Source organism: Coffea eugenioides, chromosome 4, assembly GCF_003713205.1.
Source record: "Coffea eugenioides isolate CCC68of chromosome 4, Ceug_1.0, whole genome shotgun sequence".
Taxonomy (NCBI): Eukaryota; Viridiplantae; Streptophyta; class Magnoliopsida; order Gentianales; family Rubiaceae; genus Coffea; species Coffea eugenioides.
In genome coordinates this window covers 6,129,044-6,200,316 of record NC_040038.1, presented here as the reverse complement: position 1 = coordinate 6,200,316, position 71,273 = coordinate 6,129,044, and the positions used below count along the sequence as shown (strand labels likewise).

The following is a 71,273-nucleotide window of genomic DNA, read 5'->3' as shown; positions in this document are numbered from 1 at the left end:
ATCCGGCTAAATTAAGGGATCTGTACAAAATCGAATCTTAATCCGGGTATTATGTAAGTAAGTATTGAAATCTTGTCTTTGTCGATTGTCTGCAGCTAAGCCAAGGCAATTAGTACTGAAGATACACACACAGATATATATAAAGCTAGTGGTTTCTGTATTACATCAATGGCGTTGGCTTGCCTTTTCATCTGTGTTGAATTCTGTTTCTGTATCTTATTAACATTTCTTTATTTATGCTTTCTTGAATCCAACCTTGAGAAGTATACCACTGCTCCCGGCAATCAGACCTTTCAAAGGATCGCTGTTTCCACCGTAATAATAATTGTCCCCCTCACCCTCAGTAACTTCCTTGCCAATGATGATCTTCACGATCACAAGTACAATTAGCAAATAAACAAAGAGTAGTTCGACAAACAAAGATTTTGATCTCGTCCAGGTTTTGCTTTAACTCCACCTCCAATTTTAAAGAAATTGTCCACTGGAACTTCATTATTGCCACTCGCCATCTCAACCCTCCATACAGTAGATGATGAAGAAATGGAAACTTGGAGTTTGATGATTAATGGCCATTGAACCAGGAAGGGAAATGGAGCTTTCAGGTTCAATTAATCGTTTCGACCAGGAAGCGGGCATCTGTTTTCTTTTTGGATAGACATTTTTCTGTGCTGAATTTTTCTTGCCATGAAAGTTCATTTTCCTTTCCGCACCTTCCTTCTGTTGAAAGGTTTGTATGTGATAATTAAGACCTTTTTCCGATAATGAGCTCAATTTGATGGGAGAGGCAACACTGACTGAAGAGTTATAATCTTCGTAAAAAAGGGAAAATTTGTACCCATTAGCCAACACCGAAATAATTGGGCCATCCAATCAAATGGATTCATCTTTAATGACTAAACAACTTCTTCTTCTTTCTTTTTCTTTTTCTCTGTGGTCAATACTGCGAGGTTTTTCTAAGTTGGCTCATAGAATTTGGTTGTGCATCCAGTAGAAGCATAAACCTTCATTCACCAAGTCATGGAGGCCCCATGGCTGATGTTTTCATCTTGTATTAATTTCAGTGCAATGACATGGCTACAGCTTTGCTGCAATCTAATTGAACTGGTAATTTCCTCAAGAAAAGGAAGGAAATTGTAATGTCGTCTATCTCCGCTACATTCAACCATTAGGAATAATGTGTAATCTAAACTTAATTATTTCTAAGTAAAATTATGTGATTTTTTTTTTTTTGGGGGGCAAACCCTGCATGCAAGTTCATATATATAAGCAAAAAAAATGATAATATACTGATTGCACATTATGTGAATCTTTAAACTAATACAACTCAATATTTTTATCATAAAAAACTTTCAATTTCAAGATGTTATTTGAGCTCCACTCAATACATCTTTGTTTCTTTTTTCCTTTTTTTAAGCGTAAAAGCTGATAAGTACACCGAATTCAGAAGGACGTATAAGCAAAAACTAAAGTTTAACCTGTTCAAATCAAGCAAAATGAGGGGACTAAATGCAAGCATACTATTTTACATGGCTTGGGACATAAAGGGGTGCGGGCAATAAGGAAGAAACATGCCTGCCTATATGCACTTGGAGCTAACCATCAATAGTATTCTCAAAGAAAATTTTCTTCAATTTTCCGGGGCCTTGTCATTTTCTTTGCATTGTCATGTGATGCCGAGAAATAGGACCTTGTCATTTTCTTTGCAATGTCATGTGATGCCGAGAAATAGGACAAGTTATGAATCAAGCCTGTACACAAGAGACCATTATACAACAGGATAGGGTACAAAAGAGAATTTAGGAGGAATAGCTCCATGAACAAAATGTGACAATAACTCGGCAACTGATCACGTCTCCAAGCTTGTATCGAGAACCTATAATTGCCAAAAAAAAAAAAAAAGAGTCTAATCCCATTTTGTTTTGGATAGTTTTGCCTGTAAAGTTAGCTAACTTCTATACCACTTTGACAAAAGTTCATGATAGCTGTGCAGGTATGGTGAAATAAACTGTTTCATTTGCTTAGTTAGTTGAATTACTTAAGAAAAATAATACATTTTAACATTAACTTGCTTATAAAAAAAATACTAAGTCATAAAATAGTTTGTCAAAAGGCTAACGTTTATGAATAAATAGTTGTACGTGAATGTTTATACTACTACATGTTTTGGGGGGGGGGGGGAATTTAAGCAAGATTGAAGCCTATGGATCAAATGTCAAAAGTGGAATACTTAGGGTACAGTTGAAATTAATTAAGATATGAAGTACGAATTTGAATAAGATAGAGATACATGTAGATAGTTGTAGAAATTTATTTATGCTTTCTTGAATGCAACCTTGAGAAGCATACCACCAAGCCCCAAACCGAGACCTTTCAAAGGTCCGCTGCTCCCGCCGGAATAATCATCCCCATCACCATTCTAGACAACTGGATCTTTGATATCACGATTACAATCAGTTAATACGCAAAGAATCCGGCGAAAAACAAAGAAAGCGTAGGACCCATCAAATCTCCCAATTTTGAAGAAATTGTGGCTTAGTATCTTAATCTGATCGCGTCCAGGATTTGCTTTAACTCCACCTCCAATTTTTAAGAAACTTTTAGCTGGAAATTCAACATTGCTACTACTCATGTCCTCACCCTCCATAGAGTAGACGATAAGGAACAAAATTTTTCATCAGCAAATTTGATGCTTATCATAGAGGATTTACGTATAAATTTATCATCAGGGTTGTTGTCGATGGGGGAAAATGTGAGTGGGGTTATTTGGTGGTGATCATTTGGTAAAAACTTAATCTATGATTTTGTATTATTGGGAATGAGTACTTTGATTAACAAGAAATTGTTTACAAAATACAAAATGCATCTATTGGCACGTGTAAAGAAGAAATTGATAACAGGCAACAAGACGGAGTTGCATGTTAATTATACTACAACAAAGATTTGCACATACATTATTACTCATACAAACACTCAAATATATATGTTGGAGAGAAGAAATAAATAATCTTTATGATCACCACCAAATAACCCCAGTCACAAATAGAGAGTTTGGTTTAAGGAATGCAATATTGGCAAAATAAACCGAGTCTAAAATTTTCTATTTATTTATTTATTTATTTTATTGGAATTAGATTTTTAGTAGTTATCTGCTTTAGGAATTTGTGTTTTATTTGGTAATTTCTTATGCAAGTGATTTCTTCCTCAACAAATCTGGTAGGTTATAAATAGGATATTATTTAGACTATTTACTTAAGAGAGCCTAAGAGAATCTGTAAGGGGTTTTATTGTGATGTGACTTTCTTCCATTGTTTTAAGATATAATAATATTGTGAGTTATTTATTTCTTCTTTCCAACATATATATTTGAGTGTTTATTTTATCCATTCAATTCTGTAACCCCATTAATTATTATTAGAACCCCTATATATTTGGGTTCTATAGGAGTTCTCATTTAGCAACTCTTTAAATAAGGATAAATGTGACAGTCTCACCTCTCCTCAGGGCGAATCCTAAGGATTAGCGAACTGCCTGCCCAACTCTCGCCGGAGTTCAGTTGATTAATAAACCAGAAATCCAAGAAAACTAACGAAATATCTTCAAAAGCAAAGGGTACAACCATTTATAGAAATATAATCGCCTCGCCAACATCCCAAACTTAAAATATAAAGCTAAAAGTCAAACTTACCACTCCATACTTAATTTACGTAATGTACGTTGAACTTACAAATTCAAATTTACAAGAGTCAAAAGTACAGTCTTCTAAAAAAAAAGTTACAATCCAAAGTACAAGTTCAAGACAAAAGTTAAAGCTATGAAAGTTCTCGACTACAGTTCCATCCCAGATCTGTTAAAGAAAACAAAAGGAGTGAGGTGAGCTAAATCTCAGTGAGGTTCCAAATAAACATGTAAGCACATAGCCAATTAAAGGCGTAATATAAACAAATAAATACCATATTGTACTATAACAATTTAATCACAACTCAATTCAAGGATATGGATGGCTTCTAAAAGCCAAATCCACTTAAGCTTGATCATACGAGAATCTGTTGACTCTCCGTTAACATTTGCATTTAAAGGATATAATGTCCGTAGAACACCACTTTCTCCAAATCCCGTCCACCAGTCAACCCCTTTATTGGGCCCGAACACCTCAAACAGTAATTGGGTACTACTCGAATATACCAGATCCAGATTCAGTAAGTAGTTCTCAGGGTTTATCGGCCTTCTCGACCAAACCCTTGCTGGCTCAATACAACCGACTCACCTATGAGATTGGGTACCCAAACAGTCACAGTGGTTGATGGGATATCACCCAAATAACTCACGTACAGTCAAATATAGAGAAATCACATCTCATAATAGCAGTATATAGAGTTCCAGTGGAATCGAAAGAGGTCGAGTGTAATAAAATACACGCTCGCATCAAATTTGTCAAAACAAATGTTTAATTCAACTAGTCACAGATCAAGTATTCAGATATTTCACATAGACAGTTAACAGGCAATGGAACACTCACCTGACAAGAAATGCAGAATTCAAAAGTCAAATTCTGTGGTTACGTTCACCTCCGTTTCCCAATCCTAGGACAACAAGTGAAATCGTTAACATTCTTAGTTCATTTTCCAAGCCAAACGTAAGTTCAATAGGTAATCAAGTGGGTGGATAAATTGACTCACATCATCATGCAAGTTAGACCCAAAATGCAGTAAAAGGTCATAAGAAAACAAATTTGACAAGTGCAAGAAGATTGAGCAAAAGAAAAATCTCATTCAAGTTTAAAGTTGTCTTCACGGGTAAAACAGTCACCCCCGCGTAGTTTCAGAAAAACAGTCAATCTCACTGTAGAAAAGTCAGAATCATGTGCCATTGGTGGCGTTGGAAACTAGACTCAAAGGGCTTTCCAACAGTATAAAATTCAGACTCTAGTTCCTCTCCTATCAATACCAGTAGTCCGAAAAAGTTGGCTGATTTTTCTATTCTGATCAGTTCAAAACCCTAAAAAAGTTGTCCTATCTCTTCTTGCCAACTTCACTTGTTTTGGCTCAATATCATCCAATTCACTCTCCTAGTGTTCCTATATACCTAGCACCATTGGAGCTTAAAATACAACACACAAAATGATTAAAAGAACCAAAACAGTCTAGCCAACAAAAAGAACCAAAATAGTCCACTATTTGCCCAAAAACAATCACTTTACTTGCTTCATTTCCAATTCAACTCACACCAAATGTTAAACAAATATTTAGCCAAGTTTCTTAGATTGAATTAAGATGCAAAGAGCCACAAAAATTAAGGAAAAACTTCCACTTCAAAGCCGGTCAGTCAAGAGAAAACAAAACAGTCCATAAGTTCTCATGTAACTCCAACTTCCATCCTTTCATTAAAGCTAACTCAAACAACATTCAAAAGTTATCCCTAACTTTAAAAGGATCCAAAACATGTTAATACATCAAGAAAATCATAAACAAAGCTTAAACAATTAATCAAACACATGGCATGCTACACAACCAACCCTACTTCCACTTGTTTAACTCAAGAAATTTCACCACAAACAACCTTAACTCAACCTCTAGTTGCCATCAAAACCTTAAACACTTGATATAATACAATAAAATTAAGAGTTAAGGATCATATACCTCTCTTATGTGAACCTTGAATCACCCAAAAGCCCCCAAAAACCAAAGTTTCAAACTTGAATCACACACTAGACTTAAAGGTAGTTCACTCAACTAACCTAAATTCCTTCACTTTTAATTTTTACTCAAGTCAAGATAGGGTTTAAAACTTGTCGGGCTTTTGCTATACGTACAAATTAAAAAATCTGAAATACACCCGTTTTACTGCAAGTCTACAGGTCAACTAGTAGTTTAGGGTATATATCGGGTGGATCCCACGAGGAAGGTTGAACAATTACTGGTGTTACTAAAACTTCTCTATTATTTAAACTATCAATGAATTATAAGAAATTAAACCTACTGAACTTATGCAAAATAACAAATGAAAACTCCTAAGGTTATGCTATCCATAACTACTCATGCAAGTGCTATATTTGGATCATTGAGTATTACTACTCTATAAGCTAGTTATGGTGTAATTTCCTTATGCATATGAAACCTACTTTCGTAGTGAATCAACTATACTTATAACTAATCCATACCTATTCTCATGGTTATGAAATTAGCTACAAGTTCATTTTTTCAATGAAATTACATGAAATTAATCACTAAAACCACATAGGTGCACCTCTACTCTCGTGAGTGTACTCCCTATGTTTACCATTTCTTGAACCAGTGTTAAATCTCAATTTTCATTGCAGAAACAACACCTTAGATAATCACAATTAATGGTACCAGATTAATCATGATTTTAAAGAGTTAAAGTGCTAAATAACTTGCTCAAATCATAGCAATCAAATAGCCAAATAATAAACACTAGCAATCATAAGAAGTTCAGCCAAACCCAAGGCATAAACTTTAGAGACATATAAATAACATAAAATCTAGACTTGTATATTAACCAAATAATAAAATCAAGTACAAAAGATAAAGAGTTTGGAAGGAATGTAACCCTTGTCACATGAGTTCATTTCCTTGCCTTCTTTATCCTCCATCTTCCTCTTCATGTAGCTAATCATACAAGAAAGGATAAACTGTCTAAAACTAAAACTATCCTACACTAAGAAAAATGGAAGAACTACATTTTTACAGACTCCAAGCTTCTCCTCGTATGTCTCTCCTCTAATCTTGCAAGTTTTTTGCTATTTCAAGACAAAAGTGGTCAAGAAATGAGGCTTATACCTCCCTTTTACAGCTGCAAAGTGCTTGTCACATGTCTGGCATTACATGTGACTTGTTAGAGGTGAAATTAAGTTTTTCGCGTAAAGAGCAGCCTTCTCTGACCAGAATCCGGCCAGAAATCCGGCCAATTTTCGGCCGGATTGCTACAGTGACTTTTTGTGCACTTTCGGTTCAAACTTCACTGCTGCTCCGATTTTGCCTCAACTTCAACTGAATTTTTCTTGAAGATAGAAGCTGATTTAACTCTTGACCAAAACATAAAAGTTGTAGCCCTTTGAGTTATCTTTCCAATGCATCAAGAATCACCTCATTTGGATCTGTGTAGGCTGAGAAATAACCAAAATACCCTTGACTGTTCATTGCCCTGTTTTAGCTTCGACCAATAGAAATTAGCTACTGTAATTCGGCTTTTTGACTTTGAAAACCTCCAAACTGGATTCAGATGTTCTCACCAAAGTTGTAGATCTATCTCTTATCTTCAAATTGATTCAAGAATCATCTCAACCCGATCACTGTAACTCAAGTTATAGCCGAAATACGAAAATGTGTCAAAACTGTCAAAATGCACAAAATCCAAGTAAAAAGTGATAAAAATCTCATTTAATCACTTAAAAGCATTTTTCACCAATTATAGCAAAAATGATTCATTTTCTTCCAATAATATAACCAAAGTGACTAAAAATAATATAAAATGTCATACAATTATTACGTAAATTAGCCACTTATCAAAAAGTAAGAAAATGGAGTTTTCTTCTCTTTTCTTGGAAGCTAAGAGGGCCGGCCATCCTAAGGAGAAAATGGAGCCAAATTTGGTTTAAATTCTTCTAACTCCTTGGTCAAATAAGATGAATGATTAGGGTTTTGCCACTTGTCTCAATCTTGGCCATTCTCCCTCTAATCTTTGCCAAATAAGGTTGCTACCCTCCAAATGTTTTCAATGTTTAACTAACACCCCTAAACTATCACATAAAGTTCCAACCACAATAAAAAGGATATTTGGTCATAGTGTATGTGGTGAAATAAAAAAATACCAAGTCAAGGAAATGTGAAAATGGGTTTAGTCTTAGGGTAATGCAAGTGATTTAGGAAAAATTTAAATTTTTAAGTGAGAGTTCTCACAATAAATTATTTATAAACCTCTGTGATTTTACATAGTGTCAGATAACCCTTCTAAGGTTTTAAAATAACCATATAACCCATATGATTTTATGTAAAGCGAATAAATAGAATGCATAATCAATTACGGCGTTTATACCAAAAGTATCGTGTGACAAACTCTTAATTTCCATGTAACTCCCTTACAACTTATATAAATATTTGCTTTACCCCCTGTGATTGTTGCATTTATTCACGTAATCCCCCTATACTTTTATACTACAAAGTAATTAAGTCATTGATTGATTTAGCATTAAATAAGGGCACTATTGGTACTTAAATTAACGACGTTATACAGCATATTTTTCATCAAATTTCCCCTTTACGTAAAACTATAGAGGATGAAGTTGATATTTTGATTTGTTAGGGGAATTATGTGATTCTAGATGAAGGCACAGGGAAGTTATATGTAATTTACCCTACAAATAATTGATCTTCATCAAGTCCGCAAGTGTAGTTTGCTCTTTTTTCCACACCTAGAACACCACCTTCTGTGCCGCTGGCGGCTGCCATAACGTAATTGTTTGCGCCCGATCGGACTTCCACATCCAGAATAACATCTTGATTAGTTGCTGAAGCCAACGAGGAATTTCGAGAGAGAGTGGAGAGAATGGATGAAAAAAGTACTAGGCTTAGTACTACACTTGTCATTTTGGTATTTGATCAGTTGAATCTTGCTACTAAATATTTCGCATTGGGTTATCTATACACTTGTGATTCATTTACAATTGATAATAAATAAATAAATAAATATATATATATATATATACTGTTAATGTAGATAAAATTAATTATTAACATATATTCATGCATGAGAATTGAATTACAAGTGGATCCGTCAAAAAATAAATAAATAAATAAATAGATCCAATTGCATGTAATAAGTGGTCAGTGACTTCTTCAAGTTACTAGTATGTATGGTTAGGGATGGCAACGGGGCGGGGTTGGAGCCCGTTGCCTATTAATTCCCCCTGTCCCCCGCCCCGTCCCCCGCCTCCCACTACCCCCGCCCCGCCCCGCCCCGTCCCGCCCCGTCCCGCTTCCCCCGCAGGGGCACCCACGGGGTTAATAAAATTTTTTCTTCGAGGTTAATAAAATTTTATTATAGTTAAATTTTAATAAATAATCAAGTATTAAAATATCAACACATCATCAAGTTATTATGCATTGTAATTTTACAATTGAAACTCATAAAAACAATCAAACAAAAGTTATTTGAATACAATCCAACATGATGAAATAAATACAATTAAAATAGTTAAGTTTTCACTTTTGGTACAAATACAATCACTAATTCATTATTGTGTTTGTGCTTTTTTTTTGAGAAAAAATGTTATTCTATTAAGTGTAATTAAAAATTTAGTATAAATGTATTAGTAAATTTAGTATAACTAATTAATAAATTCTATTAGTAGACATGTCTAATTATTCGTATAATTGATAATATCAATTATATTACATACACTAATATACATTATATAATACATCTAACTAATAATATCATTATCATAAGTTTATAACTAATTAAATTACATATTATATATAATTATATATATATTTATTTTTTTTTTTTTTTGCGGGTGGCGGGGCAGGGGATGGGGCGGGGGTATACTCCCCCGCCCCGTTTCTAAACGGGGGGAAAAATTCCCCCCCCCCCGCCCCCGCCCCACCCCCCGCCCCGAGAGCCCTATGTATGGTGGGCTAAGGTGGGCTGGTTTCTTAAAACATGGAAACTTGGAGTTTTGATGTTAAATGGTCATTAAATTAGGAAGCTAAATGGAGTTTTCTGTCCGATTATCCTTTCGGTGAGGGACGGGCATTTGTTATCTTTTGGGATATACGCTTTCCGTCCTAAATTTTCCTTGCCATTAAATATCCTTATATCCTTTATATTCAAACTTCTTACTTTGAGAGTTTGTATGAGATAATCAAGAGGCTGTTTTGGTAACAGGCTCAAATTGATGGGAGCTAGAGGCGGCACTGCCTGAAGAGTGACAATTTTCTTGAAAAATGGTAAATTTGTTGTGATTAACCAAAGTGTTTTCAACGACTAGACAATAGTTTTTTTTTTTTTTTTTTTTTTGTGTGGTTCATAGCGTTCTAATACATTGGTAAGATTTTATGTCAAATACCATCAATGTTCTAATAGTTTGAAAAAAATTATTTTGCAAACGGCCCTTGACCTTTTGACATGTGAATTAGATAAAAAGCAAACAGTAATTTCTTTATATTTACCACCATCCCTTATATGAAGTTATAATCAAAATGAAAGATAGAGATATTTTTATCCTTTCATATATTAAAAAAAAAAATTACGAGCAATGATGTTAACAAATAAAAGAGTGTCATTAAAATTTCTCTTTTATGGTTACTAAATGTATATGTTAAGAGTGTGTAAATGTGCACCTTTCTAGTCTAGAGGTGAATTTCTCTTCTTCTTAACTGATCTTGTGATCCAGTTGAGCCTTCCCTTCAGTATAGGTTAACTTAGAAGAATTGTAAATATTGTTTGGAAAAAAAAAAGGAAAAAAAAAGGAGATGCAAGCTTATCGTTTTGCCTAACTTGGCACAGAAACGGTGGCAGTGATAAGGAAGAAATATGCTGCCTAAATATACTTTTGAGCAACTCATAGTGTCTGAAAAATAAGAGGTTCATTTCTAAGACAGTCTTTTCTTTTGTTTCGCGAGGACAAGTTATGAAAGGGGTCCGTAGGGGAGAAACCAGTAATTAATTGGGAAGAGTAGATGAAGTTAATGACAATATGAAATAGCTCCATCAATAAAACCTGACAAATAATCTATTTGACTTTCTTAATTAGTTGTTTTTGTAAAGGAAAAGAAAGGAAATTTTGACAGCAGTTCATTGACTAAAACTGTTCGTCAAAATGCTGATATTTATGAATAGTTAGGTTTATGTGAATGATTATACAACATTAATGGACAAGATTTGTTCCAAATTACAGTTACAAGGACCAAATGTCAAAAATTAATTAATTAATTATAGATTAAATAAGATAAAGTATACTATTAGATAATATATAAGGTTTAACGCTGTCATAAGTCAACCACTCTCGCAAGTAGACTAATCGCTTAATTGAAATAAATCTTGGCAATTGTTCGGTTATTTGAAACAATTGTCGAAAATCTGAATCATATTTGAGCAACATTTTTCTGAGGAACAAAAATATTTATCCATGTTTGCAACTACATCAAGGCTATTACTGCTAAAACTCACTACATATAGGCAAACAAAGAAGTTTCTTTTTTTTTTTTTTGGAACAAAAGAGCAAGAAGCATTACTTTATTATGTCCCTTAGGAAACATCTAATGAAATTGCTTAGATACAGAGATTTAAAACAAAAAAAGGGATAATTACAGAAACCTGCCTTGAGGTTTCTAACAATTTCACTAGCCTCCTCTAAGTTTAAAAATTATACAAACCTCCCGTAAGATTAAGGTTTTGATAACAAAATTAGTCCAATTAGAAAAAATAACATTAAAAAAGTACATTAACGAGAGAGATGAAACTTTTATTCTATAAATACCTCTTATACATGTATATAAGTCATATTAGTAAAGAATAAAAATAATTAAAAGTTAGAAACAATTAACACACAGATTTAACCACTCAAAAAATTCATATTTAATAAATTAGATAATACAAATAAATAACAAAACTACACTAATGATTACAAAATTTAGTAAAACAGACTTCATCTTTTTTAACTTGATGTTTGCTATGATTCCTGTGATTTTGACCCGAAAATTTTTCAAATTTTGTCTTTTTTTTTTCCTTCTTTCTCCCTTATATTCATAAAATTACTTTACAATTGTCTCCTTTATTCCATAAAATTACTTTACAATTGTCACAACTTTAAGAGTTTTAAAGAAAATTGAAAGGAGGGAAAAGAAAAGCAAAATTTGAAATTTTTTTTGTTCAAATTTATAAGAATCATGGCAAACATTATGTTAAAAGAGATGATTAGTTCGTTTTGCTGAATCTTGTAATTATTAGTGTAGTTTTACTTATCTGTGTTGTCTAATTCATTAAATGTGAACTTTTTGAGTGGTTAAATGTGTGTATTAATTGTTTCTAACTTTTAATTATTTTTATTCTTTTACTAATACGACTTATGTACATGCATATGGGGTATTTATGGAATAAAAGTTTCATCTTTCTCCTTAAAGTACTTTTTTAATGTTACTTTTTCTAATTGGACTAACTTTAAGTGTGTTTGGATAGAGTATTATTTGAACTATTATTTGGAATAATTACTGTATCGTTTTTTGTGATATGATGTATCTGAGATAAAATGATAGATTGAAAAATGTGTTTATTTGGATTGATGATGTGATGGATGTGTTTATTTGTAAGCGAAATATTATTTGGAAAAATTTGCTATCCAAATACACTCTTTGTTATCAAAACCTTAACCTCAGGCGAGGTTTGTATAATTTTAAAAACTTCAAGAGAGGCTAATGAAATTGTCAAAAACCTCAAGGGAAGTTTTTGAAATTATCCCAGAAAAAAAAAGAAGAAGTTTCTATTTCACATGTGACGCGGTTGAAGATTTACTCCATGGACCTTAGCCTGCCTCTTCATCTATGGTCAATTGTAATGATGGGAAGAATATAGATCACATAATAATCTAGATGAAAGTTTCTCTCCACAGTATCTGGAGGAGGGTGCACCTTCTTTCATTTATTTTATAGGGAATAACTGAAATTTGACATTGACCATTCATTTGAACTGGTTACCCAAGACAATCTAGCTAAGCTTCCAAAAATTTCTACATCTATAACGTTGTCAGTGGTAGAAACTGGTTTATGCTTTCAAGAATGCCACTACCAGAGGTGCATCAACGAGCCAAAAAACCTCAATGCCCTGGCTGGATGGAATCATGGCCTTCACTGCCAGTGGTGGAGTCAGGATATTGTTACGGTGGAGGCACAATATAAATTGAGATTCTTTTAGTCTTATTAATTGAATTAGATAATAAAATCTACATGAAAAGTAATAAGATGTAGATTTATATGTATTTACTAAATAAAATAATATGATGTGAGATTTTGAATAATATGTCACAAAGTTATAATGACGTATTGAAAAATCCATCAGTTGATTACGCTCGTACTGATAGAATTATGCTTATATTTTTAGTCATCGTCAAAAGGTGATTATAATTTTTACAAATTCTTCTACAAAAAATTATTATCAAATCAAATGTATATGTTTGCATACTAAGAGAGTTGTTTTAAAAAAGATATTCTACTACATAAAATGTAGATTTTTTTTTCTCAATGGGGTTACATATATAAATTTTGAGGGTCAAAACAAAATTAAGCATTTTTTTAGCTAATGGGAATGCACACAAAAAACAAGGATACAAAACAAGGCAAAGTAGGACTCATCATAACTCGCAATTTTGAAACAATTGCTTAGTGCGATAATTTGATCTCTTGGTCTCAACCCTAGCTCCATTCTGTACATGAAGTACAAAATCTTCCTGCAGCGAACTTAGAACAGAGGAAGTCCGAACAAATTTATCATCAAGCTTTCTGTTGATAAGCGAAAATGTGACTGGGATGCAAGCAGCTATTTCCTTCATAACCCCTACATATATATACATAGCACTTCTTGATCAAGTCCACAGGTGTAGTTTGATCCTTTTTCCACATCTGGCGCACCACCTCCTTCCATCTGTGCCGGCGACTGCCATAAACACGATAGGTTGCACCGGTCATCTGGATCAATTGTCGAACCCATTGAAGAATTTTTCAAGAGAATGAAGAGAATGCATGAAAAAAATTAGAACTACCTCTTGGCTTATTACTAGACTTGTCATTTTGATGCTGATGAGTTGATTCTTGAGTACTCTTTTTTCTTTTTTCGTTCGATTTTTAGTGCTTTTGTTTTGCATTGGAATATCTGAACGACTTGCTTTAATTTCTAGGCGTGCACGAACTAGTCAATTAGATAGGTGCTCCAAGGCAAAAATTCAAAAAAAAAAAAAAGTGAGAAAGGTAAAATGCAAAATCGAGTTGCTTGTAAGAATTGCTTAGTGAAAAATATGGTACTTCTTACAATCACAAATCATTCTTAAAATTAATATGCATGTTAGGATAAAGTTGAGAGAATCCCTAAAGCATAGAAACTTGGAGTTTGAAGCTCAATGGTTATAAACAAGGAAAATGGAGCTTTCTGGTTCAATTTTCCTTTCGATGAGAAACGGGGCATTCGCTATCTTTTGCTTGTAGTCTTACCTTCCTGAATTTTTCTCGCCATGCAGGCTCAGTTTCCTTTCTGCAATATTTCTTATCTTGAGATGTTCGTATGAGAAATAATCGAGATCTTTTTCCAGTCATAAGCTCAACATGATGAGAGCAAGAAGCAACACTGCCTGAAGAGTAATTCATCCTCCCAAAAAAAGGGTAATATTTGTTGCTACCATCCAACGTCGAAATCCATCAAACAAGCCATCCAATCGAAGGGATTTATCTTCAATGAGTGAGTGAACACTTTTTTTCATTTTTGTGTTAATACTGATTAAAGATGTTTGTTAATGTTACATGGGGCTGTTTCAAGTTTCCAAACAAAAAGGCCTCAAACCCCTTTTTTGGTTAAAATTCAGTACAATATGTTTCAGCACCTGATTTTTGACATGGCTAAAACTTTGATGCAAATAAATTGACCTGTAACTTTCTTAGATTATGAGAGGAAAACCAATACGAACGAATTCTCTACATTGTATTTTTGTCTAGCATTGAATTTGCCACACAGACTAACTGAATTCTCTACACAGTTTTGTTTCTGGATGATATATTTTTGCTGGTAACATCTTTCTTTTAGGTGCTTCTTTGATATGGTTAGCAAGTTTATTAACTTTGTGGGAGGTGTAATGTCCAATAAACACCATAACAGGGGAAAGGGGAAAGGGGAAAGGGGAATTGTAAGATACGGGAGGGATATATATAATACAGATATTTACTAATGCAACAAGCACATTAATGATTAAGCAAAAATTCTAAATGAAGGAGGAGAGTTGCGTTGGATTGTAAAGTAAAAGAATTTTAAGTCGAAAAATTCTAAATTTAAAGCTTTCCAATTAAAAAATGTGAAAAATTTCATTGAAATGCGTTTAGAGTTAGTCAAGGGGTAATATCTATCGACGACGTCGTTTTAGCATAAAGTGGCTCAAAACGGCATTCGGTTCCGTCGAAAATCTGCACCCCCGGCGGCCTCCTCTTCCTCTCTATGTAAAGTAGAAACCCCGCGCGTTTCCTTCCCGCCAAATATTCTTCACTTAACCCAACACTAAAAAGCACACACTCCACACTCTCAAGAACACGCACAGAAAGTAGAAGAAGGCGCAGCCGAACCCTGTCCGTTTAAAGTATTTCAAAACGACAGCATTTCGGAAATCGCCGTTTTGTATCGGCAATAATGGATGAAGAAGAACAAAGCAAGCTTCCTGAGTTCAAACTCGGTACTGATTTTACCATTTTTTGTACTTTAATAATCTAAAAACGCTTTTTTTCCTGTTTGTTTGTTTAATATTTGGGTTTTTCGGGGTTTATTTTTGTGTAGATGCTAAACAGGCTCAAGGGTTTCTCTCATTTTTCAAAACATTACCCAGTGTAAGTAGTTAATAAATATTAATTTAGAAAGATGCTATGAAGTTTTGCTCAATGCCCTCACTCACTTGCCTTTTTTTCTTTTTGGCATGCAGGATGCTAGAGCTGTTCGATTTTTTGATCGTCGGGTAGTTTGCTCCATCTCTTCTTGTGTGTCTTAATGCTGTTAATGTACAGACTTGTTAGATTGTTTGTGAAATGCTAACCCAAATTATGCAATTTATGGGGTAAAAATTGAATATTTTTTTATGTACTTTGATGATTTCGATTGAACTGTTTGGGTACTATCTAGTTGTTTGACCTCAAAAGGATTGTAAATTTCTTTGCTAACAGTTTAGATGCTTTTCGTGAAAGCTAATTCTTTTTCCTAGTCAGAACATTGGTGAAAAAGGGACTTTTTTTTGGATTAGCAAGTTGTGGTTTTGATGGAAAATAATGAAGAAGGGGAATCAGGAGCAAAATGAAAAGTTTTTTATTCTGAAGTGTGTTTGCCTTGTAGAAATTTCACCTTAGAACACATATCTTTTGCTTATGGTAAACAGGTGGTAATGACACGAGCTAAAACATATAATTTATATCTTAAGCTAAACTCCTTGCATGTAAGGGAGAGAGGAAGTAGAGAAAAGCTCCAGAACACACAGCTTTGGTCCGATTGGTTCTGTGGCTGATGGCTGATGTACTGGTGTCTAGAAATTCCATTTAGTGTTCTATGCTCATTTGTATAACCTTGTAGTCCCATTTTCAATGTCTTTATGTCGCCTGGTCAACTAAATACTAGAAATCTTTTCTTATTTTCTCCTGACATAACTCACCAAATTAATGTGTGTGTGTTTGTTTGATAAACGCATTCTTCTAGTTTTTAGAATTGGCTAGTTTAAGGGAAATAAAGGTTAAGTTGTACTTGAGGTTCGGTTCTTGTAAAAGGGAAAAGAGGAAGAGGGAGATTCTGTTTTTCCATGGTTGTGTCTTTAATTTAGTCACATCTGCATGCAGAGCAACATAGAGGTGGAAAAGATAATAAAGCAGCTGGTTAGATGTATGCAGTAATTTGTTGTTATTGTGTCTGTTATGCAGGACTATTATACAGCTCATGGAGAAAATGCGACTTTTATTGCAAAGACATATTACCACACAACCACCGCTTTGCGACAATTGGGTAGTGGTTCTGGTGCTATTTCTAGTGTCAGTGTGAGTAAAAATATGTTCGAGACGATTGCTCGTGACCTACTTTTGGAGAGAACCGATCACACTATTGAATTGTACGAGGGCAGTGGCTCAAATTGGAGATTGGTGAAAAGTGGAACCCCTGGAAATATTGGCAGTTTCGAAGATATTCTATTTGCCAACAATGAAATGCAGAATTCTCCGGTCATTGCTGCTCTTGTTCCAAATTTCCGCGAAAATGTATGCACTATTGGCCTAGCCTATCTTGATCTTACTAAGAGAATGCTTGGACTGGCTGAATTTCTAGATGATAGCCATTTTACGAATGTGGAGTCAGTTTTAGTAGCTCTTGGTTGCAAGGAATGTATTTTGCCTATAGAGAGTGCCAGGTCCAGTGAGTGTAAATCTTTGCTAGATGCATTATCAAGATGTGGCGTAATGATAACTGAAAGAAAGAAAACCGAGTTTAAAGGAAGGGATTTAGTTGAGGATCTCAGTAGGCTTGTCAAAGGATCTTTGGAACCAATTCGGGATTTGGTGTCTGGATTTGAAGTTGCACCTGGTGCTTTGGCATCTATATTATCTTATGCAGAATTACTCGCAGATGAGAGCAATTATGGAAATTATTCAATCCGGCAATACAACCTTGACAATTACATGAGATTAGATTCTGCTGCTATGAGGGCTCTAAATGTCATGGAGAGCAAGTCTGATGCAAACAAAAATTTTAGCTTGTTTGGTCTCTTGAATAGAACCTGCACTGCTGGAATGGGAAAGCGATTGTTGCACATGTGGCTTAAACAGCCTTTATTAGATGTAAATGAGATAAACTCGAGACTGGATCTGGTGCAAGCTTTTGTAGAGGATACTGGACTTCGACAAGACCTGAGGCAGCATTTGAAGAGGATCTCAGATATTGAGCGATTAGTACGCAATCTCGAAAAGAAGAGAGCTGGTTTGCTGCATGTTGTAAAACTTTATCAGGTGACTTCTGATTTGTTATGCCTTTTATTTCCAGGTTCCAACTACTCAGAGGTTTCAAAGATTGTTGTAGAGAAAAGAAAACATTTTTATTACTTGTTACAAGCTGTTTTTAAATATTCTCAAGTGAACTATCTGATGAATGTTTTAGAAACCCTTCATATAGTTGCTGTATGTGCATTTATCTCTACCCTACAGCTAAGTGCTATTATCTGTCTACCAAATCAAGTAGTATCACTTTATCGACCCAATCAGGACATAATTATTTGGTTAATTTGAGTACTTGTTTAGTATCTTTTATGTTTGAGTTTCCTTTTTTACCTACATCCTGCAAGAAAAGAATAAAGTTGGTCGGATTGCCTCTAGAAAGGTGATTTATGAGAGCAGAAAGGCCTGTAATGTTTTCATTCATGGAATTTAGACTTTTTAATCTGAAATGTTGATTGTTTGCAATATGATTGAATTCAAGTGGTATGGTGTATGGTATCTTTCACAGTAGTATATCAAATAATTAATTTCACTTATCTCATTGATCATAAGCATATGGTTTAAGTAATTATATTTTCATTTTGCAGTGCTTTGTTATTCTCTCAATAAGGTTTACATGTATTGCATTTATTGATTTTTCTTTTCTTCATTGTCAGTCAAGCATCAGGCTACCATATATTAAGAGTGCTTTGGAGCGTTATGACGGACAATTTGCTTCATTCATAAAAGAAAGGTTTCTGGATAAACTAGAGGACTGGACTGATGACCGTCACTTGAATAAGTTCATTGGTCTTGTGGAAACATCTGTTGACCTGGATCAACTTGAGAATGGAGAATACATGATTTCCCCTGATTATGATTCAACTTTGTCTGCCATGAAGCATGAGCAAGAGTCACTAGAAAAGCAGATTGATAATTTGCATAGGCAGATCGCTAATGATCTTGATCTAGCTGTAAATAAAACTCTTAAACTAGACAAGGGCACGCAATTTGGACATGTCTTTAGGATTACAAAGAAGGAAGAGCCTAAAGTAAGGAAGAAGCTCAATACCCATTTTGTTGTTCTTGAAACTCGGAAGGACGGGATAAAATTTACAAATTCAGAGCTCAGGAAATTAGGGGACCGGTACCAAAAGATAGTGGATGAGTATAAGAACTATCAGAAGGAACTCGTCGCAAGAGTTGTTCAAACTGCAGCAACTTTCTCAGAGGTATCTACTTCATACCTTATTTGCAAATTGTCACAGTTGGCCTGGAATCAAATTTTAATCGGTGCAGGTATTTGAGGGTGTGGCTGGCTTGCTTTCCGAGTTAGATGTGTTACTTAGTTTTGCAGATTTGGCAGCAAGTTGCCCCACTCCCTACACAAGACCAGAGATCACACCACCGGTAATGATTTATGTTTCATTCATGGTTTTAGTCTAGAAAGTGGTGAAATTTCTCTTTCTTGAGAGGGAAGAAAATAGGGCTTTTTTGACTGATTTTGCTGGCAGGATGTTGGAGATGTTATATTGCAAGGGAGTAGACATCCTTGTGTAGAGGCTCAAGACTGGGTGAATTTTATTCCCAATGACTGTGAACTAGTAAGTCCTTGAATCTAAAGGTTAGTGTAGTCCGAATTGGTCTTCTTTATTCAGGTTAACAACACCTGCTTTCTTGGGTCTTTCCAGGTTAGGGGGAAAAGCTGGTTCCAAATTATTACAGGACCTAATATGGGTGGAAAATCCACATTCATAAGACAGGTGCTATGGTTTTATTTTTCTGCATCTAGTATCTCTTCTCTATGTCTCTGCATGTGTGTGTGTTTGTGTGTGTGAAAAAGTTGATTATCAGTATCATCAGAGGTTGGATGCTGAATTGTCAAAAATATAGGATCATACTTGCAAGGTTGCATGACCCTAACACGACCAGGGTGTAAAATGAAATTAGTCCGGCAAATACGTAAGCATTCTAAAATGCCATCTAAAAGGGATTCAGCTGGGCCAGGAGTCCTCTGTAGCAAAACCGCACCCTACCTCGCCCACCTTGTGTGGAGAAAGGAAACAGATTAGTCTAACCTGGCATGGATGCACAAACTTTTGTTAGATGACGTTCAATTGAGTGGTGCACTTTTTTCTGGAATGAAATGATTTGCAACATTATGACTGCAATATCAACAAGAGAAATAAACAGGAAATAGGGAAAGAAAAATCAGAGGCAGTGCTTATTACAATCTTTTTTGTCCATATTTGCAGTCCATGCATTTTGTTTATTGAAGACTGGTAATTAACTATAGCAAAATCTTTGGTTTTTAATAAGTTCTAACTAAAGGATAAGCCATGTTCTGAGCTTCTATATCCCAGGCAAATTTGGCTTCAAGCTTTTAACTCTAATAAAAGTTTCCTCTGACTATCTGTTGATGCAGGTTGGGGTGAATATCCTCATGGCACAAATCGGTTCTTTTGTTCCTTGTGACAAAGCTAACATTTCTGTGCGTGATTGTATATTTGCTCGTGTAGGTGCCGGTGACTGCCAGGTTAGTTGGCAGATTTTCTTTCATGGTAGAAAGAGCTGAATGCCGTTCTTGTTAGAATAGTTGAATTAAATTGTCTAAAAACATTAGGGAGAAACCTTGGTATTAAGTACTGTTTCCTAGAGTATCTGGTGAATTTATAGTTTGTCCTTCCATATCCTGATTTATAACCTAATTGGTGATGTGAATTGGACTTTAATTGATGCAGTATTTACTAGTTCTTTCTCAGCACATTAGTAGCTATTAAGTTTTTGATAGACTGTTAGATACTCCAGATGTCAAATTTAACCATTTTTTGGCTCTGGGGCTGGCTTAATCTGTTACAGGGCCAATGGTGAACTCTGTATTTGCTGACTTCAAAACCCAACAGAGAATGTACCTGTAGCCAGGCTTCTGTGCAAGTTCCAAATCATTTTAGGAGTTGTCTTGAGTTTTTTTAAATTAATTGATCGATAAAACCACTCAATTCTCCATGAAGTTCTTTTGAAACCTTGATATTTACTTATCTTATTCTTTATCCTGATGTTTTTGCTATTGGTGTTGATTTCTTTGTCAATAGTTTGTTTCAATGGCTCGAACAAAAAAGTAAATAAAGGGACGACTATGCTCTTTATTGTTTCAGAAGTCCTTAAGATCTTGTGTTTACCTGTCTTTCTTCTGTTACTTCAACAGCTACGTGGAGTTTCCACTTTTATGCAAGAAATGCTCGAGACTGCATCAATTTTGAAAGGAGCTACCAATAAGTCTCTAATAATTATTGACGAATTGGGCCGTGGAACGTCAACTTATGATGGATTTGGTTAGTTTTGTACTATAACCTTCTTATTTTTTTTTTATCTTTCAACTTTTGCACCGTCCACATTTCCACCCTGCACCTATTGTTTTCTTAGCATTTGAACTGCATTTTGTGAAGTTGGTAATATCAGATCTTCATTGCTGAGTTATTAGTTTACCCTAAGTTTGACATTTATTTTTATTTGCCTTTGATGTCAATGATCAGGCTTAGCTTGGGCCATCTGTGAGCACATATTCGAAGTGATCAAAGCACCTACGTTATTTGCTACTCATTTTCATGAGCTGACTGCCTTAGCAAATGAAACTTCTGATGATGAGCGTTCTTCAGACAACATTGCTGGTGTAGCAAATTATCATGTCAGTGCACACATTGATTCAGCAAGTCACAAGTTAACCATGCTTTACAAGGTTGTTTTCCGATCTTTTAACTTGTATTAACCCAAGGAAAACTTGGAATTTTATCGTGGATTTTATATTTTAAACTTTGTGGAAGGAGTGGAAACTGACAAGCTGATGGCTGAATGCACGTAGTTTTATCCTTTTGTGTGATAGTCTAATTGCAACCAAAGAGGGAGTACATATATTGTGGGCTGTCTTGAACAATGGCTTTTTTTTTTTTTCCTAAAAGTTGGAACCGGTTCTGTAAGTGTATGAGAACCGATAGGGTGATTTGCTATCTGTGTTAAATTATATTGGGGGATGTGGGATTTTGAAATGCATCATATGATAAATGGACCAAACTGAGGTTGATGCGGTAGATATGACCCAGTACTTTTAACTCTCGTTGTTCATGAACAAGTTCAAAGAATCTCCATTGGATGGTTTATGCCTTCTTGAAACGGTTTGGGTGATTAGGATAAATGTGTCCTTGTTGTCAACTTCAATTTTTTTATTTAATGGTGATTCTTTTCTTTTGATTTTATGGTCTTCATGGAAGTAGTCTTTATGTTGGATCAGGGACAAGATAATTGGTGTGTGTGTGTGTGTGTTTTTTTTTCCTTTTTTTGATTGATGTGTTAGTTATGAACATGGCAGATGGTATTATAGCACTTTTGACCTAAAATGGGTGGATGTGGATGACATTTTGTTATTCAGTGGTATTTTTTAAGTTTTTTGACTTCACAATAGTAACAAAAATTAGATTATTTACTTTGTTCACATTCTGGACTCAAGTTTTCATTCACATAAAGTGTTTGAATCTTCCCTTGGCAAAACTGTTCATTTTTTTACCCTCACATTTCCAGGTTGAACCTGGGCCCTGTGATCAGAGTTTCGGTATTCATGTGGCAGAATTCGCAAACTTCCCAGAAAGTGTTGTTGCAGTTGCCAGGGAAAAGGCTGCTGAGTTGGAGGACTTCTCCCCAATGGCATTTATGCCAAAAGATGCCAAAGAGGTTTGTTCATTGCTTCTGATCATTCACATGTTGGTTCTTCTTCTGCTTCTTTATATGGCCTTTGATTATTCATCTATTAATATTTTCTTCTTTTTATTGGTGTGGAAAGAGCTTGACTAAATTCATTATGTAGGCATGAGGTATGATATTTTATTTATTCATGCCTTAAAAGAAAATTAAGTACCTTTGTGTGTTACTAGGCAACAAAATGAGAATAAAAGACACTTTCAGGGTATCTATGGCAAGTATTTGAATTGTGTTGAATTCTGAGAGAGAATTATGCTCTCGCTCAATGAGGTATAAAGTATTTATTCTGAGTGAGTCATTGGCTTCATTGCACATAAACTGGGCGCTCTAAATTTTTTGTTGGCATTCAATGTTATTCATTCAGCAGGACTTCCCAATGCAGAAATTGCCTTAAAGAAAAATGTATTTTTTATTTACTAATCATAAGTTTGAATGAATCCTTGTGGTTACTTTCTATGCTGAGCAAGAAATATTAGCATTCTGATGCCTTTAGGGTTGAAAAGATAGTAAAAGATTAGTGTTTCTACTCATCAACCTGTAAATGAATTGTGTCTGTTGTGATGAGCTTTATAGAGAGCTCAATCATCAACTTGAGTTAAACTTCCGCTGTCAGAAATGATTTTCAGCTGGGAGAAACAATTTTATGGTCTTCATCATGAAAAGTAAAACCTAGACCAACTATTGTGTGGTACCGGTTGGGTCTTTCATGGAAATGATGCATTGGCAATCATGATGATTGACAGGGAGCCACTAAACGAAAGAGGGAGTTGGATCTTGATGACATGTCCAGAGGTGCTGCTCAAGCTCGCCAGTTCTTACAAAATTTCTCTGAGTTGCCACTGGAGACGATGGACTTCGAACAGGCTCTACAACATGTGAGCCAATTAAGAAATGACTTGGAGAAGGATGCTGTAAACAGTCGCTGGCTCCAGCAATTCTTTTAGTTCTCAAATCAAAGCACTTCTTGTGCAGTTATGGCGAGACTTGGTAAATGTACTGATTTTCAGCTTCCCTCTACGTCAGCTGTACAGAGTAATTGCAAGAAGGTCTAATTTTGTGAATGCTGCTGGTTAATTTATGTGAATTTTGCTGAGCTTTCATTGGTATGAATGCATGATGGTGCTCTTGGAGGCTGGTGTCGGATAAGCTCAAAATTTCTTGTGAAGCCTCTTTTACTACTAACCATTGTTTTTTATTGTGTCTACGTTTTTTCCTTTGGTTTTTTGGTCCTTGCAGCAGTGGACCAAATGCATTAGAAATATGAGATGGTATTTGATTGTTGTAACTTAATTGCCAGAGGGGGAGGTGTTATAGGTGGCCATGCCTAAGGCTCTATGCCTCTTTTAGTTATTATTGCCCATAACAAAAGAGGAAGGTTCCATTGTCACTCTCATGCCGGCTGGTTCCTGTGTTCTTGGGCAGCTGCCACAACCCATGGGCCACATGATGGTGATATTTTCAGTTAATAATGCCTAAGAATCTAACTGTCCAAAAAGTCTCGTGCTGCATATTGAGCTACTTGAGATATTGGTTTTCCAGAAGATAAAAGGAGTTTCAATTTCTCACGGGACACATTCCGCAGGAAAGAATTGTTGATGTTCTAATCCAGTTCAGAACATTTGCACATTTCTATGTTTTCTCCATGTGGAAATGAATTGGGATAGGCTTCAATTGGCTCTTGAAGGAGGACTGATGTATTTAATAAGTAAAAATACTATTTAATGAGCATACACATTTATAAAATGTATGTTTTAGTTATAGATTCGGTCATGTAAAAGGCTAGTTTTTACCAATATGAAATTTCCAGCTCACTAAAAGAAGTTAGTGGGCGTTAGCCTGCTGCTGCATGATTAAAAAGTAGGTTTACTAAAGTCCAAAATGGCTTTAAGATATAATTCTTTAAGTAACATGTAGAAAAGGTCATTTCCCCTTGTGAAAGCTACTTCCAAGAATCAGCCCAACAACCAAAAGATATTTAGTAAAATATTCATTTTATCATAATGGTGATCTCTTTTTTTCTTTCTTTTTTTTGTTTTGGGGGGGGGGGGGGGTGTGGTGTCTAATATGAGGATAGAGTGTTCTCGTGTTGTGATTTATTTCATTTTTTATTTGTTGGTCTAATAGAGACAACAAATGTTCGAGAAGACAATATTTTATTATTATTGCTTTGAGTAAACAAACGTATGTGGATGTGTGTAATGCCTAGTTTTAATCAGACAGGTAACGTATTTGCCGGCAATTACCACAAACTTTTTCAAGCAAAGCAAATGGATTGAAGGAAAGGGGTCTCAAATCCCAATATATGTTTGCTTAAACAGATAAAGGAGGTACTGCAAAGTCCTAATAAGATTACGTTTTGGCAGCTCACATCTGCTGCTGATTTTAACTCAAGGCTAAAATGTGCTAACTGTGATTTCTTTTTTTTTTTAAATAGGAGGTTTTGAACCCAGAATCTCCTATTTACAATCCCTCTCATCGAAAACTTTTATGTCACTTTTGAAGTTGTTTTTTTTTTATAATTATATCTAAGTGATAACGTTGTTTTTATTAAAAAAAAGAAAAGAAAAGAAAAGATAATGCTGTTTTTATTATAAGCATTGTTGCTACTGCATGGTATCAGCAATTCTATCATTTTTGGAACTCAAATAGTCTATCTTCAGGGAAAAAGAATAGACTAGCCATATTTTGTAGGACATGGAATGCAGGACATGAAACTAGTAACGCAATGTGTACTTTACAGAAATTTGAGAGGAGGCACTAAATCATGGGTTCTTACTAGAATTTCTTTATTTTTTTTCGGCGCATGCAAAAGAGTCCCAATCATATAAATTAAAGTACACCAGACATGAACTAAATGAGGTCGGTATCATCGATCAATGGTTGGATATTTAGCATCAACATGAAGGAATAATGAATCTACTATGACTTAGTTACCTATGATAATTGCAACTCTGTACATTACAATGTGTGTACATGTTTAATTTGATTCCATGCAAAATTCAACTTTTGTATATATGTCATGAATTCAACGGCGATATAGTGTATTCACCGTCAATTTATATAAGATTTACTCTTTAATTAACCGCTTTATTTTTCATTTTTGACATGATATTTATGTATGCCTTTCTGACGGACTTAATTACGTTAAGAAAAAGCTTTATTTTGAAAACCAAAAATAGCTGTTTTCTGAATGACAAGAAAGTGATGGGTGAGTTAGTGGCTTTAAAATTCTTGAATGTCTTGGTCATATAAAGCTAACCATCAAGGTTCGGGAGCATTCCACATTCCACTAAAATCCCTTTATTTCTATTCAACTGATTGTAGAATCAACTAAGACAGTAGTGCTTGGTTATAAATCATGAAGTTTCCATAATATAAGTCAGTCGGCAAAAGAAATACAGAAATAAAAAAATGTTTGCTATTAAGTACAAGTAAATCTAACTTTTTTTGGTTAAAAAGGGGAAGAAATATTCACAAATAATATCTGAAAAATAAATCTTACATACACTGACAATATATACATTATCACTGTTGAATCTATAACATATATGCAAAAGTTGAATTGTAAATTAAAATTTTGCATATTTGTCATTCATGTATATAGTGCTAGTGTAGGAAAGATTAAACCATAGCTAAACTTATGAAAGGACAATTTTTTTCAATTGCTCATTTTACTTCACTTTTCGGATTTAAAAGAAAATTGGAGCTGAACTAAGGCCTTGTTTGGATTATAATTTTTACATTTTCTGTGAACACATCTTCTAATCATTTTTTTACCTCATATATGTCAAATCGTTACAATACAATTTTTTACGAAAACTCAAAAAAATAACAATTCAAACGGGTTCTTAATTTTCAATCTCTTTCTTTTGTATTATATAGCAGCCCATTATCCAAAAATTTCGCGACGATAACATTTATATAACCTTATCTATCCCATTTTACAGGGAGAGAAATTCTAAAGAGAATGTGTAAGGGGTTAAAAAGTATACAAATCTGACTAGACAAAAGAAGTGTACTGTCACCTCTTTTGAATTTTTTTCATTGTATCCTATTTTATAGGAAGGAAAAGATTTAAAGAGGACATGTAAAGGGTTAGAATGTATGTAAACCTGACTAGATCAAAGAGGTGTACTGACATCTTTTTAAATTTTTTTCATTGTAAGTAGAGTTCGAATCCCCGATTTATAGTCTAAAGAGATATTTAGTCCTTTTTCGGTGCCTATTGAGCTTTGAATAGGTGGCTAGAATAGAGGTTTAACTGTTGAAGTACTAAATTGGTACGACTGAAAAAGGTACTCCCATGCATTCATTAGGTTTTTAGTTCCGATAGTAATTTGTCAAAAAACAAGTACTGAAACATAATTAATACAGGAGCTAGGATGCAGCGTGCTGTAGGAAGATGGCTGTGACGGCGCCAGGTGTAGGGCTGCTTTGCCGTGAACGCTAAGTCTTGGATAGAGACAGAAAATTATCGAAAAGGACCCAATCAAATGCGTCTTTGAAAAACCGACGCCGGCCCGTGGGGCTATGGGCCATCCCAAAGGTTTAGGGGAATGGAATGTCTATAAGTTTTGAATTTCACGTCTTATCAATTGCCACTAATACGTGATTTCTATTAAATTTTGCAGGTGCTCCGCCCCGTCTCTTTCTTCCTAATTGGCGTATGACCCAACAAAAAATCCCCTCTTTGATAGAATTAAAGTCTGTCTTTTTTCAATCATTTCGGTGGATAGTTTTCCTATTTTGCTTCTTTCAGATTTTCGTCCTCCGTATTTTGGTTCCATTCTCGATTTTATCCTTGCGTATATTGGCAAACTTGATTCCATTGAATGTGTTGGATAAGGTATTATTTGAAATATTATTTAGAATAATACTTTTTATGATATAATGTGTATAAAATAAAGAAGAGCATTTAACAATATAAAAAAGTAGGCTAAAAATGTATTTATAAAATGAGCAAAAATTAGAATAATTCCTATGTATAAGAAAAGTTTCTGCTGCCCAAATCTATTCGATAATTGGTGTTTGGCATGGTCAAAAGCTGAAATCCTTCCTTTATAAAAGTGTTACTTAACATGGACTCCAACTTGTTTTGAAAAAAAAAAAAAAAAAATTCCAACTTTTCATCAAATTATTATTATTTTTTTTATAATGATCAAATTATTCTTTAAACTTTACTTTGGGTAGACTCCATCCCTCCAATGTATACCGTGACAAATTAACCCTTAAGAGTAGGTCTAAAAAATAAAAATAAAAATAAAAAAACCCTTAAGAGAGAACTAGCATAACATTGAATTTGCAGCTTATGACAAAATATCATGTCACATTAAAACAGCAATTCATCATACCTCAAAATAATTATAATCTTAATATAGTATCATATGTAATTCAAGTGTTAAATTATTTTAAAAATAAAATTAATTAGAAAAAATATATAAATGTAAGGAAAGATAATAATTATTAATTACGAAGAACTTGAGATCAATTGTTCTACTGCACATAGTGTAAGGAAAGATAATATTCACATAATAAATTAGATGTGATATAAAAATATTAATGAATACTCGTTGGACACTTGTAAAAAAAAAATCTTATAATAAAAGTTACCATACCCACATTTCACTATTTAAATTTGAAAAAAAAATTCACATCACAATTCTTTATAAAAGTTTCTATAACTTAACGTTATCCTTTCCAAAAATTAATACTCGTGCCCTGTATTAAAAAAAAATTAGGCCATAAAAAGTCGGATTTCTCCCATGACAAGAAAAGCAAAAGAGAAACTAATTAATGGCCATCTCCACAACGGCCAATTTGTATGCTAGCAAATAATAGCAATTACCATCTTCTTTCTTGGCTAATACAGCGTATCTAATGACTAGTATTTTACAAAAATGGCGCCCGTTGTTTTGCAATCCAAAACTGACAGCAAGATGAAACACCGCACTAGACAGCAATTAGCAACTTACCATTAGATTGCACAATCCAAAGTGCCGAAGGAAGATGCCCCACCCCTTTAACGGAGATGACAAAAAATCTACTATCAAATCTTAAAATAAGCATTAAATCATCTTCCTCTTTTGTCTTCTTTAAACCCTTTGTTAATATATATATATATATATATATATATATATATATAATATCTCTGCCTTTCAGGGCCACATAATACATTACGGAAGAATCCCATTAATAATTAATCAGTTTGGGAAGATTCACTGTCCTCAATTCTTATCCTTACCAGTTACTCCTGTTAACCCCAACAATCAAAAGTTAAAAAAAAAAACCCCCCTTTTTTTATCTCTTCGTATATTTGCTATGTTTATATAGTGGTATAATTCAGAGAGGTGTTTGGACTAAAATTTAGTGTGTGTGCGTGGGAGTGAAAAGGAGAGGGTCGAAGAAGGGAAGAAGGAAGGATGAGCTGGAGAAGAGTGGGAAAAGCTTTACAGGTGCTATCAGCCCACACCTTTCTTCTATGGTTTACCATATTTCTGGTTCTCAAGCTGGATCATGTTTTCTCCTACTCTTGGTGGTTAGTCCTTTTGTTTATTTTATTTGAGAATTTTGAATTTTACAGGATGAACAGGCTTTCGGTGTGGTTTGATTGGCTGCAGTTTTGTGCGTTTTTGGTTGTAAAGGGTGTTATGATTGTAAAATTGTGCGAAAAGTTTCAATCTTTTTTGTTAATATGAGCAGCTGCATGCATGTTTATTTGGGTAAAATTTAATTTTTTACTCTTTTTTGTTTTGAATTTTGAATCGTATTGCTATATTTTTTGTTATTGTTCTGGGTGCTGAATCTTTTGTTTAATGCATAATTTAATCGAACTTGCTCGGGGTTTAATTTTCATTTGGTTGTGTTTCAAAGGGTATTAGGATGGTAAATGCAATTACATGCAAGTTTATGTGGGGTAAAGTTGTGGCTTTTTTTTTTTTTTTTTGGGTGTGGGTGCATGTAAATATGCTTGATGCAAATCAGGGAGGAAGAAGTAATATATGGCGAAAAGGGATTTTAAGAACATAATTGTATGGTTTCCGGGGGAAATTGGTTCTGCATTTCCTTTTTCTGTTGGCTCCTTGTAAAGCTAGTCCCTCGGCTATCCCCTTGCAAAATAAGTGCCGAGGTGAGGTTGTCTTCACATGAATATTAGAATTCACGGCTGATTAGCTGTACACCATGGACTCTAGGCTTGTGTCAAATTCTTATAAGGCTCCTGATAGAACTTTTTAAAGTAATAGACAGTTTTGCTAGGGTACATTGGATTTTGGTTGTACAACAGGCATTCATGGAATAACTTGGTTATCTGAGCTGAAAGTTGCTGTTTGGTGGTGGTTAGGACGAATTGTTCCATACTAAGACTCTCTTACGAGCCTTCTTATCTGAAGTGTGGGACTCAAGTTTTGATGTTGACAAGACTGCAGCTCTCTTTCTATATGTTCCTCAAAGGAAGAGTTATCTGAAAATTCGAGTTAACTTCACTTAAAGTTTTCTGTCTTTGGAAAAATGTTAACCTTATCAATCTTGATTTTTTACAACTCATAGTAATTTGATCATTCATCATGCAGGATCCAAAAATTCTAGAAGTCCAAATGCTTAAATTAGTTGTGGAATTTGATTGTCATGCTGGTGCATCAATATCTATTATGGATTGTTGGTGCACTAAAACTGTTGAAATTGTTGACTGAATTGTATGTACCCTATAATGCAGGTTTATCTTCTTCCCACTATGGCTGTTTCATGCAGTTGTAGCCCGAGGTCGCTTTTCTTTACCTGCACCTTCAGTTCCACATGATCGACATGTATGTCTTTGTGCTCTCCTATATTTTGGCAGCTACTGCAACCTTCTTAAACAAATTGGATTATGTCAGTATACTTACTTCTTTTTTTAAATTTTGTGCATAGTGGGCCCCTTGTCATGCCGTGGTTGCAACACCATTGCTTATCGCATTTGAACTGCTTCTATGTATATATCTCGAGAGCATATATGGTAAGGAGGTGAAGCTCTACTCTCTGATATGAAAATGACCCAGACAGTGAGACAATAGTAATAGTTATTTGCGATAAACAAGCTATGACTTTTGTCTTTTTAGTAATTTTCTCTTGTCCTCCCCTGATAATAGAAAAGACATTTTTCCCTGTAGTTGCTTCCTCTTCTTAGAAATTTCTACCTCGTGTTTACGAATTGGGATATAATGAAGACTTGGTTTGAGGAAGAATATAACTTTTGCACTGTCTTAAGTGTTATAGATTCAAGGTCTCAATAACATGTTATTTTTGTTTCAGTTAAGGGTTCTGCAGCTATGAATTTAAAGATTGTCTTCCTACCCCTCTTGGCTTTTGAGATTGTCATCCTTATTGACAACTTCAGGTATCTTAACTCATCTGATGTGCAAGTTTCTCATCCTTTGCTGTTAAGCTGTATTCTAAGTAAGGTATATTGTGATATCTTTGGATGCTTTAGTTAAAAAACAAACTACTGATTGAGTTATTTGTATTCTGAACAAATCTTTAATTGAAAACTTGTGTCTTTGTAAAAGTTGCATGATTTTGAGAAAAGGTGCTTCTGTGTAGGTTTCACAGGCGTTACTGAAAATGCTGAGTCTCGAATGAATACTTTTTCATAAAATTCCTGTGTATGGATGTCCTGATAAATTGATGTTGAATGGAGCATTTGATAAACAAAAGTAAGTGGAATAAAGAGCAGAAGATTGTTACTTCTAGGGTAATAATGCTGCTTGTATAAAAGGGTTGGACAGCTGGGGCAGAGTCAACATGAAGGATAGATGTGATGTTCAAGTGGAAAATTTAATGCTAGTCAGCAAAATAAAGTGGTTTTGCAATGGACCTGTCCCTTTCTGCTCATCTATATTTTCAAAAGTGACCTCTCTTGTTTTGTTTGTTTTTCTTCTGTTTCTTTTGGTTATTTTACCAAACTATCTTTCTAGGTTGTACATTTTTTTTTGAATTGTTAGATTAGCTGTTTTTTATAGGACTCATGATTCTGCCAAATGATCTCTTCCTAATTTGAGTTGTGTAGGAAAAATTGCTGTAATCATTTCTCTGACTTTGAATTCATTGAAGTATCCTCTAGGAAAACAGTTGAAATTAAGAAAAAAGATGGAAACAGTTGTTCTGGGTAAGATGCTAAAAAATTGCATGGGGCATAGGACAACAAATTAAGCTGTTATAAATGCTTTTGTTTTCTTTCTGCGTTGGCTTTTCCCTTGATATTTACAGGGCTACTACTCTTGTACCATGATACAGAATGTGCAAGGCTTTATTACCTGGAGATGATGAAAGCATGAGTGATGAGGCTATTTGGGAAACACTTCCTGTAAGTTAGATCAATGCTTTAGATGTGTCATTGTCATGTGACTTATGTTTGTGCTTATACTGTTCTTATTGCTTAATGGAAATTAAGCTGCCTACTATTGGCAACTACTCTTTTTCTCCTTTCATTTATTCCCTCCTATCTAAATTAACGGGGTCTATTGCATCTTATTGTTAATGATATATATATTTTCTGGTCTCAAAATGATTGACTACTGAGTTAAACTTAATAGCCTAGGAAAATTGAAAAAATTGAGGGTACATTTTGAAATTAAAGAAATATAATACTCTGATATTTTTATTGTTACCTTAAGTTATCCAAATTTGTGTGAGTTTTATTCTCTGTCACTGGTAATGCTTGAATTCTGAGAGAAGCAATGAGGAGCTGCTACATGGGCTTCCTAGAAAGGACTGTCAAGATTTAATGAAGGGGGTATTATCTCATTGTTGGTGGAAGTAGGATAGACAGACTAGTAACAGCCTAATAAACATTATTAAAATGCCCTTAGAAGAGAACTTAAAGGATTTGTTAGCTGTTTTTTTAGATGTGGAAAAGAAACAGAAAATTGGAAGATAGAGTTTCTTTTCTTGGCGGGGCATTCATGAGCATTCAGATATTCTGCTTGGTGGTGAATGTTTAATAGGTTTTTGGCTTTATAGTGCTGGCTTATGCTAGTTTCCTCAGTCTTTTTAACTCATCTTGGTGAAATTGGACCTATTGAGTAGAAATCAGCTAAAATATTGTCCAATTAAGGAAACTAATTCTTAATAGCTTATATTCCCAGTATGTAGAATAATAGACTGCAATACTGCATTACTTGTTAATGGGAGGGAAAACTGCAGAGGTTTATTTCTCTAGCAGTGCCTCTAGTGCGAAAACCCAGACAGGAAAAAATGCTTATTCTTTAATTTTGTTATCAGTTACTGTAGCTAAACCATGCAGAAATTGCGCATAATAGATCTGAAATTTTTTCAACCAATTGATTATTCACATTAATGAGCCTTTTCTTCCTTATATTGAAACTGTTTTTTATTTTTTGTTGTCAATATATTGATGCGCTAAAGATACAGGGATGAAATTTACTAAACAACACTTTTGTTGTTATTAGCACTTCTGGGTGGCGATCTCTATGGTTTTTTTTGTTGCGGCTACTGTTTTCACCCTGCTGAAGCTTTGTGGTATCTCTCTCTCTCTGTCTTTCTCTATCGCAGGCGCCACACACTTGCACCCACTCATTTTTACCGTTTGAGCACAGAACTTAAGGTATTTACCTTAGCATGAGCTGTTTTGGCAGCTTATCCTTTTGATTTGACTAGTTTACAGTTAAGAAATCTATGTTTAGGTTATCAAATAGGCCTTGACTGTAATCGATTTTTGTTGTCCAATATGAGTTCCTCAAGATCTGAAATTTCAATATTTGAAGAAATAAATTGCGCTATTCTCCCATTATGTAGTTTAACATGTTGATGCTGGAATCTGATACGTGGAAGGATAGAGAGGAGTAAAAAGTGATAACCATGCAGGCCAGAGTGGATAGTTTCATGTCACGGCGTAAGCCACTGACATTTATGTATGCCTTTTGGTTTACATTTGCAGGTGATATAGGTGGTCTAGGTTGGTGGGACTTATTTATAAACTATGGGTACGATCTTTACTTGGATTATGTACTTCTTGTTGTTGAGTTTCATGTAGAAGTTGAGTAACAAGGGTTGACCTGTTCTGTTCCTCTACAGGATTGCAGAGTGCTTTGCATTTCTTGTTTGCACAAAGTGGTCTAATCCAATGATCCATAGAAGTCCTAATGCTCGAGAAGCAAGTACATCATCAAATGTTGTTAGATATCTTGACTGGAATAGTGGCTTAGTGGTTTCTGAAGAGGACGATTCCAGCAATGGAATGTGTGCTCTCCAAGACATTGGTGGACACATCATGAAAATTCCGATTGTTTGTTTCCAAGTCCTTCTCTGTATGCGCCTAGAGGTACCTAACAATTTTGGATAACATTCTTCACGTCAAGATGACCCATTTTTTCCCTGTGATATCCTGCCAAGTAATCCACTATTGGTTCTTGAATTCAGGGTACACCTCCAGGTGCCAGACATATCCCTATGCCCATGCTATTCTCTCCTATATTCCTGTTGCAAGGAGTTGCAGTCCTATTTGCTGCATCTAGATTTGTTGAGAAACTTGTGATTTTATTACGAAGTGGAGATGAAACGGGCAGATATTTTGTGGTGACTTCAAAAGTTCGTGACTGTTTTGGTTTCTTGCACCATGGCTCAAGGTAATGTGCTAAGCTTCCCAGATGAAAAAGGTATTTCCTTTGGGAGTTGTATACTGCAGTAAAGAAGGGGAGAGAAAAGACACAAAGAATATATTGCATTAGTTCTCACTGTATGTATTACAACTTTGCAAGCAGGCTGCTTGGTTGGTGGTCCATTGATGATTCTAGTAGAGAAGAACAGGCTCGTCTCTTCCATGATGGGGCCTCTGGGTAAGAGTTTTTACATTTTCATTAGTAAGAAATAGGCTGGTATATTCTAGTCAAGAGATTGAATGAGTGAACTTATGTAAGCACGTGTCACTATACTTCTTATTACCTTGTTATGGGAGACAAGTGAGAAACTTGAGAAATATGAGTTCTTTATGGTTAAAATTGTGTTAGTTAGCTGGAAGGCTCAGTAGTATCTACTGGTGTCGAACTATGTGAGGTTCTCTGCCCGGGTTTATACTGTCATTCATATGAAGAAAAGCATATATAAATAAGTTAGCATCTCTCCAGCCCATAGCAAGCAAAATTTAAGGGTTGAAACTGGGGGGAGTATTGTATTATTTTCTCCCCTGCTTGTCAGTTTTTTATTCCCCTTCTTTGCTTTCCTCAATTAGGTTATTGCCTAAAAGGCATTAGGTTATGATACTCCTCCTTAAAGTGCCTTATTCTTCAAATTTAGGTTGGTATTGGACAAAAATTCAATCTCCATTTATATAGAACGGCCAGCCAAAGTTAGTAATATGCATAGAAAATGCAAAAGAAATGCTGTTAATTTTTGTATCAACTCTTCCACATGGTGACATCAAGAGTTTTAACATGTATGATGTCTTTCTTACAATCATTTACATTTTTCTTATGAAGCAGTTATGATACGTTCTGTGGTTATCCACCTGAGATAGTTAAAAAGATGCCCAAGAAGGATCTTGCTGAGGAGGTAAATTGCAACTGCCATACTATTCTGCGTGTTACCACTTGAATTTACTATTTTGACATTTAAGTGTGAGGTTTCTAGTGATGCTTCCTTTACTGATTGTCTTCCATATTCTTTGGAAAAATATTTTATTTTATTTGCTCATCTTGTGTTATCCTATAATATTTCAGGTTTGGAGACTACAAGCAGCACTTGGGGAGCAAACAGAAATCACGAAGTTTAGCCAACAGGAATATGAAAGATTACAAAATGTAAAGTTCTCAGTCTGTGTGCTATCTTCTGGTTTAAAGTTCAACTGTGAGAATTTATATTTCAATCATAATGGAAGTACCATAAACTAAGTTGAAGATTGAAATAAGTAACAAGGTTGTTGAGAGCATTAAATCTTTAGGCAAGTAATACTATCAATTTTTCGACAATTTTACTTTCTACAACGCAAATGAAGTGGATAGCTTTCCTCCATTCCTGCAACATGTTTTAGTACAGCATTGTCTGGTTCCAATTCAATGATAAAACAGAACAGATACAACTATCTTGCCCTAACCTTCTATTACTTCTGCTGATCAAATACTTTGCATGTTCCTTTAAGTTGGTCCTTCTGTCATGTTTGCTTTGACCTTTAACACTTGGCGTACCTTTCCTTTATCGGCCAGGAAAAAGTTCTATGCAGGGTTTGTTTTGAAAGAGAGATAAGTGTAGTTCTTCTTCCCTGTCGGCATCGCATTCTTTGCAGGTATTGCACTTAGTGTTAACACTACAACCCAAAATCCCACTTCAGTCAATTTACAACTCTCTCTCTCTCTCTCTCTCTCATTATTCTGTTTTGGTGCAGCACCTGCTCTGAAAAGTGCAAGAAATGCCCTATTTGCCGTGTCCCCATCACAGAGCAGTTACCTGTGTATGATGTATAGTTCATTGCTCCTGCTCTAAACTGGTGGGAATTGAGGGTCGTCCAAATGGATAGACTTCTTGCAACTGAATGCTGCAGTTTTCTCCAAAACTTAGCAGGACGTGGTGTCGCTTTACTGAACTAACAGAAACGAGAGAGAGGGCATCTATAGATTGCAGTCACGTCTTTTTCATACTGTGATCTCTTATTGTCTTTCATATGTAGATACTGATTTTTGTTTAAGAAAGTTGTAATTATAAGTAGAAAATTTTTGTGCTATTGGTCTCTCTTCCTTGTGAAATATTAACCTGTCAAAGCAAATTGAGTTGAAAATGTAGATTCACTCTTCAAGATGTACTCTCCATTGTTGGAACTTGGAAGGGTTTCCAGATCAGCTTCTTCCAGCGGCAGATGTTTATCTGGCCACTCATTCTTCTGCTCCGCGGGCACTGGGACTGCTTTTGTATTTGTAGATTGATGCCGTCTGACTAATTCATCATCCAAGAAAACGTACGGCGTTCGCCAAATGATTCTGTGGATTTTAAGACCTCCATGTGAACATTTTTGTTTTTGGAGGGGATATTAATATGAAAAATGTAGTATTCCATGTAGGCCTCTCAATTATGAGAGTTCTTCTAATGATTAAGTCTGAAATCTTGAGTGTTTTCCTTGGCTTGATACGAGCCAATAAATGTTCTACATCATTCTAGTATGGAGAAAATCCAATGAATTCAACAAATTCTTAAAGCATGTACAAACGTAAAAAGACTTTTTTGGATGATGTAAAAGATTTTGTTTTGAGAGATTTAATTTTAAATATCAAACAAAAAAAGAATTTTTCTGTCGGAATAAACTGCAAATTCCAATCTTAATTAAATTTGATGTGATGAATTTTCTTCCTTTGTAACATAAACAGACAAAATAAACATACCAAATTCCCCTTGACCCAAGGGGATCCTACTCACATCTTTCCCTTTCATAATAGAAAGAAAAACGAAAAGGCCTCCAAAATTCTGAATTATAAAGCCTCTATTGGTTGCTTTTGAAAAAAAAAAAAGAAAAAAAAAGAGCCCCTGCTGGTAAATCCACTAAATTCCCAGCTAAACGTAGCAAAAAACTGTGACAAAGAAAAAGAAAAATAACAAAAAAGGAAAAACATTAAAAATTCCAGACAACCGAAGTCCCTCTTCAATTACCAGTTTCGGGGAAGCCCAATCATACTCATCATCTGAATGAAAGAGACCCTTTCCTATTCAATTCTACTGAATCCCTTGGAAATCTTAAAAGCTGGATGTTTTGGTTAGATATCTCCACACTCCCCCCAAATATAAAACCTACATTTATTTAGCAACCTTCAGGGATCTTACTAGTACTCCTAAATAATCTCTTTAGACCCGCTTATTTTTTTGTGTTAAATTAGGTTTCTTGGGTTGATCCGGATTGTTTCTTGCATATTCGGCATCTGGGACTTCCTCAATAGAAGTAATTAACCATTAGTTGCTCGTCAATTTGGACAATTTTCAGGTCAGAACTAGATTTTTGTTAGCTTTCTTGTTGAATTAAGTTGGCTATTTTGGTACCTAGTTGCATTTTCCTTTTCTTTGTTTTGTTTTCTTTGAATTGAGGCTGAAACTTCATGAATTTATCTGGGTTTTCTGTATATTGTGCATTATTCAAGAAAGTTTGTTCCTTTACTTATTAATGTTCTAGAGTCCCACTTGCATTAAGTAAATTTCAACTTTCAAGCATTGCATACTAACTTGTTGGAAGATTGCATTTTGGTTACTTTTTTGTGAGGTAGCTGTTCGCTTTCATGGCTGATGTAATTTATTGTAAAAAGTTACTGAAGCTGGTTTTGACAGATTAATATCAAGCTTGATGTAGTCCTGTTTTTAGGATTGTTTGGTTATATTTGAATTTTTGTCCTTTCCTGTGTAGGTTGGTAAAATGAGGGATACCCTGCTCACTTTAATCTGAAAATGGGGAACACAGGGGTCGTTTGATATTTGGAAAACCATTCTTGGAGTAGCTGGAAATGAGTCGGTCACCGTCATTTCATGCAAGGTCAGAACCTGATGCAAAAGTCGATGAAAAAGCTTTTCAGCAATGGGCAGTTGCTTTTTGCATCATTAGATTTGATCTTGAGCAAGGGCAGCTCATTGAAGAGTGTTATCCACCAGGGTGTCTGACCCAAAATGAGGAGCTTGAAGTTGCATTTAGTTCATTCCCAGATTCTGTTTCACAACAATATAACCGCTCCAGCATCCATGACTGCATCTTCTTCTTTAGGATACGAAGGCAGGAGAAAATGCAGACGGCAAATGTAGTCTCCCATGAGATAGTTGAAGTAGATAACGAGATTGCATCACAAGATAATAAGCTTCTAAAGCTGTCTAATAACGCTCCAAGGTATTTATATGGATTTGTATTTAATAGGCAGAGACATGATGAAAGGTTAAAGCGAGGTGGCGAACAAAAATCGGTTGTAATTCTTTCCCATAGCCCATACTCTAGTGTATTTAGACCTTTGTTACAAATCATGGGCCCTTTGTATTTTGACATTGGGAAGAAAGCTCTCAACTATATTGCTGCTTCAGTATCATCTTGGGCTTCTCCTTTACCTGGTCAACTTATGGAGCTTCCTATTGGGAATGCCACGCTTAAAGTGCACCTGCCACCTGCTCATAGTTTACCTTTAGATGGTAGAATGTTCTTTGAAGAGTTAACTTCACCTATAGCTCCTTTTCTTCCTTCTAATCAATCTGTACCACAAGGTCTGTTCCATGATTCAGACCTTTTTGGTATATTTAGAGGGCTTTTGATGCAGCTTTGGAGGCTATGGGAATTGTTACTCATTGGTGAACCAATTCTTGTCATAGCACCTACACCTCCCCAGTGCTCTGAAGCTGTTGCTGGTTTAGTTAGTTTGGTCGCTCCACTTCTTTGCAGTGTTGATTTCAGGCCTTATTTTACGATTCATGATCCAGAATTTGCCCAGTTAAACTCACTTCAAGAAGGTGCAACTTTCCCTCCAATGGTTTTGGGGGTGACAAATCTTTTTTTCCTTAAGGCTCTTCGTAATGTTCCTCACATTGTTTCAGTAGGAAGCCCTGCTTCAAACTCAAATCGTCCTGCTATGTCTTCTCGGACCTCCATTGGCAAAATGCCTGATGGCCAAGATGGATTTGGGCTTCCACAACTTTCCTTGAAGAAGTTCACGCCTTCAAATTTCTTGAATGCCGTGAAATTGAGGAGGGATGGCCCTCTTTGCCTCATGACAGAACACAGAGAAGCGGTTTGGTCCACTTATACTGCTATTACAAAGCCAGACACATCTATTTTAAATAGGCTAATTGATGCAGGGATGTCACCAAGGGTTGAGGAATCAATGTCAGTTGTTAACAACGAGATACTCCGTCGGCATTTCTTGGAGCTCACTACCAACTTTTTAGCCCCGTTTGGTCCATATTTCAGGGCAACCACACCTTCTGAAGGATCATCTCCTTTTTTGGACCCCCCTCCCCTTCCCCATTTTGATAAAGAGGATTTCTTAGCAAGCTTGTCAGCAAGAGGTCCGGGGAAGTTTCTGCTCAAGAGGATGAGATCAAATTGGCTGGATTTATACCGGTAAACGTAATTATGTCTTCATCTTTTGTAACCTGCTTATGGTGTCATCCTTGCCAGCTAAATCTTTGTCCTTGTTTTCTTTCTTTGAATACTCAAATACAGTTTATCTACAGCACATACTCTTGACTGATGCATTCAACATGTTGGTTCTAGCTGAGTTTGAGACAGTTAACATATCTCTGTAGGCGGTTTATGAAAGGACACAACTTTTTGCCTTGGTTTAGAAGGAAGCGTGCTGTTGCTGAGCAAGAACAGCTTAGGTTGTGGAGGCAAGTTAGAATGAAGACTGACATAAAAAAATTTATAGCACAATTGTCAGAGGTGGAAATTGTTGATTCCTTCAATGCTATCGAGAGACATCTTCTTGGCGAACTGCAGGTAAGTGCATTTCTGCATTCAACAGACTCCTTGTCGTTAACTAATTATTTTTAACTGTATTGAAATTGAATCTTGTGCTAGTAAGCAATAGAAATATGTACTGCAGTTTTAGAGATTAGGATTATAGTAACTAATAGCTTTGCTTATTGAATATGATTATCTTTCTCCATTTCACAAGCTATCTTCTTCATTGTTGTGGGGAGTGATGAAACATAAGAAACTAAACAGAGTACAGACCTAATCCGGACTTGGTTTGCCGCACAGTCTATCATGCTTGGGACCTTAATAACTATTTGTCCTTGCACATTTGCAGATAAAGAGTTCAAAAGACTTGAAATTTTACATGTAATAATTTTATACTGTTCTTGTGATTTCTGGCAATCCTTATGATAAATGAAGTTATAGCTTGAGAAAGGCCTTGAATCTAGTGTAATTTATTTGACTTCCAAAAATTATTCTTTCAAACTGTTATATGAAAAAACATTTGTTTGTTTGCTAAAGGAATTGAGGCTTCAGGAGAATTATGATGATCCATGTGCCACTGTACAGTCTTTACTGGCTGATATAGCTTGTTTATCATGCATGTTGACCTTGTTGTAAGGCATAAACGCTCCCGAATTTCTTGGCTTTGTTATACGTTGATTACCCTTTGTATATTAAGCTTGATTTCATTTAGTTGAGCTAGACTTCATTAAGGCATTTTTGTTCATTTAACTTAATTTCAACATCCTACAGCAGGGCATATAACTTTGGTAAATTGCTTTCTTATGCCACAGCAGTCTGGTAGTGCTAATGCTAATGTAGACTCTGAGGCTGCTGCTCAGAAATTGAAGGGGGATTTGCTGGCTGTGTTTAACATGCTTCCTAAGGACGTGCAGGAACTTCTTCTTATGAATCCACACAGAGCAGCTCTTCTACAAGGACCTCCTGACTGCGAGGACCTTCCAAAGGAACCTCTTGTACAGAGTGCTGTTCTGTTCTCGAGTTCACCAAGATGACATCTGGAATATTTATTATTATTAGGTCAGTCTAAACGAAGTCAATGTCCTGGCCCAGTGCTGCAGGGGAGAGGGAGATGGTGTTTTCACATTTGTATACACCCTCATTTTGTTACTTGATATGGAGTTCTGATTTGGAACATCAGTCTTCTTCTAGGTTAGTGATATCACTTGAAGGTATTTCTTCTAATATATGGCATTTTTTAACATAATACACATATCACTTTTTCCTTTTTATTGTTTTTCTCTCCAGAATACGGTGGTTCAATTCCATTGGTATCGACTACGGCAACCAAAACTTTGGGTATTCATTCTTCTTAGAATGAATTGGTCTTGGGATGGACTTTAATCTATTTCATGAAGACCAGTTGGAACACAAGGTCGTCTATTTTTGGCTCAGCTAATCGAAAGAAGGCCTGCATGTTCTGTGCAACAAGTTTCAGGTTTTCTTTTGATTCATGCATTATTTTGTTTGAAATTGTGTATGTTCCTAGAGAAGGGCTCAACTTCAACTTACAACCAAAGGGTTGTAATACAAGCTAACTTAAAAGGGTTTTAATCCTTGGACTTTCTGAGAGTGGTTCTGATAATTTGACATGTCGGATCTTTTGAATATCTTGAGTAACTGTCATCATAAATGTGGTTTAATTTGGACAGTGGTAGACAAAAAAAAAAAAAAATTTGTAGCATACCTTTTGTGGCTGGTTAATTGTGACTCAATTCACATAAAAAATTTTATTCCTGGCCTAAGATGTCTTTTTTCATTTTTCTTTTGTTGGGGTTCTTTTCTGGTTCAAAGATTTACTATTAAGCTAATTAAATCTGGAAACAAGTCACATATCAATGGTCAATTTCCCAACTGAAGAAAATATCTTCCCTTGTAGGCACCACAACGTCTGTGCAAAGACGTGGGTAGACCCGGTCTTGTAGATCCAATGGTTCAAATTTTGCCACATTTTCAATGGTGAAATGGTGCGACAAATTTCAAACCATTGGTTCTATATATATAGACCGGGACTACTCAAGTTTTCGCCCACCCTTTCTCGTGTAGGCCCTCGTATCTCATTGATATTGTTCTTCATTAATGTTGTTCTTTCTTTCTTTTCGCTCTTCCCACAAATTTAACCTTCACTTGCTGTAATATTTGAAATTTAATAAGAATGACTGGAAATAAAAATACTGCCGGTGACTATGGGTAAACTAATTAATTGTTGTAGCACTCAAATTCTGGAATATTTGTTCACGAGAAGACTTAAGATGTCTTTCTTGAAAGTGGATCTATGGCACTGTTGATTAGCTTTTTGAGGGTTCTATGAGGTTTGTTTCTTTCTTCTTTTTTTGTTTTTGTACTTTCTTTTTGGCTCTTGATGTTGAGAGGCGGGGAAAAAGTCAAAAAAACTGTTAAATGGACCACAATTAATGTGATCTTATCCCTAGACCACTTGAATTCATGATGAAGAGTAGAGTGGCAATTGACGGGCGAAGGTGACTCATTAAGTGCCTCCTCCAGAACTATCATTTCATATTCTAATAATACAACACATCAACAGCCGGTCCTTCGCCAATTCTGTGACTTTTTGGAACATCAATGGGACCTTTGCTACATAAGACTGTGAGGGGAGGGTCTTAGGACGAACACTTCTATGTTCTATCTCTCTCTCTCTATGTATATATATATATATATTGTTTCAAAGAAGTGAGAAGGAGACGGGAGAATTAGAACCCAAAACTTTTACGTTCTGGGGTCTTAACTTTAATCACTAGATCAATGGCTTGGGTTTGGCCGGGTCTTGGGTTTGACGTGCCTAGTTGAGGACCAAGTTCCTATGTAGGAAATGTCTTAAAATTTGACTACTTTAACACCATGGAAGTATGGAACACAAACTAGGAAGTACTTCTAAGTTTTTTTAGGGCATACTGCTAATAATATCAACTTAAGTAGAGAAAAATAAAAAAAAATGAGCTTGAGTAGCAATTAATATCTCTATTTGTCATTGTACTCCTATTTATCTACACAAAACGGGAACAAAAGTCATAAATGCTAAAGCATTTTCATAATTACTTGATATTCAGTAGCGATTTTTCTAACGCAGGAAACAAATCAGAAAGCGTCTATATATATTTTAAAAAAATTGTGCATGGGATTCCTGATTTTGATCCAAAGAGAAAGAAAAATAGTCACAATATCAATAATTAGTGATGTAATGGTTAATTTTGGAAGTTGGTGTGGTAGTACGAAATGATTGATCGATCATGTTCATGTCCATGTGAAGTGTCAAAATGTTGAATCAAAGGTGAGCAACAACCACAATTGCCGAAAGTATCCGCAATAACGAGACGGTTGATAGTTACGGAGATTATTCGGGAAGCTCTCATTCGATTCTCTCTTCTTTTTTTTTTTTTTTAAAAAATTTTCAGAATAATAATTAAACGGGCTGAGGTAACAACTTTTATACATTAATCCCGTGACCCTTAATCCACATGAATTTTTGAGGAGTACCCACTCTTTTTTTTTTTTGGTTAATGGTTCTTATACCATCCTTTATTCAATTCTTTGCTGTTATATGCCGGACCTCAGTTTTTTGGTTTAAATATGATACAGTAGTGGTTGAGGTCCTTGATGTGGTCGTATTCCTTAGCATAGAAACTAGAGAAGGAGAAGAGGCCACGAATAGAAGGAACCAAAGTTCAAAAAGAGAGATCACTTTCTTCTTCCACACACAGGGACATGGGTAGTGACCCATGAGAAAGAATATTTTTGATATGTTTATTTACTACTTTGCTGAGTTCTTTGGGTAAAAATCAGCACCATTTCTCCCTCTCATATCAATCCTAGAGCGCGTAAGAAAGCTCCCCCAATAGAATAGTTAGTAGTATAAAAGACTGAAATTTGCAGATTGTCTAATTTCTGATTGTGAGTGCAAGAAGTTATCTTATCTTACAAGGTGGAAGCATGGCTAGTTTTCAAAGAAAACTTGCTACGTTTTTTTTGACACATTTTTCAATCATATTTTTACCTCACATATATCAAATCGATACAGTAATTTTTCTACAAAAAGTCCAGAAAAATGCAATTCAAACAAGGAATAAGTTTCGTGGTTGTCCAATTTTAGCTCATTTTCAAACCTTTTTAGTGAATTGGTTAATCATTGACTTCTGGTAAATTGCTTGACGTCTACTCAAGATTGCAGATATCTGATTACACGAACAGTCCAAGAAAATATTCTCTGCAATCGTAGTGTGGCTCGAATATCAAATCATAAGTAAAACTTCAGACCAGCAAATTTTTGTTATATTCATCATATATTTATCTTAAACTAACAATAAAAACATGAATACAAAAAAAAAAAAAAAATTTTTTCAAAAACGCATTTCTTGATTTGAACGTAGTAGTTAATACTTAATAGCAGGAATGAGCAATCTCTTTTGCTCTATCATTTCCCTTCATTCATATCCCCTTGCCATAGGTTTTCCTTTAATGCATTCCACCTTGCAGATGAAATCCCGACTCAATTGGCGGCTATAAAATACTAATATAAATGGCTGTAGATGATCACTCCTGCCTTTGATACAAAAACACGCATTGCCACGGAGCGTTTGTCTGAAAATAGAAAGAGTTTTGGAAAAAAAAGATTCTTTGGGACCTCACCTCCCATCTAACACCAATTTCTCTACTGCTCAATCATTGCGACTAGGCAGGCAATGAGTGTAGAAAAGTCCGAAATATTTAAAGCGACAAAACATGACATTCTTTCGAATTTTAACCGTCTTGCTTGCTTGCCTGCTTCGCTCTCTTTTTCTTTTCTTCTTCTCCTTGCAATCATTACAGTCGAGAATTCTTCCAGACAATCCTTGATGAAGGCATTTTACTTTCCTGCTAATATCATGATCGGAATGCCCAAATTGTGCATGGTCTAAAAGGAGAAGAATGACATTTTGAAATGGCCTTAGTGGAGGGGATGCCAAATAATAAGTGAACTGAAGAAAACCTTTCACTTGGTTTCTTGAGAAATCTTTTTCATACTGCCCTTGATACGCTACATGAATGACAGACAATAATGTGTAAAATTCTTTCACCGGATTGAGATGTTAATGGAGCTGCAAGTAGCCTGTAGCTATTTGCGCAAGTAATTTCTTGGTAGGGCTTAAGAGAGAGCGTGAGATTCTTTTTCCGCTTGTTCTTGGATGTGCAATTTTTTGGCCATGACTTTGTATGGACATGACAAATGAACCCATCCCTTCTACCTCACAAGTGGTCCTTTTCCATTTAATACAATGGTTCCCTATTCTTATCTTGCACTCTCTTTTACTTTCTTCTCTTATCCTACCCACCTATTTTCTTTCCTTCTCTCCAACTCCCAAAAGAACCTCAGCTGAACAAAAGCATCAAGAGGCATCCCCACCTGCATAAAACTTCCCTACTGAACTTGAAAAACTAGTAAGAAGGCACAAAAGTATTATTCAGGATCTTCAAGCAAGAGGGATAATGTCTGCTTCTTCTTCTTCTGTAGTATGGAGCAGAGAAGAAGACATAGCTTTTGAGAGCGCCATTGCCATGCACTGGACTGGGGACTCTAAGGAACAGTGGGACAAGATTGCTTCTATGGTTCCTAATAAAAGCATTGATGAGTTGAAGCAACACTATAAAACACTTGTTGAAGATGTTGAAGCAATTGAAGGTGGACTTGTGCCACTTCCCAATTACAGTGGGGAAGAAGCTTCTTCGTCGACTAAGGACCATCAAAGCTTCTCTGCCATTACAGCTACCGACAGGCGTTCTAATTTTGGTTATAGGAGTGCATTTCCAGGATTAGGTCATGATTCTAGTGGTCAGGGAGGAGGAAAAGGAGGATCCAGGTCAGAGCAAGAGCGCCGGAAAGGGATTCCTTGGACCGAAGAAGAGCATAGGTATCATCATATACATATATATCCATCTAGTCTCATTCCCAAATTCTTGGATTGCAGCCTGGATGTCTGAAATATGGACTAAGGCCTACTCTCTTTGTATTTTTTTTTTATCTCAGGTTATTTTTGCTTGGTCTAGACAAGTTTGGGAAAGGGGATTGGAGAAGCATTTCCAGAAACTTTGTCATATCCAGAACCCCAACACAGGTTGCAAGCCATGCTCAGAAATACTTCATTCGTTTGAATTCTATGAGTAGAGATAGAAGGAGATCCAGTATCCATGATATTACCAGCGTGAACAATGGAGATGTTTCTAGTCATCAGGCACCCATAACAGGCCAACAAACCAACACAACCCCATCAGCTACTGTTGCTGCTGCTCTGGGACCAGCAATGAAGCACAGGGGACAACAAACTATGCATGGATTGGGGGTATACGGCGCACCGGTAGGTCATCCGGTTGTTGCTGCTGCTGCTGCTCCTGGTCACATGGCATCTGCAGTTGGCACACCTGTACTGCTTCCTCATGGGCATCATCCCCCTTATGTTGTGCCCCTTGCATATCCAATGGCACCACCTCAGCCAATGCACCAATAACACAGTTCCTCGCATATTTGGTTTATGACTTCATTGATACGAGGAGATAATTCTACATCACTTTTTTAACGGACGGTGGAAATGCTGGCTTTGACGACCCATAATTGTACGAGTTGGGCACAAGAAGATTCTGTTCAGCAAACTAATACCCGCATCATATTCCTCGTATGTGTTGTACATATAGGACTCGGAAAAACATTTCTGTATCTGTTTGGATTGCCCTTTTTTTTTCACAAACTATTTTTGTTTGTGGAGTCTATGCTGACTCCATAAACAACTGTAAAAACAACTCCAAAAACACACTCAATTACACTAATAAAAATAAAATAAGCCCTCATCCTCTCCCTTCTTCCAAACACCACCACCACCACCACCTACCGCTAGCAGCCACCATCCCCCCTCCCCTCTATACCCTCCTCCCTCTACCCCACCTCGCCCAACCCCTCGAAAACACCTTATCCATATGGATGTTCTTTGTTTTAGCAATCTTCATTAAAGATTCTATAAACTCCAATCATTCTACATTCCAGATCTTAAGATTGTTGCAATGTACTATAATCCTACAACATAGAAGACAAAAGCAACTTCCAAACCAGAGACGGAAGAAGCAGGAAAGAGTGTAGCTCTTCTACTTTCTCCAGTGATTGCCCGGGGAATTGGGAGATATTAACAAACAGAAATGAAGAGCGAATAAACATGTAATAATCCCTCCCTCTTTCTCTGAAGACAGACGATGCCTACCCCCAGAAGAGCCTCAATCTAAGTCGCATTTAAAATGGTCAATCTCAGAGCTTTCTTCCGTCCGGGGCGACATTTTCCTTGATGCCGAAGTACATCATGTTCACAAAGGAAGCCAAAACCTATTCAGAATCTATAAAACGATATCTAGCAGAATTCCCACAACTTTGTTGGATGGAAGTTAATTTACAACAAAAGCAAGGCATGTGCTTAATGAAGGACAACGTTCAAAAAGGAAATTCATTCCAAATATAATCCTATTAATAAGAAAATTTAATGCAATAAGGTTTTGTTCCTAATACAAAATCTCGATCTGGGCATTCCATACGCTCAACAATGTTAAGTGGCATTCATGACATCGTATTAACTTTTTTTATGACAACGGTCGTAATGGAAAGCAAACAAACCTAATTTCATTCCAAATCAAAGTCTATTCCAAATTCATATTCTGAATTACATAAAATACCTCGATGATGTTGTTATAATGGCATCCTTGTTTTGCAGTATTAACATGATTAATTATTCCATGACAAAAATAGTATTGGAAAGAAAAAAAAATGAAACGCTATACATATATACACACAGAGCAGCGTAGTCAAGACATTTGTTGAGGGGGGTGTAATAATAAAAAAAAAAAATTCTATGATCCTTTTGGGAAATTATTCCCTTAATATCTGTCTCTTAGTGATAATAGCGGTTCAAATTTTAAATGATTAAAGTTGATGTAGTCTAAGGACCCAAAACCATTTTCCAGTGGTGCAACCAACATTAAAATTTACCCAACTCAGAAACGCAAACAAAGTAATATCACTACTATTAGCTAAAGTGAACATTCCACAGTAACACCATTAACGCAGCACAACTTTCTTTTTCTTAAGATAACTTGCAACTTCAAAACAACAAAAAAGTCTCCTAGTTGTGGTTAAATATCTAATATATAAACATAGAATATGTTTGCCTCATTTGTAAGCAACACTCAGCATTAAGAGGCAACACTTCGCACTTAATCAATTTTCATCCGCCGGCGACACATCATACAGCACTTGGGGCTCAAGCTTCATCAGTTATGTCGTCTACGTCTAGCATCCCTGAATCAAAAGCAAGTTAGATACCCAACCATGGTCACGCTGCAAGCCATTAATTGCAGGAGTTCGAAACAGCTAGATTAGAATAACATGGAAAATGTTGTTGGAAGTTAAAAAGAAGAAGAAGGAGAAAGAAGCGCAACAACAATAAATCAGTAAGCATAGAACATCTATTACGGCCGTCTAGTAAGGAGCCGCTTGGTTCATGGCTAGGAACAGAAGTGGAATCCAAATCAAATTACCTATGGAATCATTGAAATAACAATTGTTTTGGTTACCACATTTTCCGGAGTGGGAATCAAACTAGATTTCCTTTTTTTTTAACAATTTGTTTTCCCTTTCCTAGGAGTGTAAATGAGTCTAATCAACTCGAACACCCAAGTATTCAAGCTTGTTTGATTATTTTAATGAGTTTGAAATTTTGTTCAAACTTGGTTTTTTTGTTTGCCGAACCAAGTTTGAATGAGCTTTTTGTCGAGCTTGAATATTATCAAACACAAAATGCTGTTCAAACTTGACTCGACTAATTGGCGAACTAAGCTCGATCGAGCTCTTACCAAGCTGAGCTTGATTCAAATATCGAGTAGTTTAGTTCATCTTTTAGCCCTACCCTTCCCTCCTTGCGTGGTTATTAAGATACTGTTGCCTATCACCTCTAAGGGTAGCACTAAACCACCTATGCACCTCTAAGGGTAGCACATCAAATGACACACATTGCCATAAGAAGCATAACAATGCCAAGCAACACTCTAAAAAGGTAAACAAAATAGTACAAGTTAAGGGCACTAGTCCAGATTTTTCTAGTTTTCTCAGATGCATGAAAAAATACCTTATTTTATCAATCATCTCCAGCTGCGCTGGTTTGACAAGCCAACAACCTGATCGGTAGAAAATCGCCTTTTTACCTCCATAAATCGGTGGTTGCAATACTCGACCTTCTCCTCCAACCTTACAAGTTCAAACTCCAGGTTCGTCTGTTTTGCGGTCAAATCCGCAAGTTTGGAGGTTTTATCTACAGCGGCTAGAGCTGTTTATCGAACCGGGCAGCTCGCGAGCCGAGCTCGACCCGGCTCGATAAGGGCTCGGCTCGGCTCGTTAACAGAGAGAAACGAGCCGAGCTCGAGCTCTAATGAGTACTCGTTTATTAAACGAGCCGAGCAGGCTCGGCTCGTATAAGCTCGGTAGGCTCGAAAGATAGGGGCATTTTCGTCATTTCAGCGTGTATGTGGTATACTAAGTCATCTCCCGTCTGCTGTAGCCCTAATTCCTCCTTTCATCTTTTGGTATTTCGTTTTCCCATCCCACAGGCCAGAGCCGTCACCCCGCACCCGCAGCTGCACCCCATTCCCCGCAGCCTCCCTTCTCACCGCCAAGCGCCATTCTCCATTCTCACCGCACTGACCGCAGCCTCCATTCTCACCTCACCCCGCAGCCTCCATTCTCACCGCCAGCCTCCATTCTCCTAATTTTTTCTTTTCCCCTTTCTGTCAACTTTTTTCCCGTTCCACACCTGCAGCCGCAGCCGCAGCCGCACCCTCCTGACAAAAGCAGCCCACTGAATCAAGCGACTGAATTCCTTCCTTGGCTAGTAGCTCGCCTGATTCTTGCCACCGTCGCTGACTCACCATACGGAGCAGCCACACGGAGCCACCTCGGTAGAGCCAGGGGCCTCTACCATACCCCGATTCACTGCATTCTGGTAAGTAGTGACCCCGATTCTTTCTTTGTTTTTCACTGCATACTTACACTTAATGTTGATATCTTAGGGGGTAAAATGCGTGTTTGAATAAATTCAATAAAATCAAATCAATTCCATGTGTTAAATTATATCTCAGTCTGTGAATTTGCACACTCCTAATGTTTGAATCCGAAGTGCAAAAGTTTAACTTTTCATAGGAAGTTCATCTGCAAATAAGGATGCTACACGAGCATATGTTATCATTGTTGATCTATCTAAACTTAGGGTAAGTATTCAATGTAAGCTAGCAGGTCTTTAGAATTGCTATTTTTCTACTCTCATTAGTCTTAAAAATTCCATTACTATATTTTTGTTTCAATATCAAGTCAATTAGCCCTTAGAAGTTTCTTTTATGAAACAATGAGTTTTATACTATATATATATGAGTTTTATACTATATATATATATAATACTTTTAATTTGACCCGCAATTTTTACAGAATCATTCAACATAGTTCAATGAGAAGAGTCAACTTTGGAAAAAATGAGTGACTAGACTAAACTGGTTCAGAAAATTAACTGAGTATTTATCTTCTAGAAATCATAATTAAAAAAAATATTATATTATTTACGATATAAGACATGCATTCAGAATAATAAAATAATTAATTTTTAATGCTATGCCAAATTAATGCGCAAACAGTATCCTTTATTTTTCTTGGTCTATGGGACAATATCTTCTAGGCAAATTGGAAGACCAATTCTTCACTGAATATAACACAAAGAACAAACAAAATAATCTTCAATAGATCTAGTCTTGCAGCAATATATGACACAACTTTTTTTTTTTTGTTTAAAACTAATATGAATCAAGAAATTATATGCACTGGTTAGGAGAATGACGAATAAATTGACCAAATTCTCATGCTAGAAACTGCAAAAACCCAATTATATACTAGTAATAACCTGTCTAACCTAGAAGTGAGATGCCATATCTCATCAAATTCAGCGAATTGACTAATTCTAAATACAATTTGAGAAATCAGTTTCCCAGTTGACTAATTCTAAGTGCATTTTGGGAAATAAGTTTCTTTTTTTTTTTTTTGAAATAAGTTTCTTGTTCTCCCCTATATTTGGATCAGTTGCACTTTAGGCAGAGAATTTGAAAATTTTCAGGTTCACCCTTAGAAGAAGTTGTGTTACAAAACCTTTGTTTTTGGATGGTGATGCATTTAAGCTTTTGGTCTACCCTTTTGTCTTAGATCTTAATGATTATAAAGTTCATCAAAACACTAAACTATTCTCTCGTGATAAATTCTATTAAACACTTTCATTTTGAACAATTTGCTCCAATTAATGCACTTGTTTTGCTACCTCTTTGTCCAATAACCAATTTCTGTGGTTTGACCAAAAAAGGCACACCAAGATTGTGTAAAACTTTTTTGTCCAAGTAATTAGTGGTAACTAGTTGTTTCAATACAAACAGGTTTCTGTAGTTTGAAATGTATCTAATTGCTGCAATGTAATATTCAAAAGATCATTTGACAAGTGGACTTTGAAATTTGGATATAGAGCCTAATAAGGTGCAATTTTTTTTTTTGGTGCGGAGATTGGGTCAAGTTGGAAAAAGTAGACAAACATTGGAACATGGATTTTCTAAATTAAGAGTTTTGGATGTAATCTCTTGACAAAAAAGCAAAAAAAATACATAGATTAATTGTTTAAGGACTAAAAATGGCATTTAATTGCCTGCTGACATAATATAGTGAGCCATAATTTCCAATTTAGAGTAATTGATTTATGAGAAAGCTTTTACTTAGCAAAAAATATATATATATATATATACAAACTTACATATATAGAGAATAGTACTACTAAACCAGGAGACAAATAATTATTTACTCACTATGCTTTCCAATCAAAAGAAGTAGACTGACTTCCCATTTCAATTTGAAAAATGAATTATGGAAAATATTTGTCTCTCTGAAAATAAATCAGGCAGATTATCTTTCATTGCCCATGCTCAGCTTTTGTTTTTCCTGTTTCCTTAGTTTAGTAAAAAACTGCTTTGCTTTTCTATTTCTGATGATCTGGTTGAGTTTCATTCGAGATGGTTGGCTATAGACTATAGTCAGACCACTGGAGTGCACGTGAATTGTGTACCATCTTCAGATGACACTATTCGTATTTAATTTATTGGAAAAGCCACTATACTGTCCTTTCTTTCATCACTGTCCTCATGCACAAACTAATTGGAACTATGGATTCAATATTTCCTGGAATTCATCACTGTCCCTTGTTTGGATTGCCATTTTAAGAGTTTTTAAGATCTTTTTCTCTGTTATTTCATTAATCTGAATGTAAGGTTGAGAATTGAGATAGGAACAAGTTAAAGAAATGTTAAAATTGGCTTGAAGTGGGCATTATTTCTTGGAATCTGTTTTATTACTTTTGTACCTTACTTTTGTTTCCTTATATCTGATTTTGAAGAATTTTATAACTTTCTTACTTTTGTTTTGTAGGAATCACTTGATGCGGCCGAATCAATCACATTTGAGGAAGTTGAACTTCCTGAATCATTCACGAGCTGATTTGGTGGCTGTTGATGTTGCTTGGTGGCTTATGATATGTTTGGTGGCTGTTTATGTAAACTTTTGATGTTGTAATCTGATATTTGGTTGGGACATGTTATCTGATATGTTTGGGGGCTGTTTATGTAAACTTTCATGTTGTAATCTGATATTTGGTTTGGACATGTTATCTGATATGTTTGGTGGCTGTTTATGTAAACTTTTCATGTTGTAATCTGATATTTGGTTTGGATATGTTATTTGATATGTTTTGGACATGTTGTAATCTAATTTGGTTTGGATATTGTAATCTGAGTTTTTATATTCGACCTGGCTTGCAATATTTGGCTTCAATTCGAGCTTGTGGAATTGAAGATGATATATTAGGGAATGTGCTCTTCTTTTGTCCGGCTAAATATGAGTTTGCCAGGAACTGATATGCTCTTAGCCGTAAACGAGCTCGAGCTCGAGTTTCGAGCTCGAAAAGCTCGGCTCGAGTTTGTCTCGAGTTCGAGCTCGAGCTTCGAGCTCGACAGGACCGGCTCGATCTCAAACTCGAGCTCTCTACCAGTATATCGAGTCGAGCTCGAGTGCCTTGTGAAGCTCGAATTAGTAATCGAGCGAGTTCGAGCTAGCTCGATTAGGGGTTCGAGTCGAGCTCGATTGTCTTATGCTCGAGCTCGACTCGGCTAGTTTAACAGCTCTAACAGCGGCAGGGTCCTCCACCTTATCAAGCTGCCGTTCCAATTTCTTTTGCACTGCAAAGAAAAATGTGGAGATTGTCGCCCCCCATTTTTCGCGATGAAAATAAGTATTTACAAAAGATGTGATTTTTATTTAAAAATAAGTGAAAAAGGACCAAGAGTGAAACTTTACAAAATACGACAGTTTGGACCTAAAATTTAGTCTAAAAGGATTTTTAAGAAATATAAGAGTTGCCACTTGGTATTGAGTTTGGGTGTACCAAGTCACCCCAAAAAAATGTTTTTTCTAACAAAATTAAAATAAAAAGTAAATAAAATAAAATAAAACCCTTTTCAACAAGAAAGAATGAGTTTGGGAATCACGATTGAAAAAAGGGAAGGCAAATGTTCAATCGACTTAAATCTAAGGCACTCTTTCAATCTATTCTAAACTAGTTGTGTGGTTTAATTAAAATTTCTCTAATCTAACCCTTAAATTTATTACATTTGGATATTTCTTATATTGATGCAAAGCTAAATTCAAAGAAAATGTCGAAAGGAACAAAATATCCATTCAAGATTTAATTGATATCAATTGTATTAATTGCGAAAGCCAAAATAATCCCTTGAAAGGGTCATGAGTATGCAAAAATGAAATTCAAAAGAAAAGAAAATTAAATTATATATAGATATAAGTGATCAAGGAAGAATGGATACAATATAATGGGTATGGGAGACAAAAACTCGTGACATAATTTTCTTATACAAAGATTAACCGGGTATTTAAACTAAAAGGTTATAATCACTCATTTCCCATATTTAAAGAGTAATTCTCCTAATCTAAACAAGCAAATGAACTAACTTATTTTGCGATTTCTTAAATGAGATATAATCTTAAATGGTATGATTAATACATATAGAGGGTAGAGGATAATATAATAGAAAATATCATGCAAATGAGAAAAGATTCTAAAATAAAAATTATACGTGAAAACGTAATGAATGTCACACACAAGATGAATCTAACGCATGAACGATCTAAGGGTCTAGCGTTGGACTAACCCATTTCTAAAATTCCTTACTAACGTTGGACTAGCAAGTAAGCGAAGGGAAAAATCACAACTAGCATTAAACTAGTGTGGTGACGTCATGTATTAATAATACATAGTAAAACGAATAAGGCATAAATTAAAACAAATAAACACATAAGAGCATGTAGCACGTAACACATAAACATAATATTTAGATGCAAAAATCCTAAAAAAAAGCGGATAAAGCACATAACACTTAAGCCATGCAAACACACAAAACCTACCTATTATAGCGGAGAGTCTAACTACAATCTAAAATGGAGAAATATAATAAAATAAACCTATCTATCCTATCTATTACAATAGGGGACCTAATTACAATCTAAAATGGAAAAATATAATAAAATAAATCTATCTATCTTACGTATTACATTTATCTATCAAGTTATAATTTTTCAAAAATATTACCTATCTATAATATCTTGAGATATTTAAATACCTCCCAAATAATTATAAAAATTAACTAAACAAATATAAGAAAATTTGAATGAACGTTTGAATCAAATAAATAACAAAGCATATAAAAATATATAAACACATAAGAACACATAGGAGTACATAAGAGTACGTAATTGACATTAAAATAATAATAGGGGTACCTCCCTTTTGAAGTGGTAACTAAATGGCCCTATTTTATATTGAAAATGAACAAAAGAATTATGGCACCAATTTAATTGAAAATAATAATAATACTAAAAGTACTAAATTCACATTAATACATCAAACATAAAGAAATTTAAAAACTTCTAAAAATTACAATCTGAATACATTCAAAAGTAACGTAATTAGCTATTGATGAAAAGATATAATAGAGAGAGTCAAAATTCACTAGGGACTAAATTATACAAACAAAAAAATTTTGGGGTTAAAAATATAATTTTTCAAAAGTTTAAGGGTCAAAATTTTAATTAAGATAAAGTTCAGGGACAAAAATACAATTAAATGAAGGGCCTATGTGAAGGAAATTTAAAATTTTTTGGGCAACAGTAAAACTACTCCAAATATCAGGAGCTAAAGTGAAAAATTCAATTTTTTGATTTTTGTAAGAAATTGGGCCATTTATTTTTATTTGCTGGGCCGAAGTCATCCGGCCCGAAAGAAAAATGTGGGCTATCTTCATGAAAATAAAAACAAGTCCAAGTGGAGAATTACCTCAAGAGCCCGGACCAAAAGCCCCAAAAATAATTTCTAGCCCAATCGAAAATTAAGAAACAAGCCCAACAAAAAAAAATGAAACAGCCCAAGTCTTCTTCTTTCTTTTTTTCTTCCTTTTCTTTTTTTTCCTTTCTTTTCTTTTTCCTTCTCTTCTTCTTCTTCTTTTTTCTTCTTCTTCCACTCCGGTAGGGCTGAAGCCTCAGCCATGCAAAATTTTCGGTCACAAAATTTCATCAAAATACACCCCACTCGATTTTTCATGTAGAATCCGTTTTTGAACTTAGTTTTTACAAAAAATGAATCAAAAGTGGTTGAAATGCAAAAAAAAATAGCCCAATTTTTATTTTTTGAAATCACTATAACCTTCACCAAAAATCATAAATTTTATACCAATACACTCCTTATGATTTTTACAATATAACTTTGAGTTGAAATCAATAAAAAGCAACAACAATATGACAAAATTAAAGCAAAACAGTCCAAAAATAAAAAAAAATCCTTCAATGCTTTTTAGTCTCAAAAAACTCCAAAAACTTTGGATAACCAAACATTTTCGGACCTATACTAGCCTTTTGAGGAAATTGTCTCTACTTTTAAGTACTCGTAGCTGTTTCATTCGCTTCATTTAATATAGCATTCCCCTTAGGGACTGGGAAATCTGATGCAGCGGTCCAGTGATTGATGACAAAAAACTCTGTGCAGTGAATGGAGAACTTATGTATGCCACAAACACAAGAATTAGATGCACTAGTCAATTTGTTTAACACGACATGTTTTTATCATTGGAAAAAAGATATAGATGCATAAATCAAAATTTATAACAGGAATATCTTGTTGATTACTTATTTATTTATTTAACATTTTTTTTGGGTGAAAAATGGTAAAGAATGTTGCACTTAGTATTAATATGTTTTCAATAGTTTTTTTTTTTTTTTTTTTTGCATATGTCTATATTGTAACTGTGCTTGTACAAGATCAATCCATATTTGGCACTAGCTAAAAGAGGAGTTCAAGCATTAATATATAGAAATGAAAAATTAAATACCAAAAGTTTATAAATACAAGATAGAATAATAATTCTTAATGTCTGCATTCACATGGCAAATTATGTGTGATTTAAGCATAACGCATATCAATTAGGTACCAATTAGAAGAACCTATATATGATTCAATTATAGATCTGCCAAAATTGCTGGTCTTACAAAGTGGGTGGATCAGCCGCAATGGCTTGCTCTTTCATGAATCACGACCATTCAATCTCTGCTTCATTTCTGTTATCTTCGACAACCTCAAGCAAATTTATCACATTAATTAACTGCATTTCGGTAAAACGTTTGAAGACAAAATGTTGGACTTTTGAACAATTAAATCCTCTTCAGCCTCCACCCAATTAGATTCTTTGTTCTGATGGAGAAAGCTCAAAGAGGCTTCCATGGAAGTTGAGATGAACCACCCAATTAAATGAAAGGAACTTACCGAGGGGGACAAGCTGGTGACTAGGATATGAATATGTTTCAAGTCCAAATCACGAATTGACAAAAATAAGAAAGCGAGTGTTCTGTATATTACATATGTGAAGTATATAAGCTTCCGTATAGGGCCGGAGCTAGGGCTGTAAACGAGTCGAATCGAATCGAGTTTTGGCCTAATCGAATCGAGTCTCGACATAATTTCATTGAATTCGAACTTGAGCTCGAGCTCGACGAGCTGACAATTTCAAGCTCGAGCTCGAAAAAATAAAAAATAATTATTTTATTTTTTTAAATAAAATAAAATAATATATTTTTTCTTAATAAATAATAAAATTTTAAGGATATATCTGTAATTTTACTATTAAAATTTAAAAAATATAAAAAATATATATACTTAAAATAAAAAATATATATATATACTTAAAATAAAAAAAAACAATATATATATATATATATATATATACTCGAACTCGCGAGCCGGAGCTTAATATTTTGATCTCAAGTTCGAGCTTGAGTCGAGTTTGACTCGAGCGGCTCGATTCGTTTGCAGCCCTAACTGGAGCTGAACCAAGTAGCTCGGCTCGAGTTTGCGAGCTACTTGGTCAGTAGCTCGAGCTCAAAGTCGGTTGGCCAAGCTCGATCTCGAGCTCGAACTGCTCGTTAGAGTTATTGAGTCGAGCTCGATTTTGGAAATATAATATTCGAGAGTTCGACGAGCTCTATCGAGTTTTTTATAATATATATTTTAATTTTTATTATTGTGAAATGTCAATAATATCCTTTATTTAAAATTATATATAAAATATTAATTTTTATTACTTGAGGTTGATTAGACTTGATTGAGCTCGAATAAGCTCGATTGACCTTGATTTGAATTAATTACATTTAATTAAACTCGAATTCGAGTTCGAACTCCAGTTCCATAAATTGATGTCGAGTTAAAAGCTTAACGAGCTCGATCTTAGTTATTTTGCCTCGACTCGACAACAACCCTATTTCCGTATCAAAAGGGTTTAAACTTCGTTCGACGGAGTAAATACGCAAATGATGCAACTTTAACCTTTCTCGTTGACTAGAAAGGATGACTTACCCTCCTATTCTATTGTACATTTGTACGATGATTCCCAGCTACACCAGTCTAATCAAAGCCCTGCCAAACTCCTGAAGAAAATCAATGCAAAGTGGCTTGACTTCCAATCTGCACAACTGCAACACGTAATTCCACAACCACAAGAAGTCAAGAAGCCATGACTTACGACTTACGAGAGACCACTCATACTGTCTATATATTCGTCTACTTTTTGCCATGTTTGTCCGCAAGATGTTTGCATGCATATACTTGCAAAATTACACTTCTCCAATGGGTCTATTCTTTAATGCTATCTTAATTTCTGTTTTAGCTCTGTCATTACCATTTTTATCATCCTCGAAAAGAACTAATAGTTTGAGTACAGGATCATCACTTTCTTCTCAAGATGTTCTGATTTCAAAGCCGCATGGAAATTTCACCGCGGGATTTTTCAGAGTTGGCGAGAATGCGTATTGCTTTAGCATATGGTTTACTGAGCTATATGATCATAGAAATTACATCATTGTCTGGATGGCCAATAGGGACCGACCGGTTAATGGAAAACATTCCAGGCTTTTCCTGCTCAAATCTGGCAATCTTGTGCTGGCAGATGCAGGACAGTTTACTGTTTGGACGAGTAGCACGCAATCGAACTCTTTTCTTCAGTTGCAACTCCATGACAATGGCAACCTTGTGCTGAGCAATATAGATGGCGGAAATCTTTGGCAAAGCTTTGACTGCCCAACAAACACGCTTCTTCCAGGGCAGTCGCTCACCCAAAACTCTGTTCTCATTTCTTCCAGAAGCCTGACAAATTATTCTTCTGGATTCTACAAGTTATACTTTGATGATGATATACGTGTGTTTGGATTGTAAGTTATTTGCCCAAATATATTTGCTTACATCACCATTACAATTTTCAATACACCTTTTTATCTTCCCAATTACCTTTTTATCTCACATACATCACATCACAAAAAGTGCTACAGTAAAAATATCTCAAATAACTTACAATCCAAACACACTACGTCCTTAGTCTATTGTACGATGGTCCTCAAAGAGCAAGTATTTCATGGCCTGACCCATGGAAACGGAGTTGGGACAACGGGAGGTCCACTTATAACAACAGTAAGGTTGCCGCTCTTGATTCATGGGGGAGATTCCAGTCATCAGATCAGTTTGACTTTATTACTGTTGATTATGGTCCAGGCATACAGAGAAGATTGACCATAGATTTCGATGGCAATCTCCGGGTCTACAGTCTTGATATGGCAAGTCGGAATTGGAAAGTTACGTGGCAATCCTCACTGCAACCATGCAAAGTTCATGGGATATGTGGAGAAAATAGTTTGTGCACTTACGCCCATGAGACCGGAAGAAAATGCACTTGTGTACCTGGATACAAGATCAAAAGCCAGAAAGATTGGGCTTATGGATGCGAACCAGATTTCCAACTGCCATGCAATGACAGTAATGCATCAGGTTTTCTTCTTCTCCAAAATGTTGAATTTTATGACTATGATATTGGTTTCTTTAGTAACTCCACACTTGATAATTGTCAAAATTTATGCCTCAACTATTGCAGTTGCAAAGGCTTTCAATTCAAATTTGATAAAGATAATGGCTACTATAATTGTTTTCCTAAGGCCAATTTGTTCAATGGGTATCGTTCAATTGGTTTTGATTCTCCATTTTATCTAAGATTGCCCCCATCCATTTTAACCTCATTTGATCAAAATCCTCTTCAACAAACCAACTTAAAGTGCACAGCCGATGTTGTTTCACTCAATCGAGCATATCAGAAAAAAGGTCAATATGGGTGGGTGAAGTCATTCTTATGGTGCACTTTGGCAGTTGGGGCTTTTGAGATCATATGTTTCTTCACTTACTTGTTCAAAACCCGACGAGGATCTAGTGCAAGAATACAGGGTTACACTCAGGTTGCAACAGGATTCAGGAAATTCACTTTTGCTGAGTTGAAAAAGGCATCAAGAAACTTCAGCGTAGAAATAGGACGAGGAGGGGGAGGCATTGTGTATAAAGGCGTGTTGACAGATAATCGAGTTGCTGCCATAAAGTGTCTCAATGAAGCCAACCAGGGAGAAGCTGAATTTCTTGCAGAGTTGAGTACTATTGGCAAGTTGAACCATATGAATTTGATTGAGATATGGGGATATTGTGTTGAAGGTAAGCACAGGCTATTGGTTTATGAGTACATGGTGCATGGTTCTCTAGCAAAAAATTTGCATTCTGGCAGACTTGATTGGAAAAAGAGGTATGATATTGCTCTTGGTATAGCCAAAGGACTTTCTTACTTGCATGAAGAGTGCTTAGAGTGGGTTTTGCACTGTGATGTAAAGCCTCAGAACATACTCCTAGATTCGAATTACCAGCCGAAGGTGGCGGATTTTGGCCTGTCCAAACTATTGAATAGAGGTGGGACAAATAAATCAACGTTTTCCAGGATAAGGGGAACTAGAGGCTACATGGCCCCTGAATGGGTTTTCAATCTTCCCAAAACCTCCAAAGTTGATGTTTATAGCTATGGAATTGTTGTGCTGGAATTATTAACCGGAAGAAGCCCAGTTGAAGGCCGTTCTATGGAGGAAAGCACCAGTGCAATGGAGCCAAGGAGACTAGTTACGTGGGTGAAGGAGAAAATGCACGAAGCTAATGGAAGAGCATCACAAACAGCAATTGCAAAAATTGTAGACCCTGCCGTAAGTGCTGAATTTGATGTGGCAAGGGTGGAAATTCTTGTTCAAGTTGCTCTCCAATGCGTAGAGGAAGACAAAGATGCAAGACCAACAATGAGCCAAGTGGTGGACACGTTGCTCCATCAAGAAAGTGATGAATGTTAGGACACATTTCACATACTTTTCAATGAGTTGTGATCATCTTAAATTGCTGACTAATATGTGTGTTAAAATTAGATATTTTATGTTCATATAATTTATATGTTTCCACCTTACTGTTGTGAACAAAATATTAAAAGTAAGAAATATTTGTCTTTCTGAATTTAAGGCAAATAGTAATTTACTTTAAATTACAAAGCAATCCTCTTATTGTTGAATAATAGAAAGAATTATGGCTTTGATCTCAAATGTTTAGGGCGTGAGCAGTTTTAGTTCATGAAGTTTAGATGAAAATAAATGTGGTCCCAGGTATTTCAACTTTTAAGCACAATTAATCCCATTGACTGATCTTTGTTAATTGCTATTCAAGTCTGGTCACGCACCGTCACGCGCTAACAACTAATTTTTTGAAAAAATTAATAAAATATATGGAAAAATGTTTGTTAGCCACAATCTTTTAATAAAATAGGACTAATTACCCACGCAATCACGTTAATAATGGGTCTTTAGCTCATAATAGAATAGCACTAATTACTCCAGTGTCGATCACGTTACATGGGTGAAAGATAAGATGCTTGAAACTAATGGAAGAACATCACCAACAGTGATTGCAAAAATTGCAAACCTTGCCATGAACAAATATTGAATTTCTAGTTCGAGTTACTCTCCAACTCATAGGGGAAGACCTAGATGCAGGACCAATGATGAGCTACGTAGTTGACAAGTTACTCCATCAAGAAAGTGAGGAATGTTAGAATGCATTTCATATGCTCTTCAATCAGTTGCAATCATCTTGAATTACTGCTAGTATGTGTGTTAAAGTCAGATATTTTCTATTTATGATTATGGACGAAATATTTGTTATTCAATGATTTTAACGTAAATAGCAATTTCCTTAAAATACCGCATAATCCTCCTATTGTTCAATAATATCCCTATAAACTTTCCACCTTGTAGATTTATATAAGATGTAAAATGTTTAAGGAAATACCTCTACTTAACCCCTAGTGATATGAATAAAGATGCCTTTTAGAATGTGTTTGACTTTAAATATTTACAGAAACTAGGAAGACATGGGTATTTCTCCTCCTAAACATAGATAGGAAGTCAATTAGTGTAAGAAAGAAAGAAATAATTAATTCATAATTTAATTCATAATTGTACTCTTCATTGTCTAAAGTTCTTTTGGTTCTTTTGGTTCTTTTTACCAAGCTATTTAGAGCATATATAACTGGTTATATTCTCCATTTACAAGAACAAAGGACAAAGAGTAGAATTTTTATTCTTTTTCATGGATCTGTCATCATTTTCCTTTTTAATCAATTTTTAATAGATCTATAAATAAATGCCAAACAAATATCATAACTTACTTGTCAAAGACCATATTATTTATAGTGGTTTAGAAATCATCATTACAAACTGTCAAAAAATTAAAATAAATTGTATATTATTAAATTAAGGCCAATTGAATAAATAAAGTTTTTAAGCTATAATAGGAAGTGGTCCCTTATTTTCTATTTTTAGAGTTAAATAGGAATCTGTTCTGCATTTGTGACTTATAGTCTTCAATTGATACAACTACATTATGTTCTATATTTTATAATACATGATAAAAGTTAATACAATAAATATTAGAAACGTACATATAATTGTATTTTTTTAGCACATTTCAATTTAATATCAACCACCTTACATGTGTATAAATAAGTATTTGTTATTTATTGTCTAAATTAGTAGATATTGTTGTCACACTTTATTGGTAGAAACTATGTGTTTCACTCCATAAAACACAAAACATCCAAATATCATTATCCATTTTGCAACTTATGCATGAGATGCTATACATTTGACAATAATAAATAAGATCTATTATACAACATATCAGAGTGTATAATAAAAAAGAAACAATATATTTGTTAATGCATGTGTATTTTTTTCATATGTTTGTATGTTTGTTAAGATTAGTTGGGGCGAATTATGTAATAGGTACTGTTGATTGGTTGGGGTTTGTCAATTTGAAAAGCCTAAATCATGGTAAGGTTGGGGTTGGGGTTGAATTAGTGGCGGAGATAGGGGTGAAATTAGGTTGGCGTGGGCATTCGTTTGGGAATGAGGTAGGGACAGATTGAAATTTGACATGATCGATAGAAAATTGCCTTTTTACCTCCTTAAATTTGCAGTAGACAAGATCATAAACAAAAATGAAATAAAAGGGAACAAAAATTACACCGACTTAGAGAAGGTTCCGCTACGATCGTCAATTTACCTAGTTTTTGCTTTGCCGGTCCACATTTGGATTTTCTGGGAACTTTTTGGATTGTCTGAATGGAAAGCACAGGTCGGAAAAGGAGAGTGATGCCTTTTTCAATCTATCCAGAACGCATAGAAGTTTGGATTTAGTCATTTCTTTTGCCCTATAACTTTAACTAGGGTTTAGTAGCGATTTTGCTTTTCCTTTTTTTTGGTGTTTCGCCTTTGGGTAAAGTTACATGTCTGTTGTTGGATAACCAGTTTTGTGCTTGTCCAAAAAAAAAAAAATTGTTTACTGTTAAATATGATGATGTAGGGTTTTTTTTTTTTTTTTGAAAAAATGCATCAGAGATTATCTGCATGTCCCAAAAAAAGTTGGAAAATATTGTTTTTACACTTTACTTAAAAGTGCTTCTTATACAATAGTTAGGAATAGATACAAAAATAAATAAATAAATAAACAAAGAAGAAAAATCTAACAGAAACCAATATTTATCTTTTTATCATTTACAGATATTGCATTCTATGACACTGGTAACTCTAAAAGAAACAAGAAATAAAGAAGCAAACCATGCAAGGGAACAACACTAATGTTATAGTGGCTTATATCAGGTTTCAGGTTTCAATCACAGAGACTTGTAAACCAACGTTTTCCCAAGCCAAAAAACTAATTGTACTCGATGATTATAAGAAAGCAGCATTATATTCACAATCAGCTAGGCCCATGCACATATTGACCCCATTACCAGATTTGTAGAAGCCAAAGTACTCTTAGGATACATATACTTTGCTTGGAAATAATGTCGAATCAAATGGCCAACTCACTCAGAAAAAACTATGTCCACTTGGATGGCAGTGCATATACAAACTATTGGACATAGGTATTCATCACCTTGGATATATCGGTATTAACGTTCTTTTAGCATGGATTTCTTGAACGCAAAGAAGTGCCTTGAAAAAATTTTCATTAAGATCCACCTCTGTCAATGCATTTACCAACAAAAGCGATCAACCGATAAAAATCAAAATGATAAATTCAGAAAGTTGAGATATAGTTCAAAAGGCAGTTATTAGAACTAAAAAAATGAGGTTCAACTTATAGCACAGGGCTCTTAAATGGACAATTCATAGACACAAAGTGAGCATGACAACCTCTTTCAGTTGTTCAGCAATTTCCAAAACCTGATTAAGCCTTTCAGTGGTTCTATAAAATTATTAGTGCTAGCATTAGAAAGGAATAAAGCGTTTGCAGTTCGTCATGCAATAAATGAAAGATGATGATGTGCATTTTCTTCCTGTTTGTACTAGAAATTGGAATCAATTTAGTTAGCCTCTTGATACAAAGCTGCTAGAATGAAAAAATGTCAGTGTTATACAAAACATATCATTACTAAACTAAAAGTGTGAGTTGGAGTTGCTACAGTGCCATGGACCGGTTATCCGGTAATTATGGGTAACTTTGGTAGCTTTTGTATTTGTGCTTCAGGTGCGTGTTTGGTTTCTCCAACTAAGACAGTCCATCTTGTTTGTAATTGTCGTTGCTTCAACTCTACTGGTGAGTGGGTAGTGGGATGTGTGCAAATCGGTTTGCGGGAGCCGCACAAAGCTCTCTTGCCTAGGTAATCTTGTTAGCAAGCCATCTCAAAAGCAGCATATTGGATTTGTTTCTTTCTTCAATTGAAGGCTAGGGTTTAGCGGCTTTGCAATGTGAATTCTTCACTCTTTTGTCTCACTAATCTTCTATGCAAGCCATCTCAAAAGCAACTTCCTTTTTCAATTGAAAGCTGCAGTTCCCTAATTTTGCAAGGTGAACTCTTCGCTTTATTTCTACCTTTTGGTGGTTTTGCAGGGTGAGCCCTTCACTCCATTTCCGCCTTGATCATATTTTCTTTGCTACAATGTTATTTTCTTGTCACGAGACACAATTTGCTTGTTCTGCTCTTCATGTTACTCCCTTTATAATTAAGGGCTGTATTTAACATAAATAATTGAGGTTACTCATTTTTGCTCAGTTATGATTGTAAGAAATATTGATAAAAGCTTAGTTTTGGTGCTTTTGCAGGTTTTTGCAAGGTGAACTCCTTGCTCTACTTTTGCTTGGATTGTATTTTGTCTGTTGTACTGCTGTTTTCTTGCTGCTTGTCAATTCCCTCTGGCTATTAAATTTGTTGGTTTGTAACTAGATTCTATGTGCATGGTTGATTATAAACTATTGGTGTTAAATTTCTTGACCTTACTTTAGAAAAGCAGCTGGATTTGTTTGCCTGAATTGGAGGATAAGCTTTTGTTCATAGCTGGTGCGAAGGTAGTAGTAAATGTAGCTCTTGAATTTGGTGCGAAGGTAGTAGTAAATGTAGCTGGTATAGTTAAGCACCCGATTGCTTCTTTTGCTTGAAGTCTACTTCAGTTGTAGCATAAAAACTACTTTCCACAATCCTGGAGCAAAAAGAAACATGTGACGAGATGCTTGTATTCCACGGGCTTTACAACTAATTTATCCATCCAAAAGCAAGTAACAAGAAAAATATAGGCGGCTTTCTAGACATTTATTCAAACATAAAGTCTATTAGATTAGATGAGTCTATGACATGATCCAGAATAGAGCTTGTAACAAAAGCTAAAGAACATTAAGAAAACCTCTAATCAATAAACATCCATCATGAAATCTAAGGACAATTACAAGTACATTGGCCAGGATACTAATCCATTCATACAAGAAGTTTTCCATTTAGCTTTGAAGATACAAAATACATGCAACCTTTTCTGCCAACAAGGGAATAGAGTAAATAAAGCAAACAAAGCAGAAATCAGCTGCTACAAACTATGTGAAATTTTTTTATTAATAGGGGTGAAACTAGTTAATTGAAAGGGAGAAAAAGACTAAAGACAGCAAACAGAGTATGCTTGCTTTATTCAAGATATGAGAACCTCAAGTTATTCAAGATATGCTTCCATTTTTCAATCATTACAGAAGAAAAAGGGGAAAAAAGGAAGGCCGAACTATCCTATTATGAGAGCATGTTTGCTTTATTCAAGATATGAGAACGTCAAGTTACATAATAGTTGTTTTTGATCATCTGGAGAACCTCAAGATCGCTAATTTGGAATGTGACGTAGTATGATGAATGAGTTTGAAAAGGTACCTGCATCTGATCATCTAGAGAGTTTAACATCAATGTAATTGGTTGCTGTTGTGGAATTTGCTAACTGCTGGCATCATTTGTATCTTAGATTGCTTTTCTATTGTTTGTAATTTCTGTTTGTCGTCATGGTTGCCATAAACTCATCGAACAAGAAGTCAGGAGGCTGGTTTTGCCTACTGTACTAGGCACTTGCAAAACCTCTTTCGGGATCTCAAGCATGACTGCATTTGAGAGATTAAACTTTCTGGACTGCACTTTCCTTGATTTCCCGGGAAATTATATGTGCCAAAGACTATGGAAGAGAATCCATTGTACGCAACTTATCCAATCCACAGGAAAGCTTGGTGATCCCGTTAATTCGAGAGAGGCAAAAAATTGACTACGTGAATAATCTAACATCATTCTGGTAGGAGTTTAGTTTAAGCTTTGTTCTTATTTTGATTCAAAACATGCTAACTTGGAAGACAAGAGTGTTGTTTCTGAGGTACTTCAAGCAAAGCAAATTCAGGATATTGGAATTGTGGACCAAGATACTCCAGAGTATATGCATTTTCTCTTTTCCTCTAAATTTACTTAATGGTATACTTAGTAGCTAATATGCATTTACTAAGTGGTAGCTACTCAAATTACTAGACAATTTTTTAGAGCTGCAAGTTTGACATTTTTATTTATTTATTTTAGTGCACTAATAAATTGATTCTGCTTCAAGATGCATTGGACAGGGATCGTCGAGGTCTTATGAAGTCTGCTCATGGAGTATAGTTGTCAACTGAAAAAGGAGAAATGGTGACTCTGCCAATACACTGAAAGATGTAGTATCTTACCTAACCAAAAATGAAGAAAGCTGAAAGAACACCAATAAGAGCAATCACTTAACATATATAGACAACAAATCAAGCATCTGGTGCTTTGTTCATCATCAACGTTATTATCTACAGGCTATGACCAGTATTCCAAATTGTTCTACATTTCTGCTTCCCTAGCTAGAAGCCTACTTACTACCTTCCTGGTCATTTTACTCCTGACTATTTCACATGTACATTGATCACCTCAAATGGAGTATAGTACTTTTCTGGAAATTCTATGAATGCCAAGTACCACACAGAAGTTTGAACCGCTACAAAACAGTCAAGCCAAGCAATTCTGCATTGCTGCACCACCAATGTCCACCAACCATTATTGGCACTGATAGGCAGCATTTCTATGTGCTTATCCTAGGATTATATACTTGCTAATTATTTGCCGATGTGTGGAGCATGATTGGTGGAATGATGATGAAGTATCACTTGAAATTTGCTTTTTTACCCAAATTTTCATTGGAAGACTTCGTTGCTATATTGTGTATACTTAGTTTAGGAGTTTTAAGATGATTCTTTGATTCATCTGAATGCCTTTGTTGCATGTCCTTGTGTAGGGTTAATTTGATACTTAATTACTTGACTGCAGGAATTGATTAGTATTCAAGTTTGAACCTTAACCAAGTGGTTGATAAGATGACTAATCATGTACTTCCTAATCATAATTTTAGTTAGATTTGCTCAATAAACTTTGAACATAATCATTTGGATGAGTTTATAACCGTTGTTTTGCTAAATATTACATGCTTTGGTTAACTTTTGATTTAAGTTGATTTAAGTAGATCTTGGGCACTTTCGTGCACAGTGCGAGGGCCAAAAAAACTAGTAAAACTAAAAAAGAACCAGCAAAATTGACTCCAAATAAATAAACATAATTATTCGTGTAGCCATTATTCTAGGGTTAAAATAAAGGTGATTTTCTTCGTCTCTTCTTCTTGCTTTTCTTATTAACATAAACAAAGAAGCAAATACTATGCTTAACGCAAATAAGAAGCTTCCTTAACTTAACATGTAAAGAAATTGGCTAAATTGAACAATATTTCTTTTGCAAGTTTTAAATTATCCCCGATTTGTCTTAATAAAGTTTTCAACACAAACTGAGCTGGGAATATACAGCATAATCATCTGTTGTACTTCACCAAGGTCCACAATGGAATGGCACAAAATCTTTAATTAGCAAAGCTTCTAAAATCAAGTTTCTATCTTTCCTCATCATCTTAATTCAACAAGATCTCCTTTTTCCTCTTGCAAAGAAAAACAAGCAAGGAAGCAAGCAATAAATCACTCGATTCAACAAAAGCAAAACCCCCCAAAAAGAAAAAAAGAAAGATCTAACTGGCCATGACACTTGAGAGAAAAAGTGTTGTGATTTTGAACACCGAGCTCAACAAGTCTAAGGAGATATATTCAGATTACACAGGGAAACTGAGCTGTAGTGAGTGAAAAAAAACAAAAGAATAAAAGAGTAGTAAGGGTTCGAAGTGGGGATGAAGAGAATCAAAACACTCAATTCAATCACAGAACAGAAAAGTCTGGCAATAGGATAGCATAGAGGGAAAGGAAATTAGAGTTCTAAAAAATGTATCAGAGTTTTTTTTGGTTGTTAAACAGTATAGCATTCTTTAAAAAACTACCCATTACACAACAAATACACACTTCCACACACCAATATATATATATATATATATACAGAGAGAGAGAAAGAGAGAAGATCATCATTTATTTTTAAACCATATGGAAAGTGTCAACTTGTCCATACTGATTCAAACCTCAGGAGACTGAGAAGGGCTAAGGGGACTGGCAATTCTTTTCCAAGAGGGGGGTGGGGGTGGGGGCTCTTCAATGGCAAGGGAAAAATATTTGTCCACACCGCAACTAAGACGGAAAAGCACAAAACATTCAATTGGCAATGATTCTAAAATGAAGTTTCTACCCATCCTCCTCAATTTGTCTCTCTTTGAGCCTCTTGTTTTGCTCCCTGCTGAGAAGAAAAAGTAAGGAAGCAAGCAACAAAATGCACAGTTCAACAAAAGCATAACCCCGAAAAGAGGAAAAAGAAAGATCACAATAATACTTGAGAGGGAGTTCTGTAAATTTAAATATCAAGCACAACACGTCTATGTGGATATAAAGGCATACAAATTCACATCACACAGGAAACACTAAGCAATAGTGAAGGGAAAAAATAAAAAGACATTACACAGGAGTGCGAGACAGAGAGAATCAAAAGATTCAATCCAATCATAGCAACACTAGGAGGTAGCAAGAAGATACATACAAATATGAGAGATCGCTTGAGGTTCAAAATTTTAGTCAAATACATGAGCCACTAGAGGCCAGTTACCAAATGTGCCACCTGGGCAGGAGGTGAGAGCATGGTGACAAAGCATTTTCTTTTACTTTTTGAGTTGCAAGAGTATCCAACGGCTATAGTGCAAACAACATGTTACACAACTGGATATAGTGAGAAATACAAAATGTCTGGATATCAGATTATTCGTACTTTAGTCAGTCGACCAGAAAAAGTTGTAAATTAGACACAACTAGGAAAAGAAAACTCCTGAAAAGGAACCCCAAGACAAATGAAGAAACACTCTATTTTTTCATAGACATGGTCAACTGGTTCACAAGCAATGCATACTACTCTAACAAGAAAACATAAGGGTATCCACAATGGTTTACACTCTTTAGAGTGTAATCCACATGACACGTCAGTATTTCACTTTCTTCTCTTTTATTACACTTTCACTCACAATGGATTACACTCCACAAGGTGTAATAGTATGGGTCCACAATTAAATCAAATATTTATTTTAATAATGCATAACTCATATCTCATAAATAAATAAAGTAATTTTGAAAAATATGTAGGTGGAGGATACATGGGAATTGGATATAAAATATCTGGTAGATTTTGGAAATTTGATGGATGACTGGAAGTGGATAAATTTAGGAGAAATGCATAATTTTGCACATTTGTAGGAATACCAGAAAATGGGTAATTTGGAAAATTTTGGGGGTTTTGATTTTTTGAGGATGATGAATTTTCTATATTTGGAGCATTTAACATATTTGTAAAACTACTAAATTTTTCATCCATAATCACAAAATATTGAAATTTTAAAAAATTGTGCACAAAGGTTGAGGAATATGAGTGAGAGAGTAAAAGAAATAATAGAGTAGAATGGTGGGATATGAAAAAAAAAAAGAGTGTGTTGTGTGTTTATATAGAAAATTAAGTTATGGCTGCTAGAAAAAATGAACATTGCAAATGGACTTCACAATTGCAAAAAATGAACGTTGAAAACGGCTAGTTTGCTGACCAAAATTTTTCCAATGACTAAATTTTTTAATGGGGTGGCCCACCCATTACACGCATCATCAGAATGATGTGAGTAATGGCGGCCGTGTAACCAACCCTAACATTACACCGCTTATTCCACGCGGTTAGAGATGCTCTAACAACAACAACAGCAGCAGCAGCCACCTAGCATAAAGTAAATGATACAGAAGAAGAGAGTGCCCCCACACAGAAGTTTTCAATTCTTCTATGCTTATTTACACATAATGCAGAAGCAAAATCGAGTCTTTCGCATACTAACAATTTCTGAAAACAAAAAAATGGGGCAGAGCACTGAAAAACCAATTGAGTTCTGTTTGATCCATAGTCATCGTCGTTGTCCCAAATCCAAACCCTGCCCTATAATCAACTCTGATTCTCTCGCTCACTCGCTCTCCTCTTAGGGATTTGCAATTTCAATATATAGTTAGGGCACCAAACCACATACTTGTAGCCCTGTAGTACCATAGGCACATTTTTGTTTTTTGCACTTTTACGCCTAAACTTTGTTTGTTGACACTTTACCCCTGTTTGATGTTTTAAGGTAGAAGTGTCCTGTCTGATATTTTAGCATAAATAAAAGTGTCTCTTACATATTAATTAATTTTTTATTACTTTTCTTTACCTTTTTTTCCCTAATAATAAGGGGATGGAATTTAAGAAGTGAAGAGGAGCATGGGAATTTGTTCTATTTTGTTTTTTTTTTCTTGTTCTCTTTTCTTTCCTGCAACCACCACCAACAACTTCCATCTTTTACTATTATTAATTGTATAATATTTTTAATGTACTTGAATTTATTCTTTTTTACACTTAATTTTTTGAGGTAATAATAACCAGAATATACATATATATATATATATATATATATATATATATAAGCCACACGGAAAACACACTTCGCCTAGTAT

General features: G+C 35.2%; 5 protein-coding genes across 10 annotated transcripts; all 5 read left to right on the top strand.

The window, feature by feature from the left end:
* Positions 1-15,212: 15,212 nt before the first annotated feature.
* LOC113767381 (DNA mismatch repair protein MSH2) lies at positions 15,213-23,608 on the top strand. Its single transcript, XM_027311449.1, has 13 exons — positions 15,213-15,439; positions 15,541-15,590; positions 15,683-15,715; positions 16,662-17,735; positions 18,377-18,931; positions 18,999-19,109; positions 19,214-19,303; positions 19,391-19,462; positions 20,125-20,235; positions 20,905-21,031; positions 21,233-21,435; positions 22,272-22,421; positions 23,192-23,608. Exons 1-13 carry the CDS (start codon positions 15,397-15,399, stop codon positions 23,390-23,392), a joined length of 2,820 nt encoding a protein of 939 aa, XP_027167250.1. The 5' UTR covers positions 15,213-15,396; the 3' UTR covers positions 23,393-23,608.
* Positions 23,609-28,634: 5,026 nt separating this feature from the next.
* Positions 28,635-36,539, top strand: LOC113768729. Of its 2 annotated transcripts, none has more exons than XM_027313187.1 (14): positions 28,635-28,983; positions 30,160-30,250; positions 30,354-30,438; positions 30,735-30,819; positions 31,716-31,785; positions 32,891-32,960; positions 33,379-33,424; positions 33,516-33,762; positions 33,861-34,066; positions 34,202-34,276; positions 34,916-34,988; positions 35,156-35,236; positions 35,639-35,718; positions 35,818-36,539. In XM_027313187.1, exons 1-14 carry the CDS (start codon positions 28,868-28,870, stop codon positions 35,894-35,896), a joined length of 1,404 nt encoding a protein of 467 aa, XP_027168988.1. In that variant the 5' UTR covers positions 28,635-28,867; the 3' UTR covers positions 35,897-36,539. The 2 variants fall into 2 exon arrangements, with proteins under 2 accessions (XP_027168988.1, XP_027168990.1); XM_027313189.1 differs by having other exon boundaries at positions 28,636-28,983; positions 34,919-34,988.
* A 494-nt stretch (positions 36,540-37,033) lies between these two features.
* LOC113768824 (protein DENND6A) lies at positions 37,034-41,490 on the top strand. 5 transcript variants are annotated; one of them, XM_027313320.1, is made up of 5 exons: positions 37,038-37,398; positions 37,813-39,501; positions 39,687-39,879; positions 40,656-41,034; positions 41,131-41,490. In XM_027313320.1, exons 2-4 carry the CDS (start codon positions 37,910-37,912, stop codon positions 40,875-40,877), a joined length of 2,007 nt encoding a protein of 668 aa, XP_027169121.1. In that variant the 5' UTR covers positions 37,038-37,398; positions 37,813-37,909; the 3' UTR covers positions 40,878-41,034; positions 41,131-41,490. The 5 variants fall into 5 exon arrangements, with proteins under 5 accessions (XP_027169126.1, XP_027169125.1, XP_027169123.1 ...); XM_027313321.1 differs by having other exon boundaries at positions 37,039-37,398; positions 40,659-41,034; XM_027313324.1 differs by lacking the exon at positions 41,131-41,490 and having other exon boundaries at positions 37,036-37,398; positions 40,618-40,694.
* Positions 41,491-45,080: 3,590 nt separating this feature from the next.
* On the top strand, positions 45,081-47,178 carry LOC113768077 (transcription factor MYBS1-like). The gene is made up of 2 exons (XM_027312311.1): positions 45,081-45,785; positions 45,902-47,178. Exons 1-2 carry the CDS (start codon positions 45,364-45,366, stop codon positions 46,377-46,379), a joined length of 900 nt encoding a protein of 299 aa, XP_027168112.1. The 5' UTR covers positions 45,081-45,363; the 3' UTR covers positions 46,380-47,178.
* Positions 47,179-58,211: 11,033 nt separating this feature from the next.
* On the top strand, positions 58,212-60,822 carry LOC113768874 (putative receptor protein kinase ZmPK1). The gene is made up of 2 exons (XM_027313382.1): positions 58,212-58,773; positions 58,944-60,822. Exons 1-2 carry the CDS (start codon positions 58,212-58,214, stop codon positions 60,779-60,781), a joined length of 2,400 nt encoding a protein of 799 aa, XP_027169183.1. The 3' UTR covers positions 60,782-60,822.
* The last annotated feature ends 10,451 nt before the right edge of the window (positions 60,823-71,273 follow it).

Coding starts and splice junctions, on each gene's coding strand:
- LOC113768077 (XM_027312311.1), top strand. CDS start 45,364: ATGTCTGCTTCTTCTTCTTCTGTAGTATGGAGCAGAGAAGAAGACATA. Junction 45,786..45,901: donor TGGACCGAAGAAGAGCATAG/GTATCATCATAT, acceptor TTTTTATCTCAG/GTTATTTTTGCTTGGTCTAG.
- LOC113768824 (XM_027313320.1), top strand. CDS start 37,910: ATGAGTCGGTCACCGTCATTTCATGCAAGGTCAGAACCTGATGCAAAA. Junction 39,502..39,686: donor AATTGGCTGGATTTATACCG/GTAAACGTAATT, acceptor ATATCTCTGTAG/GCGGTTTATGAAAGGACACA. Junction 39,880..40,655: donor ATCTTCTTGGCGAACTGCAG/GTAAGTGCATTT, acceptor CTTATGCCACAG/CAGTCTGGTAGTGCTAATGC.
- LOC113767381 (XM_027311449.1), top strand. CDS start 15,397: ATGGATGAAGAAGAACAAAGCAAGCTTCCTGAGTTCAAACTCG. Junction 15,716..16,661: donor TTCGATTTTTTGATCGTCGG/GTAGTTTGCTCC, acceptor TCTGTTATGCAG/GACTATTATACAGCTCATGG. Junction 21,032..21,232: donor GTCAACTTATGATGGATTTG/GTTAGTTTTGTA, acceptor GTCAATGATCAG/GCTTAGCTTGGGCCATCTGT.
- LOC113768729 (XM_027313187.1), top strand. CDS start 28,868: ATGAGCTGGAGAAGAGTGGGAAAAGCTTTACAGGTGCTATCAGCCCAC. Junction 33,425..33,515: donor GACTTATTTATAAACTATGG/GTACGATCTTTA, acceptor GTTCCTCTACAG/GATTGCAGAGTGCTTTGCAT. Junction 35,237..35,638: donor AATATGAAAGATTACAAAAT/GTAAAGTTCTCA, acceptor TTTATCGGCCAG/GAAAAAGTTCTATGCAGGGT.
- LOC113768874 (XM_027313382.1), top strand. CDS start 58,212: ATGGGTCTATTCTTTAATGCTATCTTAATTTCTGTTTTAGCTCTGTCA. Junction 58,774..58,943: donor CAAGTTATACTTTGATGATG/ATATACGTGTGT, acceptor CAATCCAAACAC/ACTACGTCCTTAGTCTATTG.